Source organism: Coptis chinensis, chromosome 8 (assembly GCF_015680905.1).
Source record: "Coptis chinensis isolate HL-2020 chromosome 8, ASM1568090v1, whole genome shotgun sequence".
Taxonomy (NCBI): domain Eukaryota; kingdom Viridiplantae; phylum Streptophyta; class Magnoliopsida; order Ranunculales; family Ranunculaceae; genus Coptis; species Coptis chinensis.
The window spans coordinates 95,917,318-95,989,406 of NC_141463.1; the positions used below are offsets into that span (position 1 = coordinate 95,917,318).

Genomic DNA, 72,089 nt, shown 5'->3' on the forward strand with positions numbered 1-72,089 from the left:
GTGTTTTTTGGACAATAGTCAACTATTATCTCTATTATCTATTATCTTTGAGAGTGTTTGTGAATGGAAGACGGCTTTTTGGATTCATAATTTTGTCCCCCTATGTACTAATAAGATTCCCCGAGAACTCTTTTTCAAACACCATCCGTTGCAAATCACAAAGACCCTTTTTCATCACCCCTAATGGCCCTAAACCTTAAGTCATCTATTTTATCCTCAAAAGATTTGTGAACACAACATACCAAAAAGCATCAGCCACACAATAAAATGATTTAAAATTGAAAAAACAAAAACTGAAAAAATGTCGGAAAGTTAGAACGTTAAGAAACACGCCACCGTCTTTGTTTCTGCAAATCAAAGCATAAGTACACCTTAATCCACAAAAAATTCAAAATATAAGAAATAATGATAATAATAAGAGTTATATAAAATTGAAAATAAGTCAACCCACGACGACACTTCTCTGCTTCTTTCCATGTTTTTTCGTCTACATAATGTGGACAACAATAAAATGGTCACATCCAACTGTCCATTTTGGATCTTCATAGTTCATACAACGGAAAGCAAAGTACTTTGTACCGTACAACTCTTTGTCAATTAGTGTGTACGTGTAATTATTAAAAGATGAACACGTTGTTGCATGCCTGGAATTGATAGCATAAAATCCACCAAATCATAGGTAGTACTTGTGGCTGGATGAATTGGATTGGTAATTATTACAATAACTAACAAATCCCTTAATGGTCGCCTCTAGTTTCAGAAACACTGTATTTGTAGCAAGTTCACCCTTGATTGTGATATGATGGCTTTATGTGAGACACATAGCCATTTAGAGTAGCTTGATTTGTACGAAGAATCTCGAGTCAAGTTGAATTGTGCAACACCTTATTCCGACTTCACCACCATATTTTGTTTGTGAAATATACAATGCTCCAATTGACTATAAATGGACGCGTTCTTGTAAAAAAGAAAAGAATATATAACTGATCTTTAAGCCATTAAATGGGCATCCAGTTAGAGCTACTAAACTCTATGAACAGCATTCAGGCTGATCGTCCCAAGCCTTTCATAGCACTTCATACAAATGTTGTTCATGTTACATGAACACTGGAATCTCTCCAACTGAGTTTCGCGTTCTTAAAACACAAATTGGTGTATGCTTTTGCTCATGGGGCAATTTTCCTTTTAGCGAGTATATTTACATCGACTGGAGTGGGGACGTAGAGTCCTAGTGAAATGTCCTAAGAATAAAGTTTCAAACTCATGTCAGTGGCTGGATAGTTTCTGTGTGCCATGAAGGGTTATTTACACATACACATTAAACAAGTAACCAACCGCCAATTGCAGCTGGCTTGGAAAGCATTGAGCAAGTGACAAGGGGAGTAAATTAATAGAACAAGAACAGCTGTAGTGGAATAGTATTTAGTGGAATAGTATTTCTTCGACAAAATCTCACCAAAATCTATTAACTCACTTAGATCAAGATCAGAAATTCAGAGCAGATCTTCAAACAGACCAGACCACACGCCTGCTTTTAAGTCCAACGCGTCTTCACTCTTTTCTCTACTCAGCCCCACCGACACTGTCTCTAATCCAAGTCCACGAGACCACGAGTGGTACTAGAGAATGTACTGCGCGTTCGTACTCAAAAAAGTACACGGCCAAAAACTTAGTAATTACAGTGCACTTTACTAAAACCGACCCAGTCGTCATAGGATATTGCTGACTTTTTATTTTTCTTTTTGGTCATTACCAAAAGTTAATTCAACTGTGTTTTGAATGAAACAATAACTTTAGAAAATTGACCAGTTTGGTTTAATTAGTCCTTTACTCCTTTTAATATTTTCGTGATAAGATACACGTACACAAAAGATCTTCTAGGTTTATGTTGCTTTGAGCATCCCCAATGAATAATGATTTACTCAAAATGAAAAAGACATGTAGGACGTTAAATGTACTAAGTCCTTTTTGAGTCCACAACTCAAAAATAAAGGAACAAATGTAACAGTGTGTAGGATTTAATTATGAGTGGAATTTGACAATGTTGCTAAAGTGCTAAAACACAACAAATATGTGAATTATTATGGATCTTATGGGTATGGCAGCGACGCAAAACATTAGCGGTGCTAACAGATTCAAATACTTGATTAGCGAAGAAAAACATTATAATAAAGTTTCAAATTTGAGAGGACTTTGAGTTCTGAAATTAGCATTTTTAAGTGGAAGACTGGGAGTACGTTTTGGTCCGAATAACCATTTAAGTCAACCATAAGAATGTTTATGTGTCTGTTTGTATATCACCTGAACCCTTCCTTATTTTAGTTTTATTACCTAGGTTCTTTAGAAGAAAGCTCTCAATCCCGGTTAGCTTCAAGGCATCTACAATGGAATGAATACGACACCTCTCTCTCTCTCCAACATTACACTAGCTTGTTATAAGAAAAAACATTATTATAGGTTTGAGACGGATCGTACATAAATTTTAGGACTTGTATTGTTTGCAATTTCAAATGAATCTCGTATGCATTGCACAAATTAGAGGCCATGGGCTTCGATCAAATTGACCAAAACTCATTTAAACTCTAAACATCCATACAATTTGTAGCAGAATTCAGTTAAGTTCTTAAAGCACAATACCACTGCAGGAGCAAATGCAAGAACTTTAAAACATTACGTCTGCAAAAAAAAAAAAAAAAATATATATATATATTTTTTTTTTGCTAAGGGTAATTGGTTGTATTAATAGCAAAAATGAAATAATGTTATAATGTGTGTTGGTGAAAGCCTTGAGTAGGTTCTCCAACATTACAAGAATTCAAAAAAGAAATCGGAAATATGTTGAATGAGGGTTTTCCACCCTACACACAAAATTAGGCATGTTCGACCACCATTGATTCACTGCTTTAGGCAGCGTTGCTCCTCTCTTAGCACACTGGCCGGCATCAAAGTTTACTTCCCTCCAAGTGCTTGTGAGAATGATGTTAGCTTTATGCTTCACTCGGTTCCATTGTGATCAAACTTTCCAATGGACGTTATCTCTTTGGAAGGCTTTAACTGCAGCGGTGGAATCTGACTCAACCCATATGCAACTTGCACCCATGTTTATGGCCTTTTCAATTCCATGCACTATAGTTTTTGGCTCGGCAACATAGCTTGTAGTGATGCCAAGCCCTCCAATGTATGTTCCAATAACTTCACATATGTGTGTCCTTAGGACTACCCCCCAGCCAACAGGGCCTGGGTTTCCTCTTGCACATCCATCGTTGTCATGTTGAGTTTGAGCACATTAAGAGGTGGAGTAGTCCAGTAACATTCCAAGCACCTTGGTGCTCTCCTGAGCTTGTTAGATAGACACAGAGCATGCAGAGTTGCTAGGTCTTGAGTTGTGTTATCCATAGAGTGAGAAGTTAGCTCATAAGCTCTCTTAATTGATTTCTTTACCTTAATCTATATATGGGCTTCATTGATTCTGCAATCTTCATACAAAATCTTGTTTCTTGTTTTCCAAATGGAGACCAAGCATGCAATAGATGCAGCAGACCAGATGTCCTTAGTGAGAGGGCTTCTAGCCTTGCATGCAATCAACATATCATTCATAGTTCTGATGGGCTCCTGAATCTGAAACCAATCCTGTAGTTTCTGCCATTGTTTTTGTGTGACCGTGCAACCAAAGAGTAGGTGCTCTTGAGTTTCTTCATGATTTTGGCACATGCAACACCTTGACACAATTTTCAAACCTTTTTCTTTGAGTTTGTCATCTGTATGCATCACCCCCTGTAAAATCTTCCAGCCAATGCCTTTGATGCTAGGGTGTACCTTACATTTCCATAGAAAAGTTTGCCAAGTCTTAATAGTTTCCTTGTTTCTAATAGCTTCGAAGGCAGATTTCACATTGAATTTACCACTTGTTGCAGGCAACCAGACTCGGGAATTGGCTTGATTAGAGTTGGGTGCTGGCAAATGACTTGTATTCACTCCAACACTGATAAGGATCTCACTCAGCTCAGGAGAGAATTGCCATTGATTGTCCTCAATACATGCACTCAACTTGGACCTGCATTGCCTCCAAAAGGATGCATTCATCATGTCTATGACATCAGAAAAAGCATTGTTTCCTGTCCAGTTGTCCTTCCACAAATTTATTCTGGCTCCATTCCCTATGATCCAACCGGTGTGTTGTCTTCTTCTAGCGCCCACCTCATTCCTAACCATATAATGGACTGCTTATAAGTAGTCCACTCACCTAATCTGTTAGTGTACTTCCCTCTCATATAGCATGCCCAATCATTTTCATCATTCAATAGGCTCCAAGCCATTTTAAGAAGCATCTGGAGATTGATTTCCTTAAGCTTTCTCAAACCCAGTCCACCCTCCTCTTCAGGCTTGCATGCTTTATCCCATCTCAAAGTCATGAGCTTCCTTTCCGAGGGATCCCCGACCAAATGAAGTTTCTTATGATCTTTTCACATTCTTTTAAGGTTGTCACAGGCCATTTGTATACAGCCATGTTGTGTACTGGGATGCTATTTAGTATGTGCTTGACTAGTATCACCCTTCCTTGAAAAGATAGCATTTGCCCAGCCCAGCTTGATGCTTTCAATCTGATTTTATCAACCAATGGAGCAAGTGCCGCCTTTGTGATTCTGCCTATGAGAATAGGAACTCCAAGATACATCTCAGATAAGCATCCTTCTTGAATGCCTAGTAGTTCCGTAGTTGCTTCCCTCCTTATAGTTGTCATTGGGCTGAGAAAGATCTTACATTTTTCTTTATTGATGTATTGCCCTGTGGAATGTTGATACCTGTCTAGAAGATCTAGCGAATTCTTAAGGTACCTCTTGTTAGCATTACAAAAAAGAAATATGTCATCGGCAAACATTAGGTGAGATGGGCTTACATAGCTTTCATGAGTTACCATTCTCTTTACTTTGTTATTTCTGATGAGCCAATTTATCTCCTTGCTAAGACAATCTTCCGCAAATGTAAAGAGAAGTGGTGAGAGGGGGTCACCTTGCCTGAGACCCCTAGTTGCTTTGAAATAACCCTGTGGCCCTCCATTGATCATGATTAAGATGCAATTGTTAGTGATTGCCCCTTGAATCCATGATATCCATGTCTGTGAGAAGCCAAATCTAGCAAGCCCCGACCATAAGAAGCTCCAATCCGGTGTATCAAAGGCTTGAGAGATATCAAGCTTCATAGCTATACTACCTCCATGCCTTTTAATCTTGAGTTCATTGATCATTTCTTATGCTAATCCGATGGCTTGATGGGAACTCCTATTAGTGATAAAGCCATATTGTTCCTTGAAGATAACCTTTGCAGCAATAGGTGCCAGTCTTACTGCCAAGATTTTTGTAATAACCTTATAAGAGAAATTTACAAGACAAATAGGTCTGAAACTGCAGAGTTGAGAGGCATTCCTTTCTTTAGGTATAAGCACTATGAAGTTTGAGTTAAAGCTTGTAGGTAGTCTGCATTTGATGAAGAAATATTTAACAGCCCTTACGACATCTTCACCTACGATATTCCAACAACTTTAAAGAAATGTCCATTGAACCCATCAGGTCCTGGAGAACTTTCTGGGCAAAGACTGAACACTGCATGTTTTATCTCACCACTAGTTGGCATTTTAGAAATAGATTCATTCTCCGCAACAGTTACTTCTGGTGTGGTAAGATGCATCAATACCTCGTCCATTTGCAATTGCTCTGCTTTGAATTTTTCAGTGTAGTGATCCACTACATGTCTTCTTATATCTTCTTGATCCTTCAACAAGTTTCCTTGGTCATCTTTTGTTAGGACCTGGGCACACCCGCCAGACCTGGGCCTCTGCGCCCATGGGATAACTAGTATCGATATTGTCCCCTGCTTAACCACCCATTGGGCTTGGGCCACATCTTGGCCATGGATGTAGGGTTTTATCTTAAAAGGCATCGGTACTAGTTAGTGATCTTCCCACTTTATCAACCCATGATGAACTCCTTTCTTGTTCAATGTGGGACTATTCCTCTTTTTCGGTCCACACACTCTAACATATTTAAGCTCTTTGATCAATGTTTTGGACCGTCTGATGCTGACCAGATTGTGAAAGTATTTGGTGCTTCGGTCCACCTCTTTGTCCCATTTATTACGTGCTTTCTGCTTCTAGTGCAATGCTTCCATATCTAGTAAAGTCTCGACTTTACTTTCTTGTTCGGCAATCTCAAGAGCCAGGAATTCAATATCATCATGTTCGAACTTAGTCTGGAGTGATTCCAGAATAGATGTCTCTTCCTCGATTCTACTGGAAAGGTGCCCAAAGACTTACTTATTTGTTGAATTCTATGTTAGTGGTGATGCTAGGAGAGTTGAGACATAGATATATTAGAGAAACCAAGAATAATAACAGAAAAGACTAGAGATTGATTAGGGTTGGAGTTTAGAGTCTGAGAGAGACATTGTTCTCTACCCAGAATTACATACTTTTACTAAACTAAAACATGGTAATAGAAACAACTAGATATGGATGTCCACACTTATAGAAATATGGGACTTTCCATATTGGACATATTCTAATACTGGCATATTCTAATACTCCCCCTCAAGCTGTAATTATGCAAACTATGCAAATTACAATTTGGATTACAAAAAACAAAAGATAAGAATATTGATCCCCCTTTCACATAGAATTGTCTTTAGTTGAAGAACTCGAACAACTATTGAGACATTCTAGAGGTGAAACTATCGGTGTACGCAATGGCCTAACATGAATATTGAAGGTGTACCACAGTCACAAACTGAAATAATAACACCAATTTAGTGGCGCACTGCTTGGATACTACTCACTCCATTCACTGTTATGACTATCATAATATAAATTGAAAACGATAACATTGACTTGATGTGCGCTTCTTGGTTGCTACTATCAATATCACTGTTAATGTTAACAAAATACTATTATGGGTACTCCTAAATACTTAATACTTAATACTGGTGCAATTTAGACTTGACTGCTACCTTAATCCTGATGAGTGCAGTTTAGGCTTGACTTCTACCTGAAACATACTTCCAGTTTTGGCATGACTGCTACCTAAAACATATTGGCAGTTTTGGCATGATTGCTACCTGAAACATACTGAATCCTGATGAGTGCAGTTTAGGCTTGACTGCTACCTGAAACATACTTGTAGTTTTGGCATGACTGCTACCTGAAACATACTGGCAATTTAGGCTTGATTGCTACCTGAAACATACGTGCAGTTTTGGCGTGACTGCAACCTGAATACTGAAGACTGAATAGTAGATATGCCTTGTCATGAAGAGTTCGTCAAGGCTAGCTGGAATATGGAGACATGAGTACTCTTTCTCATACGTCTCCATATTCTCCTTCCCTCATATACTACTGAATGTCTTCATATCTCCCTATTCCCCCTCTCAAGTTGGAATATACAAGACTGTTGAAATATACAAAGGCTTGTCTATTCCGACTTGAACTTGAAACTGATAAAACTAAATACCAACTTATACAACCAACCAATGCCCACTTCAAAAAAAAAAACAATACTTCATACTCCAACTATACTTCATACTTCAAAAATAATACTTCATACGTCAAAATTCTAATAGAACATGTATCAAATAATACTCACGATAGAGGGTGGAAGGTGGGTCGCGCCTTTTTATGACTGCAAACTTCTAGAACAGTGAATAATGGAAAGAATAATTCCTCGTAAGATAGAGGTCATGTACCCTTATAATACTTCAAACAAACAACTTGATCATGTTCTAGAAATTGAGACAGAAGACGGCATCAATACCAACTGCGCGGAAGCTAGAAACCCAAAACACTAGCGGAAGTTAGAAACCCAAACATCCATAACGGCATACAAACAATACTACCCCTCCAATCCTGGATGAGAGTGCAAACTACCTTCTAAAGGCTTGATACTTCAAAAATCTCAAAAACTGATGGGTGGAAGCTAAAGTGCGTGCACGCCTTCGTCAAGGCATATTAGAGCATGCCCCGCGCCCAACTGCTTGGAAGTCGAGTCAAGCAAGAGTGCACCCCACGCCCATCTCAGGCAATTCTGAAGCGTGCCCCATGCCCTCTTCTCTAAATACAAAATGAACAACACTGAAAACAACTACGCGGAAGATGTAGATTGTGGCAGCGAAACAATACTAAGAAACCAATACTGAGAAACTTCGGATCTCTCTCCTAGCATTCTTCAAACAAACTTTAAACACTAGTGGAATCTTGAAAAACTTACTTTAACATGACGATGAACAGTAATCGTGAACAGTGTCGGTGAATAGTGCCAGTGAATACCCCATGAACAGTAAACTCGCCAGAGAAAAAATTGAAACTTGAATTCAGATATAAGAATTTCTTCTTGTGAGAAATTCTTCTTCTTCTTGAAACTTGACTTATACTATACTGAAAAACTTAAAGAAACTTGATTTTTTTTTTCTTGGTGGGGGATTCCTCTCCTAACATACCACTAAACCTCGCTCTGATACCATGTTGAATTTTATGTTAGTGGTGATGCTAGGAGAGTTGAGACATAGATATATTAGATAAACCAAGAATAATAACAGAAAAGACTAGAGGTTGATTAGGGTTGGAGTTTAGAGTCTGAGAGAGACATTGTTCTCTACCCAGAATTACATACTTATACTAAACTAAAACATGATAATAGAAACTACTAGATATGGATGTCCATACTTATAAAAATATGGGACTTTCCATATTGGACATATTCTAATACTAGCATATTCTAATATTATTCCACTTCTAAGGACTTGTTTGAGTCGCTTAAGCTTCTGTGCGAGGACAAAAAGAGAATGACCCTCTAGTGGTAGATTTCAGTTCTCTGTTACCAAATCCATGAAGCTAGGGTGCTTTGTCCACATATTATGAAATCTAAATGGCACATAGAAGGTTTCGGAATGAGTTCCTGCCAACCAACCAGTGGTGAGTGGTCCGAGCATAGCCTGCTCAGAACTTTGTAGCTCCATCCTGTGTACTTTGTATCCCAACTACTATTGAAGAAGACCCTGTCAATCTTACCTCTAATCCTTCTTGTGCCTTTCTGCTTATTGGTCCAAGTATAAAGAAAGCCAGAGCTGGGTGCTTCGATGAGGTGGTTTTTGTTAACTGCTTCCCTAAAATCGCCCATTGCCGCTGCTGTAGACCAAATACCACCTTTCTTCTCTGTAGTACTGAGGTAGGAATTGAAGTCTCCCATTATCAACCAAGGGCTGCTACTAGCATTTATGAGAGATAAATCATGCCAAAGCAATCGTCTGCGAATGCATAAAGAACTGGCATGAACCATGGTTATGATCAAGCCATTGAATTCCACAGATAGTTGCTGACTTGAGCTGGAAATAAGAGTAGGACATGGGAGAGCAACTTTCCAGAGCAACCAAATATTCGGTAGACTAGCATTGTTAGTCATAATATTGATATTGAAACCGAGAGAGTGAATAAAATTGCTAGAAAGAGCAGAAGGGAGGACTTTAGGTTCAGCCAAGCCAATTACATCAGGATCCCAATCACTAACTAGCTTGAGTAACCTTTTTTGAGTTTTGGCATTTGCAATGCCTCTTAAATTCCAAAAAATGCGCCTCATTATTAAAAAATGATATGCTTATTTATATGTAAAATGGTGAGAAGTCACCTTGAGTGCCTTTTCTTACCAATCTTTGTCATGGTAAGAGGAAGACTCTGGCGTTGCATATGTGAGTTGATACTGCTTGAGGCTTGAGAATCACTCACTGTCTGAATGTCGTTCTTATCGTCCACCATGTCAGACCATCTGTTTGTAGTCTTTAAGGGTATATCAGGCGGGTCTTTATCAATCTCTTGCTGATTAAGTGCTTGAAGAACCCCATTCACCTCTTCTTGCATGGTTATTTGTTCCAAGGATTCATCTGCTCTTGAAGAAGAGCTTGCACATGAAGAAAGAGAAATGTCGTTATCTTGAACCTGAGAAGCAAGTTGAATCTGTGCAGGACCTGCAAGAGGTGACAGAGCAATAGTCACCATGCCATTGTAGGCGATAGGAGGCAGTGAATCTGTGGGTTCGTTGAGCGCGTCTGAGAAAAGATCCTCTTGTTCCACTCCTGCGTCGCCATCTATGTCTCGAGTCATAACATGATCAACATTAGACATTATTGGAAGAGAGTCTGATTCCTTATGAGTTTCGTTTTCTGCTACATTAAACTCGACCTGAATGTCTTTATCTGCACCATTTTCTACATCATTGAGCCCAGCTAGTAGACTGAAGTGATTGCTAGTAGTGGCCTGATTTACTATCTCAGTAGGTTGAGTTCTTGGAACCCATGTTTCTTTGGCTTTGTTGTTTCCATTCCTTCTTTTCCTTCTATTCTGCCTCACCTGGTTCTCTTCGTGCTCATTTATTGGTGGAGACCGTCCACCACCACTTCCTTAGCTTTATCTTGGTGGTGCATCACACCTCTCAATCTCTTGCATTCAGTAACAAGATGTCCAACACATTTGCAGTGATTGGATAACTTTGGAAGTTTGCTAACGTCGACGGTTTGCCAGAACTTGACAGCAGGAGTTTTCACATAGATTTGGTCTGGTATACTTTTTGATAGGTCTACATCCACAAGAACGTTGGCAAAGTAGCCATATTCTCTCTTAAGAGTTTTCTCATCAATTTGCATTGGTAAACCCACACCTCTAGCTATAGACATTAAAGCTTCTGGATCCCAGTACTCTTGGCTTAAACCAGGGAATCTAACCCAGAGAAGTGCATGAGATTGTCTGTGTTCTTCTGGATTAAAATTTGGGTTCCATGGACTGAGTCGCAAAGGTGCTCCTCCAAAAATCCAAGACCCCTTTGACCAGACTCTGTTCATATCTTCAGCATTTGCAAATCTTATAAAAAGAAAGCCCTTCCCAATAGGAGTAATGAGCCAGTCTCCACTTGGGTTCCATTTCTCCTTTGCAATCTGTCTGACTTTCTCAATAGTAACCTTCAGAAGATCTATACGACCAATCAAACAATGTTTGCAGTATTGGAGCCCTCTCTCGTAGGCTTGCTGTGGGATTTGAATGGATGGATACTCTCCCATCTTCTCAGGTTGAGGCAAGTTTTGAAACTCAAACTGAGGAGTTGTCTCGCAGCATCAGCATAAGAGAGGGTCTTACGAGAATCAATGTGTAACTTCAGCATTTATCAAAACTTCGACGGCCGCTGCTTCTCCTAGAACTGGGTTTGCGCTTATGCCAGTTGGAGTAGTGTCTAGATAGTTGTTCGCTCGGATTGGGTTTTCCAGTTCATAGAGATTCATCTTGTTGAAGAAGACGAAAGTATCCAGGAACCACATAATACAACCCCAAAATGGGTATATTTGCGGAATCATCAACAGTGAGATAGAGAGAGGAAATATTATATTGACTGGGAGAGATAGAGAAGACATAATAAATTGCATAATGAAATAAGTATCTATACAAAATAAATCAGTAAACCCCGTTTCAGAAGGCAAGAAGATTTACTATCAAACAGAAAAAGAAAGGCAAAAAGATTAACATGCTCAGTGCTCTGCTTTGGCTTCAAGTTACATGAATAGATCTACAATATAAGAAGAAAAAATCATTTTATTGCACAAAATTTATCTCCGGTTTCTTTGGCACACCTTTCAGAAACCATGGAGAGTAATTCTACAATTGGGACACGGAAAACATCTAAACGGTACACTACAAAAATTTGATATCTATGAATTTACAATTGTAGCTAAATAATGGAGCCACATCCTCCTGCGGTTGCCCTCAAGGAATCGTCGAGGAAATTGTGAAGCTCCACCACCAACTCTACTGTTGTATGCCAAGATTACTCTATCACTAAAATTGTGTGAAATGAACTGCTCCACCTCTGTAAAACAGGGTGTGAAGAAAACACTAAAGACAACAAAACTCTCAAAATCCTGCAGGTGGTGGCTGCTCTTCAACAGAGGCAAAGTATGTAACATGATTCATCAAGAGTTCTACCACAACCATACCACTGTGATCCTTGTTACTTACTACAGTTAAGCAAGTGAGTTTTCAACACACTCAATTGCCTTTCTCTTGACATATTCAACCCTGTCTTCATCCCCGTGACCTTTCTCATACTCGAGATATTTTTTGAACAAAGACTGCATAAACAGGGGAAAATGTCACATAAAAGCCTACAAAAGAACAGCGGAGCTAAGAGACCAAAATCAATAATCAACAGCAAATCCACTTAAGTACCTTCATGTTTTTGGAGGAAAGACTTAGACTTGTTGCCCTCTCAAATAATGCACGGATAACTTCCTCATCACCGAGTCGAATCTCCTGTAAAATTTTCAAGAAATTTTTAGTCTTAAAACCAAACAAGTGCTTCAAGTTCCTACAGAGTATAGGAATTAGATTTTACTTGATCAAGGTAAATGTTCCATAAGTCTGTTCTGTTTGGGTTTTCTCTCAGCAATAATTCGAACATGGATCTGCCAGTATCAGGCACACCACATTTGAATGCAAGGATTGCAGTCTGAGATTTGAACTTTATATGCTCATGCTTGTCCAGCTTATGAAGTGCATCCTTCACAATAGCATCAATTCCATCTTTGCCTTGCTTCAAATGGCTTTTGATTCGCCTCAACCAAACCTGCAAATTTTATCAATTCCAGGCTTTCGGAGTTCAATTCATTGTGAGAAACATATGCAATGATAATCACCACATACCTCACATGACTTTTTGTATTTTTTGACCATCTGGTCAAGAAGTTCATCCGCAAGCTTATACTGATCAGTCCTCTCGTACACCCCCAGCAGTGCTAGATGCACCTTTTCGCGGTCACAATATTGCAATGCCTCTTTGAATACTTTTGCAACAGCCTCCTGCAATGTGATGGAGAAAACTTTAGCAAAGCCAACCTTTACTGACAATAATACAGTAGAAAGAATGTTCTTCACCTCGGGTGGATTTCCATATTCATTCTCCAAATTAAAATAAGCTACCCAAACATTCAACTTTTCAGCTTCTTCACGAAAGCTTATAGTTGCCAAAGCCCTTCATAACACAAAAGATGGAGTCACGTCAGCAAAAAACAAGGACACTTGGAAAAACAAGGAAAATTTCAAGAGCAAAAACAAGTAAAAAAATATTTCCTTTGTGAAATATGACCATAGATGAACATCTATAACATTCACAGGCTTCTTAATATTCCCTTTGAATTTACTATTTAAAACGGACATGCTATTCAGTGTATCTCTTTCAGGGATCAAATATCTTTCTTATTTTTGTTTGAAAGCCTGAAGTAAACCAAGATTCTAGAAATGGTAGATTGTGAGAGAACTTTATTCTCGTCGATTTCTTTGATCAGTAAGATTACTAAGATGCTTTCTTGATTAAAAAAGAAGTAAAAAATAAATTGTAACCAATCAATTGTGACATATATGACCTTTCCCCACTTAAGTGCTACTAGAGATGTACCTTTTAGCAATCGCGCGTGCATTCTCGATTTCACCCAGAGAGAGCATAAAAGCCATGTACTTAATCCAAAGAAAACTACTATTAGGGGAGCTTCTCACTAGTTTATCAAACTCATCAGCAGTCCTTGGTATGTCCTTTTCTAGTAGTCTTTGCTCAGCAGCTATAATTTCTCTCTCCCTCTCCTCCTTTGCCTTTTTCTTTTCCCTCCTCTTCTTCTTTTCAGTTGTGGTGCTTGCCTCATTTAGATGTTCCTGGTTTTCACCTCCAAAATCACCTGGATCTGATCCCTCCATGTCATCAAGAGTGACCTCTAGAGGAGGAATCGAGGCTCTAGATGCAACATAAGCAAGATCTGGGTATATCCCATTTGCACTTCCATTCTCTACATCGTCTGCACCAGATGTGTCAATGGCACTAGTATCATCAGTGGAATCAACAGTATATTGGTCCAAAAGTTCGTGATCATCCGAATCATTTGTCAGGTAAGACTTTTCATTCCAAGCGATATTCGATGTCGTTCTGTATCGACCTTCAGAATTTTTGCCACAACTCTCTCACCCACTCTATATTTACTATCAATGTCCTCAGTCTGTTCGTCACTGACCTCTGAAACATGGCACAAACCAACCATGTTAGTGTGCTCAAGTGTAATAAACAAACCAAAGGATTCAATTCGCTTAATACTTCCAGAGATAACATCTCCAACTTGTAAACTACTAAAATCTCCTCTCCTAGTATCCGAAGATTCCACACCACTCTCCGTCTTTAATGTTACTTCAACTCTTTTAGACAAAGGCTCCACAGACAACACCTTTCCCTGTACAAGTTTTCCAACAGGAAATTCTTTCTCGGGATTTTCAACAAAACCATTGGACAGATTTGAGATAAGAACTTTTGCATCAACCTTCCGCGAAAGCATAATGAAGCATCCTTTTGACATAACATTCTTAACAAAACCCTGTACAATCATATTTTTCTGAAGTTTCTCAATCTTTTCATATCGGGTAGTAGGAAATTCCTGATCATTCTGGACTCCAGATGAATTCAGAATCTGGGTGCCGTCTCTGAAACCGCGTAGTGACAGATCAAAATGCACATTGCCCGTGACAGAACGGCTGATCTCTAATACCTTACATTTGACAAACTGTCCTTCCTCATAATCAGACAATGGGTTGGCCACCCATTTATCTGTCAGCTCGGTAAAATGAACCTTCCCATACAGATGAGGTCCAATTTGCACAAGTAACCCACCAACACCAGACAGAATTTTTGAAATCCGACCACCAAGAAAATCTCCTTCAACAATATGAGCACCAACCTTCCCAACTGAAACAATACAACCTGAATTGTCAGCTATTCCATTAGGAACAACAGATAAAGGACGTAAAAGTAATCTTATTATCCTTTTCTCTTTGTTAAAACTTAAAATGTGCCCAGTAATGGATTTTCCAATAGTAAATCGCTTCTGAAACTCCTGAAGATCACAAGGTTCACATGAACTGTCAAGTAGAAATAGCTGAGCCTTCACACATCTAGATATTGTCAACCAGGCCCACTCATTATCCACGGCTACCACATAACCACTGACTCTCTTTCCAGGACAAAAATTGCACTCTCCAGACAGCCCATCCTCTATATCTCCAGATTCTGGATGGTGACAAAATAAACAAAACTGAATCAGTCAGGGTTGCTTGAAATAAAATTATTAATGACATGCAAAAGAATTGCACTTCAGAGTTCAGACTACAGACAAGAAATGGGAAAAATAATAAAGAAAAAACAAAAGAAAGAAGTGTCAATAAATGTGTAGAGAATACTTTATAAATTAAACTTCAGAGGACCATTTCATGATTTGTATATAAATATTCAGTACACGGGAAAGAATTACTCTTTTGTCAAAAATAAATAATAATTGTAAACAACCACTTTATTTGAGCTCTCCAAAAATCTGTACAGTCAGGGATAAATTTTTTTTAAGACAAACTAACAACCACAGGAGACAAGAAAGTAGTGAAGCATTCTCCAACAACTGAAATTGGTGTCATAGTGTCATCACTCATCAGAAGGGTTAAGATTCAACGCACCCAACAGCATATTTCGTAAAGCAAATAAAGAGTAGGTTAATACTTAGGGCGAGGAGGGCGCTGTAAAAGTATGATCATATATCTTTATAATAAAAGTATCTCAATGGAACGGGTGAAAAAACATACCGTTGAGGCAAGTTTAAATGTTGTAATACCTGAAAGTACTGCAGATTTGATAGACAGATCCCACTGGTAATTTTTTCTATTTGTTTCTGACTGATTAACCTTCTCAACAACCCTCGCTGTTAGAGTCTGCCCAACTTTAAATTTTGTTAGTGGATCCTCAACTGTTTGATCATCATTTGCCTACATATAAGAGAGTTCAACCAAGCCAAAACCAAATTCAGTTGCATAAAATTCATACAAGAAAATTGTGGATTACAATGATACAAGAAAATTTCACCTCTGTTATATGCACCCTCCCACGAAATCCAAAACCAAACTTCAAACGCATTTCAAGTGGCTTTATTTCAGTAATCTGAACAACACATCAAAACCATAAGCAGATGCAGATGCAAAGCTAATCAGAGATGAAAATCCTCAAGAGGAAACTATTATACCTCTGCCTCAACAAATGATCCGACATTATAACTCGATTTTTTCTTTGCTCTTTTGGAGCTAGAAGTCTCCTTAGCCTCGCTTAGAGAATTAAGAAGCAGCAGAAGTCTCCCAGTAGTGGACGGGGCTGGAAGATCTCCAACAGTAGCAACGACACTGCACCATATGGAGACCTCAAATATGATTGACATGAAGAGTATGTTAAAGCGAACAAGAAAACGGAAGACGATACAGGCACACAGAAATATTAATCTATGTTATATAGAAAAAAGAGCAAAGTATGACAACACTATCAGACCACATAATGAAGGCAGTATCAAATAACCAAACTACAACTCCAAAAAAAAATTAAGGAAGAGAACACCGTATTTTAATCAAAATCGAAATGTAAATTATCAAAACCAAGAGTACCTTTGGCCATTCACAAAATGTCTATGAGGAAGTTTCTGTGTGTTATAGTCAGCAATTGACGCATACCCTATAGCATGACTGAACCCTGGTAAAGAAAGAACCTGCACAGTTTGCTAATGTGAATCAATACTTGACCAAAGAATGATCATATTCCACCAATCAACAATTGGAGAAAAAAGACATTGAGTTCATTTACTGAAAACTTGCCAAGTAGTTTTCTTTTACAATCTCAACAATCGCATTTACAGTCTGATGCACCTCCAGGTTCAAAGACAAGTCCTTTTTGCGTTTCTGAGACTGAAAATAGGAATAAAATTCGAGAGCAGATAAGAATAGGAAAGCATAGCATAACACAAAATACCAGAGATAAATATGTAATACAAATGTGAGGTCCTAAAAACCTTTTTTTGGGTTGGGTATTTAAGCTGATCTTTGAACCTAGAAACTAGATCTGGCTTGAGAGATAAATCCACAAGACGTTCACCCTTAGCAATATCAAGAACCACGGCTTGAACAATAGAGCCTGTTTCCAAAGTGGTTCCACCCACTGCGAAGAATATCACATAAATTATTAAAAAGGAGAGGAAAAATTAAGAAGTCCATGAACTATAAATTAAATTGACATAACCAGGCCAAGGGCACCAAAACAAACAAAGATGACATACACTGATAATGGGATATAAAACCAAAGACATCATTATGCTCCTTGAAGGTAAGAACAACGCCAAACTCTTTTGCCTCGTGAACCTTCCCTTCAACAACATTTCCAACACTAAGACTTTCCAACCATTTGTAATCAGATTTTTCTGAGTCCGACAATTGCAGCTTGGCAATCTGAAATGTAGAACAAAATAATTAATTGGAACTAACTATCTATTGAACTATAATTAAGAGTATAAAACTGACCTTCTCCTCCCAAAGAAAATAAGCTTGAATGAAAGAGGCATCAGTCGAAAAGCAAGATGACTGCTTCAACGAGAGTGTTATTCTACCAGTTTCGCTGTCAACCTGGAAATAAAAGGAGCCTATTAACTTAAAAAGAGAAACCGCATTATTGAAATTTCAAAGTATCCATTCAATTCCAGTTTGGATAAGTTCACTGACATTGAGGACCTCGCCACGAACAGATTGTCCAATGTAAAAGGCTTCAGAAGTATCAGCTATTTGGTCATCCGTGGCCTTCAACCAAAAATAATTTATTTATCATTAAAAAATCCCTTGCATATAACAAGCAAACCCACCCACGACCCACCCGGACAGACACCCAAACAGACACATAAAGCAAAGTTATAATTTAATATTTACTTTGTGCTTAGGAGAGAAAGCCGTAACACGTCCAAGAAAACGGACAAAGCACCCAGAATCTATGACGTTGCAGATGTATCCCTGGTTTACAAATGATAAAACACAAAGAAATAAGCCCTAATTGAATAAACTCAATAAAGATTCATCTTTCTTAGAAAACACTAAAGATTCTTACATGGGTCAGTAAATGAGGATGAAACTGCGCAACATCAACAGGTAGCTGCTTAGCTGAATTAATGAGGGAATGCTTTGCAGAGAGTACCACGCTGTTCCCTTCAAAATCTAGATAAATGAAATAGAAAAGCAAATCAGATACACATTCTGAAAGACTCATCCCACTTGGAAAAAAAAAGGGAGTTCCTCTAGACAAATGAAAATGCATGCCATACATAGCTTCTTTGTTTTCCGTTTGATTTTTGTTTTTTTGGCAGATTAGAAGTATTTATCAGTATAACCAGTGTTTAAAATAAAAATGCATTTAGGCTCATGCCTTGAGCCTTTAAGGATATGAGCACTGAGACTTGAGCCTCAATGCAGAGTAAACCATGAATCAAAAACACTTTGCTCTTCTCTATTTTTTTTTTTTCTCCTCACAAGCACCCTCATCTTTGTTCAATGGACAAAACAATCATATTCCTGAGAGAAATTGGTCCATTCAAAGAAGGGTAAAAATAAAATAAAAATATTTCCACTCAAGCCCCAAGCGCCCTCTGGGGCCTGGGCTCGCCTCAAGCCTCACAGAGACAATTAGCTTGAAACTAACGCCTTAAGCCCCATACAGTCATACACCCCAAATTGTCCCCTAAACTAGATTAAAAATATACAACCGCACTACATCCCTTCAAGTACTGCTAGCCGAAGGATCCTCAATAGTAGCTTCCCTCCTCCCCCTCTACATCCTTGTTCTCACCAGTATACACATGGTCCTGCAATCCTGTTCCCCATGACGTCACTGAATGTCCTCTTTTCACTCCCCTATGCTTGTGCTGCACCACATCCCCCTCCTATCTCCTCTATAAACAAAGAAGTAGTGTACTTTATTTTACGATAACCTAGATCTCCCTTCTTCTTATTCCCAGCAAAAAGTGGTTTTTACATTAATTATTGAAATTCGAAGTTATAATTTCTTATCCTTGACGTCGATTTTTGAGAAATCTTATTTTGGGAACGCTCTCAGACGGCCCTTCTTTCTCTTTTTTCCTTCTTTTTTTACTTGTAACTCTCAGATAGCCCTTTCTAACAAAACCAGTCTTGAACAGTAAGTGATTTAAATGAAAATATATATTTAGTGCTTCAATTGTGCGTAGGCATGGCATTTGTTGAAGCATCTAGGCATTAGTATCAAAAAGCACATGTTTTCCTTTTGCTACATAAGCCTAAGGTACTAGCATGTGTTTCAGGAAATTTGGGGGCATGAAAAACCTGGAATGCATTAAACATGCACAAATATACAGGGACGCAATCATTTCCCTTCGCAGGATAGACCAAAACAATCACAAAGTACACAAAATTTATCACGCTTCTAATTCATAAGATTTGAAAATTGAAGGAGAACAAGAACATACCAAAATCATACTATTAAAGATAGGCATCCAACTTAAAACTAATTGGTGATAAGTGGAGAGGCTCCAAGACTTGCATATTTTTATGCACAGTGCACGGCTTAACATATCCCATGTGGTACTAAACATCTCAACACGCCCCCTCACGTGGACAAACAAACTTGGGATATGTGGTGTAAACAACAGGCCCTTTGGGCCAAACACAATAGCCCACACTAATACCACAATAACTCGGCTCTGATACTATATTAAAGATAAGCATCCAACTTAAAACCAATTGGTGATAAGTGGAGAGGTCCCAAGACTTATATATTTTTATGTGCGGCTAACACAGCCCATGCAGGACAAAACATCTCAACACATACCTAAAACCAAAAGTTGATCAAACTCATATCCAGGCTTCAAAAGTGACCTCATTAAAGTAGCTTGCCCTACACAGTAAGAACAAAATTAGAAGAGCTTATGCCAAAGCACCACAAGAAAGATGAGAAAAACTATATACCTTGCTGGTCAGCCAAATGTTCATTGAGAATAGTCCCCTTAATGTAACTGTTGGCATTCACTTTTACAATAACAGCTTTAGGAGTCATTCTCTCAACAATAGCAGAGACCACAGCACCTAGCTTGATTATATCTTCTACAGCGCCTCTGTCAACCAAAATAACAGTTTGCTACACATTACTAACAACATAAATGAAAGTAAATATGTTTCTAACTTAAAATATTTTATTTTTCTTTTGATTCTTAAAGTGTGTATATATAATCATAATCTCAACAACATACATGGACAATGGAGGAAAGATTCACTAACTAATATCCTAATATGTTTATCTACGGTCAAAGACTTAGTACGAGTCGCACACTGACTAAAAAACGAGACATTGCAAGGTACTTTTGAAGACCAGATATAAGTTGTGATAAGAAGATCAGGAATATTGCTAACTCGGAGATTGATTAAGACACGAGAACACCGGGAAAACTAGAAGGATTTGGCTGAAAATCTCTCATTCTTGCCAATAGGCCAGAGCCTCTAACTTCAAACTTCTAAATAATTAAAATAGCCAAAAGCCATAATCGAAGGGAATGTGTGTAGTAACCAGCAGCACCGTGTTTTCTTTTCAACTATTTTCCTTTCTTGTCACACATAAGCCTCAAGCACGAACAGTTGCAGCACCCCTCCCTTTACCTGGAAGGTTGCAGGTTCGAAACTCACTAGCATCCCCTAGGAAGTTTTCATTCGTTTAACTATTAAGCCTGGTGGGCTGGTGTCCAAACAATTAAAATAGCCAAAAGCCATAATTGAAGGGAATGTGTGTAGTAACCAGCAGCGCCGTGTTTTCTTTTCAACCATTTTCCTTTCTTGTCACACATAACCCTCAAGTACGAACAGTTGCAGCACCCCTCCCTTTACGTGGAAGGTCGCAGGTTTGAAACTCACTAGCATCCCCTAAGGAGTTTTCATTCGTTTAACTATTAAGCCCTGTGGTCTGGTGACAAAAGCCTGTCTCCTTGGTTTATCTAGAACCAGTTATGGCTCCATGGTCAGTTACCCTTCAGGGCAGGTGATGAAGGTGACGTCGCTGCTTAGGTGGACCAAAGCAACTGGAAACCTTCATAGAGGTCTAATTTGGAGCCAGCGAGACTACTTACGTGGAAATGATACGTGTCATTTTTCTTTCTTTAACACGTGGTTGCCTGTGTTGTAAGCAACAACCTCTATTGTATAAAGAGGTTTAACCAACAAACGAAAAAAAAAAAAAAATACCGGGTTTTCTGTCCCAAGTGTGCATTGTTACAATTCTAAGCCAAGACATTAGATAGGTGGGACAATTTAGGTTTTCCATATTTCAAACAGACTTTTTTCCTATATAAGAAGTGTGAGAGAAGGCCAAAACCAACTACACTGTACTCTCTTTTCTCCCAAAACTTTTCTCTTCGTTAGGTATAATAAAATTTTACTTTCATGCTGCATCTCCTTCCTCTTTTGGTTAACCCAACAGGGAGGTGGACAGGAAGTGGATCCCCATAAATTGGAGGGAGAGGGGGAATGTCATCTCAAGGCGAAAAGATGTAAATGTTGCTCATATTTCTATAAGACCAAATGTCTTCTTTGTTTTGTTCAGTAACAAGCATAAACAAAAGCGCACGACAAACAACATAGAAAAATTAAAAATTCAACTATACTGCTCAAAGTAAACCAGGTATAGGGAATTAATGGACCAAACCTTGCTGGCGATATTATGAAACTAAGATTGATCCTCCGCGAATCAGGAATTGCACTTACAACTCTACATTTTACAACTTGTCCAACATGATACATCAAACTTGGTTCAACACCTGGCTCTAATCCAAGTTCCGTTCTGATCATAACACATTAAAAATTACAATCAGATCATATAATTAGAAAGCAAAACATTAAAAAGAATTAAAAGATAAAACACTAAACTTGAGATTCCTCTCTCTCGATGTCAGTACATTCAATACACTATAAGATACTTGGAAAAACTAAAATACACCTAAGTCAGATTGGATACATGTGTCGGTGTTTGACACGGATACGAAGTGTCCGGCACAGTAACTATATGAAGATGAATATGGGGACGCAACTAATAAGAAAAACTATTACTATTACTATTACTATTACTATTACTATTACACAACTAATTCTTGGGCTCAAGACCTTACAAAGCGTCTCCTTACATATAAAAAACTATGAAAGTGGCATATCATGGAGTTGTAACTATTTAAAAAGATTATTTTCTTAGTCTTTTAGGATATAGAAGAAATCCTAGTTTGAAATCCTATACACCACGTGCCAGTTGTGTCCGACATGGATTTTTTTAAGAATATGAAGTGTCCATGTTACTTAGAAGTACATCCAACAAAAGTTACATCCAACATATTTTGAAAAAAGTTATCTTTAAGATTTTTAGGCATCGTGTCGTCAATGAGGACATGACATGACAGGGAAAGGAGTTTTGGACAAAACACCTGAAATAATTACTAAAATAGTAAGATTCCATGAATAAACAAGTTACTGATAACAGCCTAATAGAGTAATAGGCCTTAAACAGAGTATGATACTAAGATACTGGAGACGTTTCCATTAGTACATAAAGTGCTCATCCTCCCACATCAAAGCACATAACATCCATTAATCCCAATAAGATAACATAATCTACAATTTCCACAACATAATACGTCCACAACATTTTGGAGCCTGAATTAATTTTGAACATTTTTATAGAGCATTTCTTTATGAAATGCCATATCTTATTATATCAGAAAAGAAATGCAACATTGGATGAGGCATCTAGGCAGCAGGAAAACAAATGAAAAAATACAAAAAATAGTCAAACCACATAAGATGCCCTGCCATGAAAGGTCATAATCTGGAAAGAATGTTTCCACCGCTTACACAGATACACCATAGGATTAGGATTCCATAGATGAAAAGGATCAAATGAGGAATATCATGCGCCTAAAACTTAGTTCCAACTAGATACCCCATAGAGAAAAGGTATGATACATGGAGAATAAAAAAAATATATATGAAGCTAGGTTACATTGACAGGGGCACGCGTGTCGGTGTTGGATACGGCGAGCAGTTGAAGATCGACACGAGAACACGGATAGTAATAATTAATTAATTTTTTAATAATTATAAATTTATTAAATTAGATGGTCCATTTACACTTTTATGGTAGAGTAGAGTTTACCTGCCCATAAGTAGAGTTTGGAGTTTTGGACCACGTGTTCTTAAAAGAATAGTATCTGGGTTGTTTTTAAAAGAAGCTTGTTTGCAATGTTTAGTTATAGATATAAAACACAGCCCGTGTAAGAGAAGCCCAATAGGTTTCTTTGTATACAGGCCCAAGTTTTAGTCAAGAGTCACGACCCCCTTCAAATGCAAACCCTAGATCTGGTTTGCAGTTTCAACTCAACCGCCACCACCTCAAGAGGAAGAAATGAGAACGAAGCTAAAACAGGAAAGTCACACACCAATCTTCTTCTTCTTCTTCTTTCTTTACTTCTTGGTCACACCTATCTCATACCAATCTTCTTCTTCTCTCTTTGCCATATTTTGCGACACACATTTTTTTGAGAAAGTGCCGTGTCCATGTAACCTAGAGATGAAGTAATCCCACAGAAATGCCTACCCTAAATCAACCTTCAATCCCCAGCCGCTAGTCGAGGAGAAACTTGGCTAGCTTGGGGGAGACCATCTCAAAAGGACAGCTATTCATCCATCCTTCTAAAGGTCAAGAATGCTGATTAAACCCACTTATTAAAGATTGTTTATCTTAACCTTTAAAAACAATTTAATTATCAAAAAAACAAAAACCTTTAAAAATAATAACTGGTATGGTAGATGGATTTGTGATATCATTTAGAATAGTGAGACAAACAATGGTTTATCCTTCTTCAAATGCAAAGTAGGTGCTTCAATCATATAAACATCTTTTTTTGGGTTGGTAACATTCAATGCACTCTATAATCAAAATATACAAACTAGGTGCATCAATTGCATATAACATTTTGTTGGTTGGCAACATACAATGTAATAACTTCTTTTTTGGGTTGGGAACATTCAACACATTCACTAATCCAAGTCCTCGATTGAGTTACAGAATAGAATTGTAGCAAGGAGCTACCAGGCCTCTTTACACGCAAGCTATAGAGAACATTCAATAACCCAATTCCGTCATGTGACAAGATGTCCCAAGTTCTCTCTTGAAACTAGAGCAAGCACAAGCCCAATCAAAAATGTATATGTAATCCTTTGTTAAAATCAGCTTAAAATTCCACTAGCCGTTTAAAAAAGTAAAACAAACAAATGGCAATAATTACAAAATTGATCAAAGCGATTCACAAAATTAAGAAACCATTTTCTATGATCTCCTACAAGTGTATTGATAACAGACCATACCGAACAGAAAACAAGACCTTTTGGCTATGTTTTTGTAGTCTACAATTTCACATTCAGTACAGCTGATATATATTTTCAGCAACCTATCTAAGTAAGCATGTGTTTAACAAATAAACTAGCAAAATCTAAGGTACGCTATATGAAAGATTCAGATAGCTAACCTTGAAGCAAATCCTTGGACTCCATTGTAAAATCTCACAAAGCACCCATGCTTTTCAATTTTTGTAATCCATCCATGTGTCACCAATCCCTCCGCAGCATCAGCATATGAACTAAGAATTTTCAGCTTAGATTTCAACTGTAAAGGTCACAATATACAACCAAGAATAAGTATTAGTCGTGTTGATCAAGCCAAGCTCCAATACCCATTCAAAGTAATGTATGAAAATCGCCGGCAGTGTTAAAAAGAATTTTTTTTTCCTTTTTTGTGGAGGTAGAGCTGTGACGCACAGGTACATGTAAATGAATTGGAGGATTAGCACAGGCCAAAGGTGCAAGATATTTGATTAATATCCAGAAGAAATTAGGACAGGGAAAATCCAAACATAATAACTTCTTTATAAACTTTAAAATTATTGGGTAAAAAGGATCAGCGGTGCTCTGGTTTGGCCATTGTTACCATGGAGAAACTGATATAAAAAGAAGTCCATCCACTAAAAAATTGCGTCAAATAGGTAATAAGTAGGACCAGAAAGAATGCTACTTGTCACATTTATCAGGAGTATTTGACGCAATTTCCATGCTACCCTAGAATCAAAACTCATCTTGGCCTCTTCAATTTTACTTTCTCAATTTCCAAAACACAAAACGACATTGCTGCTTTACACAACAGGATGAGAAAAGACCGCCTCTCTCTCTCTCTCCCTTCCCCTTTCTTCTGTCTCCCTTTGCTTTCTTCTCTCTCCCTCCTTCCTATATTTCTCTTCTCTCTTCACCCTCTCTTTCCTTTTCTCCCTCTGGATTAAAATGAAGAAAAAGGAGTCAGAACCCTATCCTAGTTTGACACCGTATTGACATGGATCAACTCGCATGTTGGTCTAATGTACACTTACCCATGCAACACAAGAGTGGAGGAAGAATAAAAGAATAGCAAAAAGACAAGATATTAGAACCACAAATTTCCAGAAACTATTTGCACTCTGCTAGCATATGCCAGTGTGCATTATAAATTTGATAAATAAAAACCAAGGAAGATCGCATACAAGTGTTTTCTTGTGAGTAACAGTTATTCTCTTGGACTTGCAACCCAGCACACGAAATACCAGCTCTGCTCCAACCTTATCAAAGATACAGACAGAAGCTAATTTAGATCCCGCATCTCACTAAAAAAATGGTATATAATAATGAATAATTTATACAGATCTGACTGAGTAAACAGATGAATAAACGACAGAAAACCTTATCTAGCATATGTACTGACCTTGAACTTCTTTCTGGGTTTCACAATATCTAATTCAGACATGTGTGGAAGAGGACAGAGTGCCTTCACTCCACTATACAACTGCACAAAAGCACCAAAGTTCTCCACCGAAATGACCTTGCCCTTAACCACCATACCGGGCTTGACATCTGAATGGGTGAAAACTGATCCTTCAAAGGCACTAGCCTGTATAATAAAAGCAATTATTGATGAAAAGTTGCCAGAAAATTTTTAAAAAAAAATGAAAGCAGCTGCTAGACAGTAGATCCATTTCAGTTGCCAACCATATGAAAAAAAATCCTGTTAATTGCCCAAGCAAATTAAGAACTCGAAACCTGACAAACTCTATTTTTAGATATAAATGATGCAAAGGAGTAACAAAGACACATCTTGGTGTTTCCTTTGACTAAGTTACAATGGAAAAGTGAAAACATATCATTCACAAAATTATAAACCATTAGTCCATCACATCAGAAATTCACATATAACACAGGGTATGGTGTCCGATGATCTATGATTATTCTCAAATTGTTGTCATTACTACTTCCGCACTAACAATCTCCCCCCGACAAGATATCAGTCTAAGGTTCCTTATAATGGAAAAGGAGAGGCGAAAAATCTAAGAAATGCAGACTCACTTCACTCCTATAACCATACATTTACCTGTATCTCTAAAGTTACGATATAAACATTCGGACAATGTCAAATCTAGTCTCTGGCTCTCCAGTCTCCACTAAAATGTTGAAAGACAAAATGTAGGTAATAACCTATACTGTTCCATTCTTGGAAGCATACAGAAAAGCACATCCAGCAGCATCAAAAGGATAGAGGAAGATTTATGACATTTTGGGTCAATACCATCTCATGGGATACAAAATTTGTAAGAAAAAATAACAAGCAAAGTGTTAGAATTTTGGTCTCCAGATCAATGTTTCCATTTGTTGTAATCAGGACTTTCTCTTTATCCTTATTTTTTCCCCCTTCTGTTACTAGTGCAATATTCTTCAACTGTGACAACACTGCTTTTATAGAAGTTGCACACAACCTAGTTCCAAATGACAGGAGCAAACACAGAGTTTGATGTCCTTTCCTAGTTGAGCATATAATTTGTGCACCATGTTTTACGGCAGAAACAGGTTCAAAGCACCTTCAGCGAAAATGTGAAACGCAATAAGTATAACTCATTACACGTATGTCAAGGCATTATGTTAACTAATTTTGTCTCAACCAGTGATACTATTACCGCCTACTATAGTTCTAATATAAATAGGATATATTGAAAATCGTGAAGAGATGTAAGACCAGATCCCTCATTTTACTACTTTCTTTTCCTTTTCCTTTTACTTCCATTCAAACCTTAAAAACAATCTAGATATTCAAACAAGTTTAAAACCACTTGCAGAGTCACATGTGATCCACCAGTAGGGCAGGGAATCGGGTCGGGTTTAAAACCGGATTGATTTTTGTATCCGTTTATTTATTCGGGTTCGGGTTGGGTTCGGTCTGTCGGATTCAAGATTCGGATATATTTTTGGGCTTTTTGAATTTTTAGTGTTATCCGATCGGGTTAGTCGGATATAATCGGGTTCGGGTCGGGTTCGGATATTAAATTTCGAATATAATCGGGTTCGGATTCGGTTTCGGATATTATAAAACTATTCGGATTCGGATTCGGATATAGCCATATCCGACCCGAACCCGACCCGATCCCTGCCCTATCCACCAGTGTGTGTGCGTGTTGTCAAGTATATATAGGTAAACAAGATAACAGCTATTTACAAACTTGAAAAAACAATAAAGTAGATAGATTGGAACAGTAACGAAGAACAGAGTGCCATTGACAACCTTCATAATCCCCATTGCCTGTCCTTCTAAGTGCCTAAATCCGACAATTCTCACACGAACATGATTCCCTTCTTTAAATTTCTTCTCCAGTTTCTTTATTTCCTCGTCTGATACATCAAATATCTGAGCCCAACAAAAAGAATAGCAATCACCACATACGCACAGGTGATTCCATAAGTACAATTACAAAAAGATACAAAGAAAAAGTGAAGGAAAACAATATTTTGTAACCAACAGAATGGTGTTAACATGATAATTAGTACGTAATTTTTTAAACCACATACGCTGACGTAACCTGGTGTTGACACAGGAGCAGATGGAATGTCAAGAAGAAGGCCCATTCCTCTGTCAACTCTGACTATTCGCGAGCGATCATAAATTTCTCCAATTTGAACATGCTGAAAAATAAATGAATAAGAAAAAGATCAGTATAAGTATATTTATGCAGAACTGTAAATATGCAAATATATAACGAAAAAATATTAGAAAGCACGAGTTCCCTTTCGAAGCATCCTATAAAACCAATCTATGACAATTAAAACATGTATACAATCCCTTGAAAAAATTAATAACGCATGAAGGTGAGCAATATATACATTGAACAACAAGAGGCCAGATCTCTAGTTGGTGTATGGTACTTTGTTATATACGCATGCGTGAACTGAAAATTTTCATCAGAAACTTACTGAAGGAGGAGCTTTGTTATGCACAAGGTGAGGATTCATGGTCAAACCAACAGCTCTAGTTGAGGGATCAATAAATAATATCCGTGCATTCACCTGAAGATTTTAAAAGTAGACAATATATATCAGGTTTTTAATAAACCAGTAGTTTGTTAGCATACTAGGAAAATGGCAAAATGGCACTGCAATACCTTTTTATGTTGATTGTACTCCTCCTTCCAAGCAGTGGAGGGACAAGTATTTTCTAGATGAAAAATATCAACCTGTAGAGAACATTGGAATAATGCTGTAACAAATGCATTACAGGTGTAAAAAATGTATAAGAAGAGAAAGTGAAGTGAGGAAAGAACAATGGACTTACAGTTCCTGTAAAATAAGTTAAGAAAGATAACATAATCCCATTTTCAAGTGTTGATTGTACACGGGCATTAACCATCATGCCTGGAACAAGAAGGTCGATTGAGATACCCTTAACATCTTTGGTCTGCAGAAAATGCAGAAAAAACTTGTCACCAAAAGAAACGAGGAAATTCACCGAGCAAAAGACAAAAGATTAAAATAATACATCTACGCCTCCATGGCAACAGTAACTATCAAATTGAAAAAGCATGAGACATACCACACATTTAGAGACTATATCAGGGTCAGAACTCATATGAACAACCCGACGAGCATTGTCGATGTTTCTAACAACTCCTTGCAATAGTTGTCCAGCATTCACCTTCATCTCACAACCATCTGAATGAAGTATGTCATAAACACGTAAACGACATAACACACTGATAACTCCTCCAGACTGTAATTAATATTTTGTGGCATAATTGTAGAGTATATAACTACTGAAAGTATCAAACAAGAATCATCCAGGTTTGGGTGATGCGGAGACTACATCTCTAGCGATAAGCCCAAGTCAACCAGATGAGATGATAATTAAAAGGGTGGACCCCACCACAAGATATTGTGTTTACTTTGTTAAAAACCAAACTATAAACAAACATATGAACAGTTGCCTAAAAATAATATAGAAGGAAGCAGATGAATTCACGTGGCCCGGACGACATTAATGATTATAGGAGGGGAAAAAATTTGCAGGATAGTAAAGTTTTATCACCTTTATTTCTCCTTGGCAAAAACCCAGAGAAGGAAGACAATCCAAACTGCATAATATAACCATGATCTTCGATGCTCTTTACATATGCTGTCAAAACCTGTTAAGCACATGCAAAAAGAGTCACCAAACCGGATCAAGGACCATAGACCAGTAGTATAATTTTGCATTTAACTTTGTTACGATCAAGAGATTGCAACTCCCCTATAACTTGCCTTTGCTTATTATGATTCTCCATGACATATTTGTTTCAAGTAAATGGTGGGGAACCATTCGCACACTTTGTTATCAAACACAGCTTATACACTGAATCACTTGGGCAGCTCTTTATATATTAGCTCCTTAAAATTCATCTAAGCTTACCTAGTCCCACTACAAAACCAGCACCTAAACCCACCAAGTAGATCCCACCAGCATGGAAAGGATATAGTCATATAGATAATTATTTACTAAGAATCAAAACTATGTTTGTCTGCTGTTCTAATTCATTACCACCCAAATCACATTCAACATATACTTTGAATAGAACAGATAACACTTTTTTATTCGTTTAATTTACAACAAATTTGGACAATCATAAAATAAAGGAAAGACTGGAACCAAAAATCCAGAACAGTTACTGCAAATAAGATGAGTGAAAACATACCATTCCCTCCTGAACAGCATCCAAGGTCAAGCTCTTATTCAACAATCCAAGACGGAGAGAAAGCCAAATTTTCATTTTCCCTTTCGTATCAGATTTATCATCATCAACTTGTACAACAACACAAGAAACAAGCTGACCAACATGAAAATTGCTGGAGAGGAAATTATGTTCTGTATCCTGTTATACAAAACCAAAAGGTTATAATATAATAGCACAAAAGTTTAATACAAGCAAAAAAACATCTTCGAAATGAAAGAAACCACGTAATACCTTAATCTCATTCTCCGCAATAAGGTCAGATGCTTCACTAGCACGTATTAATCCACGTAAACCCCCCGGAAGATTAACCACAAGGTCTTTTTCATTTACTTCCGATATAACTCCCCAAAGTTTCATTCCAGCTGATACATTCTGCACAATATTTCAAACTTAGTTTCTTTTATAACAATGCATACAATGTAGGAAAACAAACTTTTTGACATTTGAGCTAGGTAATAAACTACCTTTAAAGTAATCTTATTAGCATACTTAGGTAACTTTCCAGTAACCCCTTCGCCGAAAAGTGAACCGAAATCATCTTCTTCTAAATAACTCTTCTTCTTTTTATTCCCTTTCTTATTTTTATTACTCAAACCCAATTGTTCTTTCTCAAACTCAGTATCAACTTCAGCTCGAACCTCTTCTTCTTCTTTTCTACTTAACAAACTTCCACCACCTATAAATATACAAAAAAATATATATATATATTAACTTTGGAGTTAAAAATGACGTAATATAATTTAATTCATTTTTTGTTTACCACGTGGAAAGTCAGGAACATCGTCTTCGATTTGCATAGGTTTGAGTGATGATGAGTCATTTGATTGTTTGCGTTTAGTTTTGGTTGTTTTCTGAGGTTTTAAGGAAGGATTTTTGTTTGGTTTTGTTTTCATTGGTTGTTTGTTTTGTTGAGGTTTTGCCATTGTGTGTTATAAGTGAAGCGGCGGAAAGAGGATTAAGCAGGGTTTAAGGTTCGTCGCGGTTTTTATTTTTCTCTGTTATTATATTAAGATTTTTGTTATATTGCGGACATGTTTTTTTAGGTTGTGATGTTGAGACGGAGTTGGACTGGGTGGGAATGTCAAAAGGCCCCCAATTTAATAAAGCCCTCAAAACGTTGACGAGTTGGGCCGGACTCATCAAAGTCTTTTTTAATGGGCTGAGTAAAGGTTGTTCAAAGTTTTGGAAATCTTACGAAACCTAGATATAGATGTAGAAATTTGAGCTTTGATAATATCATTAATATGTCAATTCTTACACGTAAATATCTGAGATATGTTTGCATGTAATATTTTCAAGCTACTAGGCCTTTTAGAATAGGAATTTTTATGAAGTTTGGATTGGTTTTTGGGGTGCAACTTGGTGCGTTCCATATCCTCGAACTATAAAAAAGGGAAATATAGGGAGTTAGTCTCTCATGTGATAGTTGAGACTTTGGTGAAGGGTCCCTATATATTTGGGTGTGTTCTAATTAATAATATTCTTTGTGCTCTCATGGTGTGCCATTTGCACCAAGTGATTACTGGGGTTATCCAAAGGGGGTACATTTTTTTTATGTAAGCGTGGTAGAGTACTAGAGTGAGCTGACTTTCAATTTGCTAATGGTAATAACAGGGAGAAATTCTCTGGGACAGATAGGGGAAAAAGTCATTTTTAAGGACATTTTTTTTTAAATCACTCACAAAGACATGGTAAATGGAAAGTTAAGTATATCCCTTGACGCGAAATTAAAAAAGGTTATGGTAAATGAAATGTCAAATATACCCTTAATGCGAAATAATAAACGGCTCGGCCCAACTGAAACGACGACCCAATGTATATAGTATGAACAATCATTGTTCGTATGAATATTCATTGTTCATACCTCAAGATAATATATGATTAATAAAAACACATATTAAAGTATGATTGATTGTTCATATATATTTAACATGAGCTATGAACACTCATTGTTCATACCTATTTCGGAATTGTTTATATCTCAATATAATGTATGATCAGTAAGAACACCTATTAGAGTATGAACAATCATTATTCATATATATTTTGGGTATTGTTCATATCTATTTGGGGTATAAACAATTATTGTTCTTACTAATCATACATTATGTAATGTACGAACAATATGAATAATCATTGTTCATATCTATTTGGGGTATGAACAATCACTATTCATACCTCAACATGAGCTATGAACACTCATTGTTTATATGAACAATACCTATTTGGAGTGTGAACAATCAATGCTCATACCTCAAATACCTATTACAGTAAGAAAACCTATTGGAGTATGAACAATCATTGTTCATACCTCAACATGAGCTATGATTCTATGAACATTCATTGTTCATACTGTTCATACATCAACATAATGTATGATTAGTAAAAACACTTACTGGAGTATAAACAGTCATTGTTCATATCTATTTGGGGTATGTGATAAGAGCCCAAAACTGTAGTTTTAACCCTTTAACAGTCATACTTTTGGACCAATTATGTGAGTAATAATTAAGAGATAACACTGATTACGTGTTTTTATGCATTTCACGCTTCAAAGTCCATTATGTACAGAAATGTGCCACTTTAGTGAGATAAAGGAGAAAAGGTCGGTTACTAAGGAGTTCCGTGATTAAAGGCCAAGATTCAAGAAGATAAAGCCTTCCTAAAGCCCGGTCAAAAGCTGAAAAGTCGACATGGGTTAAAACAGCACACAAGTCAGCAGAACTTCCGAAAGCCATATCTTTGGACTCAGACCTCGGAATTGGGCCTACCTTATGTCAAAACGACCGGCTCGGAAAGAGCTTTCCAACTTGCGAATTTTGCGGATTGTAAATAACAATTTTGTGGATTTCTACAGGTTTGTTTCGAATTTCGATTTTTTTTTAGTTTTTCAGTGTTCTAACTTGTTATTTACACTGAACACGCGTAAACAAGACGCTATTCATAAGCGAAGCAAGGACGCTATCAGGTATTCCTTTCTTCCATACCTCGTGATCTCCGTTAGAGGTTCATACTAATATATCAAGATTGTTTGGATTGTTTTCGTGTTTAGACTTAGACTTGCATGAGATTAAAAGGTCCGGTGGGAGAAAAACACCGAACGTAATTAACCGTCAACAAACAAACATATCGAGTATACCAATCACAACACCTCTAACTACTATCCCACCAACCATACCGACATAATGGGTGAAGAAAGAGAGACTCCTCTCTCCGACTTCTACAAAGCTTTGGCGATAGCCCTAAATCTTGCATCGTTCTAGCGGAATCCGGTGGGGATTTTCGAATCCCCCAAACATATTTAATTTGTTACCCGTTTTCCATGGTTTAGGCCATAAAAACCTTACCAACACATGCATAGGATTGAACAAGTCCTTACAACATTCCATCATCCTACGGTTGGTGCGGAACAAATTAAACCGAGGGTATTTCCCTTCACCTTAGCCGATAAAGGCGGCGTTGGTTAAGCGCCTTGGCGCTTTAACTCTGTGGACTCGTGGGCTAAACTTGTTGACTATTTATGGAACATTTTTACCCACTTTAAAACGGATGAAATGCTTTCCAAGATTCATTTCTTTTCGTGAGAACCCTCATGAATCATTTTCTCGAGGCTTGGAATCATTTCACCGATCCGCTAATAGAGTGTCAACACCATAACCTAGCAAAGACACGTTAGTTCGTGCCTTTTCAAAGGACTTCAACATCACTATAAAGAAGTCTTTGACATAATGAATGGGGGTAGTTTCCTAAGTAAAGGAGCCTCGAGGCTTACAAATTTTAGAAGAACAAACTAAACGCAATAACAATTGGGGAGAGTGATGATATCCCCCGCTTTGCTAGTTAAGCCTTCAACGGTTAAGGCCCGGTATGTTTGAGATGAAACCCGATCGGAACTTAAAAATTTAATCGAATCTCTAACTAAAAGGTAGAGGCTATTTCTATTCAACAAAACCTATTCGAAAGTCATGAATGTCAACTCCAACCCATGTAATTTTGTTTGAGTCATGAGCACCCGACTCCTATTGTCATCTCGCCTATGAACAACAACAATTAGAGCAAGATAATGTTTGCTCCATTAATAACTATCCTATTCCTAATGCCCCATGGAGACAACATCCCAACTTTAGTTGGCAAAACAATCAACAAGTTACAACTCCAGGCTTTAATAACCAAAATGTTAGGCAAACAAACAACTATAATCAAGCTCCACCTAGGCAAGGACAGGGGACAAGGTCGGGAAATTATAATAATTATAACAACCAAGCCAAGAACCACGACAAGGTGTAAGACAAGGTCGAGTAATTATAATAGTTATAATACCAATAGAGGTATCGTTCCGGTTAACAATAGTAACTATCAAAACCCACCCATAAATAATCAACGTGAGATAGTTCCAGTCGCACCACCTGTGACTACTACACCTACACAACCGGACCGTGATCGGCGCTTTTATCTGAGTTACCCAACAACTTTTCCAATCAATGACTTCAATCAAACCAACAGATATTACAATCTATAAATCAGGGCATACAACAGTTAGCCCAAGAGAAAGCCCAACCAAAAGGCGTGTTTCCAGGACAAGCGATACCAAACCCTAAAACAACAAACACAGCCTTTGAGGTAAACGGTAATACTAGTACGGAAACGACAATAGTAGGTGACCTAAATGCCATCACCACTCTCCGCTCTGGAAAAGTGGTTGATAACAAAGTAACTATGCCTATAGTTACCACATCGCGATACTCTACACCGGATATCGAACTAGATTTGAAATAGAAACCGAAGAACCTACCACCGTAGAGGTACCCGGTTAAACCACAACCTAAGAAGCGAAAAGCCAAGGTTACACATCAAGTCGAGCCATACTATTAAATATGAGCCGAAACCACCATTCCCTCAAAAATTAGTCATGCTAACGGGGATACCAACTTCGAGGAGATTAGGAACGTTTTCAAAAATCTAACGATAAACCTTCTTTTCTCGAAGCTATTAAAAGCTACCTAATCACGCTAAGTTTCTTAAAGAGTTGTGCACTACTAGGCGTAAGACCAACATACCTAAAGGCGCCTTTTTAACCGAACAATTCCCAACTTTATCCGAAAATAATGGAATTGTTAAGTACAAGGACCCCTCGGTCGATCTACTATAAAATGCACCTTAGGAGATTCCCAGCGACGACGGCGTTATTAGACACGGGGCGAAGTGTTAACTTACTCCAGATTACTTGTATAAACAAATAGGTCTACAGAAATGCAGCCTACAAAAATAACGTTGCAATTAGCGGACGGTCTATTAAGTATCCTAAGGGTGTAGTGGAAAACGTGCTTGTTAAGGTTCAGGATTTCTACTATCCTGCGGATTTTGTTATCCTCGATATACCGATCATCTTAGGGCGCCCCTTTTTAGCAACTGCCAACGCACTTATTAATTGCCGCGATGGTAAGATGTCCTTATCTTTTGGCCATCTCACGGTTGAAGTAAATGTTTTAAAATGATGAAACAGATTACCAGATTCGTCTATAGATGGGGAGGTTAGCATGATCGAGCTTAGCTCAAGATTATTTTAACAACACGTTTCTGAAAAAAATATGTACAAATTCCTTTCTTTTGGAAAGTCAGATTTTGTAAATGACTCTACTTAGAGGAAGTCAACACCATCCTTGAGTCCACACCAATTGTAGACACGCCCGGTTGCTACACATATTGAGTATGAAGACTTGCTACCTAAGCAAGTATTCATTATGCAAAATGAGGGACCCGGACGAAACATCTATTGATTTTCCTTCCACCCCGGTCTTAAAACCCCCCCCGAGTTAAAATATATTCAACTTCGATCCGGATGGTAGTCATCCGGTAATTATATCTTCTCTGTTATCTAAGGATGAAGAGACACGCGTTTAATCCGGGTGATTAGGGAACATCGGTCTATGATTGGTTGGTCCCTAGTCGACATTAAGGAATTGACCCTAATGTTTGCACTCATCGTATCCATTTGGAGGATAACGCGAAGATTTCGCCGAACCTCGCGTCGCTTGAACCCCGCCATGAAAGAGGTGGTTAGGAAAGAAGTCTTACGATTACTCGATCGCGGTATCATATACCCAATCTCGATAGCGAATGGGTTGACCCCATTCATGTAGTTCCTAAGAAATCGGGAGTTACCATGGTTAAGAAGCGGAAAGGGTGACTATGTTGTCACACAAGGTCCTATGAAATGGAGGATCGTATTGATTCATGACGCGTTTAAATGCTATGACACGAAAGGATCACTTTCCTTTACCTTTTATAGATCAAATGCTTTCGAGCGCCTAGTCGGGTCATGTTTTTATTGTTTTACGGATGGCTACTTTCGGGCTATTTTCAGATTATTATTGATATTGATGACCAAAAAAGACTACCTTCACATGTCCCTTTGGAATGTATGCCTACAAAGCGAATGCCTTTTGGCCTTTGTAATGATCCCGGAACCTTCCAGTGGGTGTATGCTTCATATATTTAGTGACATGGTAGAGCTTTTATGGAAGTTTTCATGGATGATTTTTTCTATCTATGGAGACTCCTTCACGCATTGTTTGTCTAACCTGCCTAAGGTTTTGACAAGGTGTGAAGAAAAGAGTCTCGTTTTTAAACTGGGAAAAGTGTCATTTCATGGTGAAAAAGGGCATAGTACTAGGTCACATTGTATCTAGTGATGGCATCAAGTAGATAAGGCCAAACTAGATAAGATTGTGACTCTACCTAAACCATTTAACTGTAAGGTGATATTAGAGCCTTTCTAGGCCATGCAGGTTTTATAGGTGATTTATTAAAGACTTCTCGAAAATAGCTAGGCCTTTAACTAATCTGCTTTTGAAAGATGCAATCTTTGATTTTAATTTTAAGCGTGTAAGCGGGCTTTTGAAACTTTAAAAGCAGCCTAACCTCTGCACCAATTATCTGACCTCGATTGGTCTAAACCTTTCGAACTCATGTGTGATGCTAGTGACTATGCGTTTGGTGCGATCTTTGGGACAAAACTAGATAATAAGTCCTTGTCATTTATTATGCTAGTAAAACATTAAACGATGCTCAACGAAATTATTCAACTACTGAGAAAAAAAGAATTCTTAGCCGTCATTTATGCTTTAGATAAGTTTAGATCCTTATTTGGTTGGTTCTAAAACTTTAGTTTACGACGGACCAGCCTTTAAGTACCTTCTTGCAAAGAAGGATGCTAATGTAGATTAATCCGATGGATCCTTCTCCGCAAAGAGTTCACATTAGAAATAAAGGACAAAATAGGGTCGAAAACGTAGTTGCCGACCACCACTTATCTAGACTCACAAACGATGATCACACTAATTCGAGTCCATCTGGGACTCTTTTTCCCGATGAGCATCTCAGATGCCATTTTTCAACACCATGGTATGCCGACATTGTAAATTATCTAGCGGCTGATATTATGCCTTATAATTGGTCAAGAAATGAGCGTAAGAAGTTTTTGGCGAGTTAAGTTATACTCTTGGGATGAGCCCTACCTTTTTAAGTATTGTGCGGATCAGTTATTCGTCGTTGTATTCCCGATTGGGAATATAATGAAGTTCTATCGTTCGCCATGACAAAGAGTGTGGTGGCCATTTTAGTGGGATGAAAACAGCCGCTAAAGTTCTTCAATGTGGATTTTATTGGCCTACCCCTTTTAAGGATGCCCAAGTGCATTGCAAGACGTGTATTCGTTGCCAACAACTTGGGCCGAATCACGAAGCGTAATATGATGCCATTAAATCCAATCTTGATAGTTGAAATTTTCGACGTTTGGGGCATTGATTTCATGGGTCCTTTCCGGTTTCCCACGGTTTAATTTATATTCTAGTTCTTTGTGGACTACGTGTCAAAATGGATAGAGGCCCTAGCTTGCCGTAGCAATGACCATAAGACCGTTGTATTTTTATTAAAGAATATATTTTTTCGGTCGGGTTTGGCATTCCTAAAGCCATCATTAGTGATGGTGGAACACATTTTGCAACTTGAGTTGTTGCATCCCTAGTGAAAAAGTATGGAGTTACACACAAAGTAGCAACTCCTTATCATCCACAAACTAGCGGACAAGTAGAAGTTTCTAATAGGGAAATCAAAAAGATTTTAGAAACAACTGTAAACCCTGATAGGAAAGACTGGTCAAAGCGTCTATCGGATGCCTTATGGGTGTATAGAACTGCTTTCAAAACTCCTATAGGTATGTCTCCCTTTAGACTTGTATTTGGGAAACCATGTCATTTGCCCGTTGAATTAGAGCACCGTTCTCTGTGGGCTATAAAAAGCCTTAACTTCAATATTGATGAGGCAGATGTTAAACGATGAAGTTGCAATTGAATGAGCTTGAAGAAATCCGTAGCGATTCGATGCGATCTATGAAGGATTATAAAGCTAACATAAACGCGTGTTCATGATAAGCATATCTTCGTAAAAAAGAGTTTGTGGTTGGTCAAAAGGTTTTGCTTTACAACTCCCGTCTACATGTTTTCCCAGGCAAACTAAAAACCCGTTGGTCTGGCCCTTTTCTAGTTACTAAAGTCACCCCTTACGGGGCAATCACCTTGGTAAATCCAAATGACAACAGTACCTTTCAAGTTAATGGTCAACGGTTAAAACATTTTCACGAACTTCTGTCCCCTGATGTAGAGGAAGTCCTTTACAGACTCGTCTATGAGGACTGACCCTTGTCATTTGGTGTACTTACTTTCATTTCCATATACTGATAAGTACACCATTCAGGTAACCGGGCCCTCCCTATGGAGTGTGTGGCTGTAAGTACCGGATCCTAAGTCCACAGTTCACATAATTCACGTTTTCCACTTTTGCATGTTTTCTCGGTTTTTGAGTCATGTTCCTCTATGGAGTGAATTATGTATTTATTGTTTTTCGTGTTTCTTATAATAAACAAATAAAATTAAAATTAAAATTCTTAAAATCATAGAAATAGTAATCCAACAAGTCTTGGGAATCTGACTTTAAACGACCCACGTTATATACAAATTTTGTGTTTAAAAATTTGTTTGGGGGTGGGCAGTCGATCTTTCCATCGGGATTGTTCGAACTTTCCATTGGTTTTGTTTAGGCCCATTAGTTCAATTGGGTTGACGTAATCTAAACTTAGATTTCCTTCGTTCGCATAACTTACGTCACACACGCACTTCGAGGCGTTCTTCTACCCTATTTTACGTCACCCATGGTTGGAATTGAGTGTTTTATGGATCATTGGATTGGAAATTCTCTACTGATCATTTCCATAACTCATTTGCCAAAATCGGGCCAGTAACGAAGCGGCAAATTGAGTTTGAATTTCGCAAAAAAATCGGAAAATTTCGGAATTCAAACTGAGCTTGGGCCCAACCCGCACGCACGTTGCGCGTCTCCTTCCTTCCCAACCCGCACGCACAGTGTTTCCATTTCAATCCCAAACCGCTGGTTACAAGTTAAATAAAATTTTAGAAACCAAAATAAAAAAAAAATATATATATATAGAGAGAAGGAAGAAAACCTAACTACACCTACAACAAGGAAATCAAATCCACCTTAAATCTTCTCTAAACAATCATCACCACCAACCCAACTTCGAAAAACAGCCACCAATTATAGTTTCCACCACCACCACCAATGCCGTTTGTAGTAGTTTTCTTCAAACTCGCCTCCCCCACAGTCTACAAACCATTAGTAGTCTAAGAAATTTCAATGGCGCTACGACGTAGAATTTTGCGGAAAACGCCAGCGTTTGCTTCCGGCCGATTTAAGCGCCATTTTATGACGCGGAGATGTTCAAGAGACATTGGAACGGATTGTGGTACTCAACCGAGGAGTTCTATCACTATGATTTGGTATAACGGTTTTATAAAAAGCGAGAATTGGAAGGGGATAGGATTTTCATAAAGTTAGGAGGAACGCGAGAGAAGCTAACGAGACGGTTGTTAGTCGAATGTTAGGAATTACGCTTTGAAAGCAACCTAGTAGCGACAATTCAGGAATCCGGTATACCGGAGTTCTGCTTTGATGAAGGATACTTGTCGTGGAGGGTGAATACAATCCGACATCCCATTCGTCCGCCGGACCACCACGAGAACCAATCAACCGGCCGTAGCTCGGTGGATTGGTAGGAACGCCTCGGGAAAGACAAAGTCGATTGATATCGCCCTGCAATGTCCGCGTTCTCTGGATTTTGCAAACAAAGAAGTATAATTTCTACATCTTTGATTTAATGTTTAATGTGATTCGAGGAGTGGGGAAGAGTTTAGCCTCTTCCCGTGATTGATCACTAAGATCATGCTCTCCTTTAGAGCTGCCGCAAGATCTGCTCCTATTAAGATCAAATTGCATTCTAATGCAAGTATCTATCTGGATTGCATCCAAGAGACCACGGCCGTTATTCGAAGAAAAAATGGATGAGTCGGAGGATGAAAGGGAAGATATGACATGTCCGGATGAAGATGCATTAGAGAAGTGTAATTTAATGTAGAACGCATGCAAGTGTTGCAAACCGTCTTGTAGGTGCGTTTATGATATTTGTGGAGATATCCGAAATAGGATGATAGTAGTTCAAAAAGAAGTAAAGGGAACCTTCGGAGGAGATTTGAAATGCTCGAAGGGGTTCGGGACGATTATCTTGTCTAACATGGAGACTATCCACCGGAACAACAAACCGGTATGTAGTACTTTCGATCTGAGATGGAAGCCCAACGCTTGTTCGAATAGAGATGCTACGACGATGCCACCCGTGGAGGACTCTGTTTCGGCCGAAGTCCCGGACAGCATGAGCGCCGTCGCCGGCGACGACAGATGGTTCAAGTCATTCTCCATCCCAGAGCCAATCTCCATCTCGTATCATCACAAAACTAGGTGTTCACCCGGTTGGAGTTTTTGTTATTTCATAATTTCGTTTTATTAGAAGGATTTTAATTCAGTAGTTAAATTTAAATAGTAATGTGTTTATTTAATGTTGTTTGGATTTATATTTTATTTTATTTTTAATATAATTGGTTATTTTCAAGTACTGCTTGTTTTATCATTTATCCCACCTTCCCAACTTGTTTGGGGGTGGAAATATTTAGACCGAGCATAAGTCGTTATATGATCATATATATGTTAAGTTGTCTTGGAGGAAAGGTTGATAATTTGGCCGATATCGGCATATCTATGACTTGTGTGGTGGTAGCATGAAATCTAGGAGAGTTTAGAAGTTACTATTCTAAATCCAAAGATGAAAGATACCGGGATTTTAGGAAATCATGAAAATGGCTTGTTTCCGTTTTCGGTTTTGGAAATTTTCCTATTTGCGGAAATTGCCTTCAAACAAATAGGGAACTTCCCGATTCGTTTTGGAAGCTCCTAACCTATTTAAACTCCATCATTTCTACACTAACAAACCACAATACATCCCACCATCATCCTGCACCATCCACTCCAAGTTTTACCTTCTTTTTGCTCTAAACTCGGTTTACGCCAGCGAAATCCTCTGCGCCTTGTCGAAAGCGGCGCTTTGCCTTTTACTTTTTTTTGAAGAATTTTGTCGAGCGACCGCCCCCTCATACCGAGCGACCGACCCTCCCTCCACCATGGACCTAGAGCGACCGCCCTCATACCAAAGCGACCAGCGCCATAACACTGAATCGCGATTTACACAAGAGTGCGACCCTACGCCTATACTGCGCCAAGACATACCGCCTTCAATGGAACGCGGAAATTTCCAATTTTCACGGGGTCATTCCAAGATTTTTGTGGAACCGTTCAAAGAGTAGTTAAGATGACATCTCCCGTAGTCATACCCGAACAGATCTTTCGAAGATGTGTTGGGCACGAGACCTATGGACACCGGTTCCGGCCACGGGGATCCCCTGCTGATTAGGATGGTGTCATCTACCGGTAAGTGATGACGAAGTTATATTCACCACAACTTACCGCTTATTTCTATGACCACGTTAAATTCTATTGTAATCGGGATGGAGATAAAGAATTCTCCGTCAGAGTAGTCGATGACCACGACACATGAATTCAATAAAAATTTGGTCGCCTTTAGTTTTAGGAATACCAATACCGATCCTCGTTCACACATGGGCATATATGTGATAATGCATATCTTTATGATTATACATATTTCCATGATTATTATGGGGAGGGGTATTTCGAGTAATGGACAGTGGGCTTATATAGCATTGCCCTTGGTAGCCTTTCCTTAAACGTAGGCACCACCATGTTATTCATCCCGATGAATATTTTGGGGAATGGCGGTTCATTTCGCAAACAAGATCATTGCTGGTGATATTTTTTCGTTTTAGCCGAGGGACGCCGCCGCTATGACATTCCCCGAAGTTTTGGTCACTAGTCTTAAGAGAGCCCAAACCATGAGGCGTAAGTATCTTCTTATGCCTGTTGGTAAGCCGCATCATCGCGTAGTTGTTTACCGTATTCTCGCGCACAATTCACAGATTGGAAAGGGTTGAAGTCATGAGACCCACCAATAAGGTGGTTCGCCTCATTGCGAATAATGACTTATTTTGGGATGGCAGTGCGACCTCATTTGGTCGCCCCGTACATCCCATCGGACATAATAACACTTACAAAGGTTAGCATTAGTAGATGATAAATGGCGGCAAGCTTGGCAAGTTATAAAATGGACGGGGAGGATGAAGGAACCTCATATCTTTAATGAGGAGGAGGATGCTTTGCCGGGAGATAAGGTAAGTTTTAGTTTTAGTGTCCGCTTATGTCCCAAGCAATTTCATTTTGTTAACCCTATAATGGGTGGAACTCATTATAGAGTTCGTCGGTTTATTTCCTATAGTAGTACGTTCTAACTTTGTTTTGCAGATGTTCCTGAATTTCACACGTTTCAATGGTATTTTTCCTACCCTCTTTATTTACAATACTTTGAGGACAAAGCATGATTCTTGTTTGGGGGCATAGAAACACGTGTAATTGAGGCATCTGTTAGGATATAGATATGTATAATATGCATTTGTTTTCTAGTTAAAATTTTTAAAAAAAATTCAAAAATATAAATAAATAAGTTATGATATACACTTAGGAATATTGGTATTGTTTTCTTTCTCCATGCTCTTAACAATCTAGAAGTCTCACGTAGCTTTTGCATCAGAATAATTGTTAGAAACTTAGGTTAATATATAGGTAATAATCTTTGCATCTATCTATAAATATATTACATGAGTATCTATGATTATTAGCAGTAAGTTTCTGAAATCTAGGCTAGAGTACTTATTTACAAATCCTGTGAGAATATAGCCTAAAGCCTTATATGAGCGAAACATTTGAGAAATGACACAAGGGAGAAGTAAAATCCGGATAGAGATATCACACGTCCACTTGCTTGATCACTATGCCATATCCTAAGCGAGAATTTAGGCCCTTTTTGGATCGATATAGCCGTAAATTCAAACCTATAAATTATTTTCCGCTAGTAAGCCCCTCCGAGCCTTTCTTTAGCCTTCCATAAACCCACAATTCCTTTACCAAAAAAAAAAAAAAAAAATCAAAAAAAAAAAATTTAGAATAAGTCTGAGAATAGAATGAGTGAAGAAAGAAGAAGAGAAAAACCTGTGTAAACAAAAATTAGTTAGTTGCTTCAGAAAAAGAAAATAAGTTTCCATCCAAGGAAAAGAAAAAAATATAGAAAAAAATAAAAACTCCAAAAATAGAATAAAAGGGAGTCAAAAGCCAAAGAAAAGAAAAAGAAAAATATGGCTAAGGATGGAAACAAAGTATAGAAGCAAAAGAAAATAACAAGGTTTTCTCTAAGTTACATAATATGAAGACTCTATTATCTCATACTTGTCCTTTTGAATATCCATTTCCTTCTTTCTTAAACCATCTCATAATCCCCGCGACACCTAATAAAGACCTCTAGCTCATTTAGGAATAGGTTAGTGTGATAATAAGTGGCAGGTGTGTTTGATCGACTCCGGCTTTCTTGTTGTCATTGAGATTGTAAGGTAAAGTGTGCCCAACGCATTAATGGAGTAATTAAACTCGAGTGGAAAAATCAGAGTGGTTTTTGTCTTGACATTTATGTGAGGACCTACTTAAGGACGCTATTCCGAGTTTTCATAAACGAACCTGCTAGGCATTTCATAGTATTACTCATAGTATATATATTTGTATCATAGATGATTGATTATTATGCATATATTAGCTTTAGGTTTTGACTTGGTTATTCTTATTCATTTGCTAGTGAGATGTATAGATAGTTGGGACATGAATGAGGAAACAATAGTTTTATTTCTTAGTCGTTGTAGTATAGTTGAAGTTTGTGAGTACCTTCCTTTGGAAAACTCTCACGAGGCTATAACTCGTCCACTAGGAATTCCTAGTGGTTTAAGGCCTTGTTGCGATATGATCAATGCAATCGCTCAAAAGCGAGTAGATAGAACTCCATTTTGGTCACTTATTCTAATTTATCATCTTTGCTTGAGGACAAGCAAAATGCTGTTTGGGGTGGTTTGATAAGAGCCAAAAACTGTATTTTTAACCCTTTAACAGATCATACTTTTGGACCAATTATGTGAGTAATAATTAAGAGTTAAACGATTCACGTGTTTTTATGCATTTTCGGGCTTCAAAGTCCATTATGTGCGAGAAATGTGTCACTTTTAGTGAGATAAAGGAGAAAAGGTCAGTTACTAAGGAGTTCCATGATTAAAGGCCAAGATTCAAGAAGATAAAGCCTTCCTAAAGCCCGGTCAAAAGCTGAAAAGTCGACCAGAACAAAAAGATTACCAAGTCGACATAACTTCCGAAAGCCGTATCTTTGGACTCAGACCTCGGAATTGGGCCTACCTTATGTCAAAACGACCGGCTCGGAAAGAGCTTTCCAATGGTCTAAGCCTTGACCCAATCAGAGGAGCAGAAGTGGACGAAAAGTCTGTGGAAGCCAACTGCAGCTGAAGAGGCCTTTTTGGACCGAAAGAATTGGGTTTTGGGCCTGATTCTCTGGCCCAAAACATGGCTCTAGGCCCATGCACGATTTTTGGATCTGAAAGTATAAAAACCAAAGCTTAGCTCTTTGTTAATGGTAGCTAGTTAGACCTAAAATAATATAGATAATTCTAGATCTGTTTTCATTAATTAAATTAAGCTTTAGTTCCATTTTCAATTCTTGTTTTAGATTAAGTCTTTGAATCATTGTTCTTGATTGATTAGATAAATAAAATAGTTGTTTTATCAATTTCGAATTGTATTATTTCAATCTATTAGATCTAGTTTCAATTATTGTTGGTTACCATCTCTTAGTTGTTAATTAGAATTTTAATCATTGTTTAGTTTAGATTAGTAATTTTCGAATCTTGATAATATGTTTAGTTTAGATTCATATGGAAATGATTGTGGAATGATTCAAGGCTAAAACCTCCATTAGAGGGGTTGATGAAGCCTTGATGAAAACTTGGTGGTATAGTGTAGAAACATTGTAGAATCTATTCCAATCTAGAAGGTCGTGATTCGCCATGAGAATGGGTGGACGACCTCACATGCTAGTTAGTACTCGGTAGAAATGCCATGAACACTAGGGATTAGAACTCGAATTTCTTGCCGTAAGAACGTAAGAATCGAGATACAAGAATCTATGTTAGGCTATTAAGTTGGATTCGAGGTGGATTCAATTCCCCTCTAATCTTTTATCTAGATTCAAAACAATCATATTTCCATAGCATTAGTAGTTTAAAAGTCAAGTAATCAAATTCAAGTAAGTATCGAAGCATATCACCTTAAATTAAAGCTCTCATTGACTTAAGACCGACTAATTAGATTAGAAAACATTCCATGCTAGAGCACTAGGAGTGGAACGAACTTCCTACTCCACTATATCTCATAGGATTGAGAGTAGTGAAACTTTGATAAATATAAGCATCATAAGATAGTTTTAGTTTACTTACGTTTTGACTTTCATCGTTCATTTCGTAGGTAGACTATTCAATTTTATCTTCTATCAGTATGAACAATCACTGTTCATACCTCAACATGAGCTATGAACACTCATTATTCATACCTATTTGGGGTATGAGAACAATCATTATTCACACCTCAACGTAATGTATGATCAGTAAAAACACCTATCAGAGTATGAACAATCATTGTTCATATTTATTTGGAGTCATGTTGAGATATAAATAATGATTGTTCATACTCCAATATGTGTTCTTACTGATCATACATTATATATGTTGAGGTGTGAACAATCATTGTTGAAGTATGAACAGTGATTGTTCATACTTCAACATATTGTATGAGGTATATTAATCTATTTGGGTATAAATAATCAATGTCCATACATCAACGTGAGGTATGGACACTCATTATTCATAGCAAAACGACTGAAATGATAATATCAGAAAATATTTATTTCAAATTCGGGCTATTTGTCCTTACGAGTTATTTTCACTCGAAAATTGGTTTTTCGAGTTATTTACACCCGAAAATTGTCCTTAAGAGTGATTAAAAAAAAACATTGGTTCTGTCAGTGATTTTCACTCGCAAATGGCCCTTGGGACCAATTTCTTGATGGTAATAATGGGTGTTTTGAGCAACTACTAAATGATTTTTAAGTGTCGCCACAACTAGCAAGGGTTAAAATAGCGGTAATAAAAGTGAATGAGATTTGATTAAGAATGAATAATAAGATAAGACACAAATTAGAGGTTGCATTTTTATTTGGGTCAATCACCCAACTTATTTTTTTTTTTTTTTAAGAACATAGTTTTGGGTTAAGGCAGAACCTAAACTGCATTCAAATCTCACGTAAAATTTCCCCACTTTATCCTCCCTGGCGTACATAGTGAGTTTCTCATCCATTGGAGTTAGTCTCACAATGAGCGTGGTAGAGTGAGCTTACTTTCAATTTGCTAATGGTAATAATGAGTGTTTTGAGCAACTAATGAATGTTTTTTAAGTGTCACCACAGTTGTAAGCAAGGGTTAAAATAGCGGTAATAAAAGTGAACGAGATTTGATTAATAGTGAATAAGACGCACAGGTTGCAATTTTATTTGTCAATCGAATAGAGTTGAAAGTTTACACTCCAAGTGTAAAAAAATTCTATCCAATGGGGGTACTAAACCGTAGATAATAGACTATTAATTGATAGAGGGGGTAGGGAATTCCCCATCTCGCTATCAGACTATCAATTGATAAATAGCCCGGGTGACACTTGAACACATGTCCGAACAAAATAAACATTCAAACGTCACTCCAAATGACGTCTCTATCTATTTCTAAAGTTACAATTTGAAAATTTTAAACTCGGACAACACTTGAAGTGACGTCCCTATTTAATTTTCAAATTTAAAGAGGGACGTCACTTCAAATGTCATTCGAGTTTAAAATCAATTATTTTTACACTTATTCATTGGAAACAATAAAGAGTGGATATTTATAGACTATAAAATAATTTGCAATTGGAGTTGTAAAATTCTAATGACACCTGGGTGGAGCCCATATAAAGGTGTAATTTTACACCCCAATAAATGCCCTAAACTTGATAAAAAACAACGAGTACTTATAAGTGGAAGTTGTGAAAACCAATATCTTCCTACAGAGCTTATCTTCCTACAAGACCAACTTCTCGATGCCCCAATATATAAAGGCGGTCAAGCAATGCAACCCCACCCCATGGCGCAATGAAAGTCGCAGTCTTGACAATAGATCTTACAAACACAAAACTAGAAAATCAGTTATAGTTTCTTACTTTCTATATTACAACCATAAAATAAATCCCTTCACCGGAACATTTCGTTACATACCCAGCTGAGTCACCAACTAAGGCAACTCGGCCTCTAACACGTCTCGGGCGAGGCGTGGGTGTTCAGGAATCGGTGCGCCTCAACTTTAATAACTTTCCCACCATCAATCTTCTTCCTCACTCTATCTCTAAAGTCTAATACTCTAACCCCTCTTTGATACAACTTATTATCTTGCTTCGACGACACGGTACCAGTACCCACTGCCACATGATCACATTTCGGAAACACCCACCCATAAAAATCAGGTGAAATATCATTCCCAACATACATTTCCGCTAGATTTCGATAATAGTCCATTTTCTCCTCAAGTAATTTGATTCTTTCTTGAAAAGCAATGGCACATTTGTAATCTCCAGCATCAATAGATTTTGCGACCCGACTATTAGCCCCGTCAGCACCAATCACAACATCAGCTTCAATCGAATGTTTAGATCCATTGATATTATAGTGCGTTGGTGGCGCATGAGCCAGCTTAGTGCTCGTTGAGTAATTTTAGAGCATTGTAGAGAGTTGCACTGATGCATAACTGCGTGTACAGGTACTGGACCCAGCATTTCAACTCTCCCGGGCTAAACAACGATAACCAGTCTTAAACAAAAAAATAATAGACACATTCCAAAGAAACAAATGAAACACCAGAATTCACAACTAGCCAAATATATATACTAATTCATCAAAATATCTAATCAAGTTCGACTACAAATCTATTTAAAAAGCAAAACTACTCAAATGGTATTTTGCGAGTCTTGCGGGAGTCAAAATCATCTATTACCAAATCCAGATCAATATCATTAGCAAAATCTCTTTCAATGTAGATGATCATTGAATCTGCTAAAAACTCATCTTCCATCTTGTTTCAAAGCTGTGTTTTGATAAGTTTCATGGCTGAGAACGCCCTTTCTGTAGTTGCTGTAGATATGGGAAGAGTGAGTACAAGACGAACCAATCTATCAATCAAGTGGTAGGACTTCGACTTTCCAGTTTCAACTAATCTTCTACACAGCTCAGACATCGTGGACATATTATGAAAAACCAAATTACGACAAACATCAATCTCATAGTCTTTTGTGAGTCCTCAATATAAGTAACTCTTGATCATGAAATCTCGAAGTAAAATATCGGCAAAGACTGCAAATATCATCAATCTTAAATGATCTGAAAGCATCTTTAGGGGTCAAAGCAAAACTAAGAGTAAAAAGCTCTATTGTTTCCTCGGTGAATCTACTTTTTAACTCCATTAACTGAAAATCTATGGCACTGTTATATATATCAACACGATACCGATTCTCAAACGTTATGCAATCATGTTGTTGATAAGAACGACCTGTGCCCATCATATAACGTGCATCCATATCAGGCATATCAATGTTATTCTTCTTGCAAAACAAGTCAACTTCACAAAAAAAAGTGCTCTAACCATCGTCTCTCAGTTTTTGAAGGAGTACTTTTATGGTAGAGACTAAATGCATAGCGTTAATAATGTCTTGAGATTGATCTTGCAGAGCTTTGCAAAGTATGTAAGTGATTCCCATAGTCTTATATAGCAAATGTAACATGAAAACAAACTCAAACGATCTAAGTGCAATAAGATTACCCTTAGCTTTCTCCCGGTTAAAATTAGTTGATCCGTTTTTTGTGTTGTTCTCAAGAACACAAGAAAGTGCACTAAATGAAACTATCAAACTCTTTACAGATCGAAAATGGGAGCTCCAACGAGTAAATCCAGCTCTCTGCAATGTCGTAATCTGATTCTCTCCCCTTCCTGTCTCCAGTTCACCATAATCAATCAATTTTTGAATTTCTTCGACTTGAACAACTAGTAACTCAGCTTGGCGCTTAGGAGAAGCCTTAAAATAATTGACAATTGTGCCCAACTTCGAAAAAAACAACCAAATATCTGATACATCTTTAGTAGCTGCAACCAATGCTAATTGTAAACGATGAGCGAAACAATGCACGTAATACGCACTAGAGCACTCCCTAAGAAATAAAACTTGCAATCCATTCCAAGCACCCCGCATGTTGCTAGCACCATCATACCCTTGACCCCTCATATCATCAACAAAGAGATTGTTTCGAACAAGCTAATAATATCACATATTTCATTATTGAGGGTTTGTGAACAAGTGTCATCAACACAGACAACATCTAAAAATCGTTCACGTACAAAACCATCATAGTCAACAAATCTTAATACAATAGCCATTTGTTCTCTATTTGAAACATCTTGTGATTCATCAACAAGAATACAAAACTTAGCATCTCCAACTTCCTCGCGAATCTTACCCCTCACATGATCACTAATAATATTCAAAAGCTCTTTTTGAATATTCGGAGAAGTATATGTAGTTTTTTTAGAAGCATTATCTAAAACAAGATCAATATCAGGATCCAATTCAGCTAAGAACTTAATAAATTCAAGAAAGTTTTCACGATTACTTGACTTGATTGATTCATCATGTCCTCTGAGTGCACAACCTTGTAATACAAGCCATCAGAGAGTCCGTAAAATAGTTTTCAACATAAGCCTATTCTTCACTACCTCCTGTTTGTATTGGGAATTTAAAAAATTACCAATGTGCCGAGATGAATTCATTAGATCCTCACAAGCAGCTACGTCAGACATATGAGCGGAACAAGGGCCTCCAACATGTTGCAAAAATGCACATTTAACTCCACAATGAACTCTTTTCCAACTTCGAAATCCATTAACAACAAAATTAGAACGTCTAGAACTAAAGACAAAGCAAGGAAAAAACAGAAAACACCATCTTTTTCTTCAGAATATTCTAGCCAAGGAAAATCGTCAAACCAATGACTATTAAAATACCGGTTTTGTTTTCCATCAATGGTAGGCGGATATTCGTCGAGTCTAGAATGAAGTGGCCCTAATGTGACATAAGCTCGTCTGATCCGTCACACTGATTAATAGGATATTCACTTATTTGACGGCGTAACCCTGGGTCACGTACCAAAGAACTAGTAACACCGGTTTGACTAGATTCAATCCCTTGAGAGTTGGGGCGAACTTGTTCAATGAGTTCAACTCTTTGGAACTTTGAACGGCCTTGATCATCCTTTTCAATAGTACTAGCAACATTGGATGTGTCGGCCGTTTCTTTTGGTTTAAAAAAAGAATATATCTTTCGCACTCCCTTCGACATTGAATGTCTAAAAAAAATAATAATAATAAAAATCACACATTTATTTATAACTGTTTGATGAGAAACCTAAATGAGAACTACATGGTTTCAATACACTTGCACAAAAAGATCCTACCCAGTACCCATGGGAGAGGCATAAATGGTTTTGCAATTTATGAAATATTTTATTCACCCAATTCTAATTCAAACAACCATAACAAGATTATACTATAATCAGACCAACTCATGCAACTGGAATCTATAAAAAACAACAACTAAACCAATGTAACAAATGAACAACAAATCTAATTACCCGCCAATGAGCCAATCTCGTGATAATATCACCACTTAATAGTTCCGGAGCGGACTTCGGAAAGGTTAGTTGCTTTCGTTGCTCCAATAATCTTTTCGACCCAAGAAGATAATTAGATAAGCGTAAGAGTAACAACAACATTCAAAATTCCAACCATATATATTGTAATAATAATAATAATAATAATAATAAGCGGAACATACCTTCGAAGTTTGAACGAGTCAATGTAAAAAAGCTTGAGGCCTTATAATCAATATCCGGAAATCATATATCCTGAATAACATAATAGAATAATCCTCAAGATTCAAGAGACCAAGAAAGAGAGAGCAGGGGTTCAGATTACTTTGTAGTCGACTAGTCGTAGTCTCGTAGAGTCGGTAGAGAGAAATAAGGTAGAGAGAAAGAATGGGGGTTCGTCCTTCGTAAAGTCGTAAAGTCGTTCGTACTTTGGTTTTTTTTTGTTCTGTAGGTTGGCTAATGGGCTTTCAGAGTTTCAGCGATGCCTACTATTTTTTTTTTAAGGAAACAACCCCGGGCTGAAGCCTGGTGCAACCCTCTTCTGGTCCCGCCCCTGTGCGTGTAGAATGTCAATTTGGAGGGAAGCGAACTTCTCAGCAGATCAAGCGGCAAAAAAAACAACAACTATGTCTTTTGAGTCCCGTTTTCTGTATCATGGCAAGCCTCTATGGTTATATAAATGGGAGGCTTGTACAAGTACTTACTTTAGATTCGACTGAATGGGTGAGGTGTTTGAAGAAGTGTTGTATTGGAGGCCTACCTAGTAGGGTTGCAATTCACTCCTTCAAGTACTATTACCTATGACAATATCACTTTGTGATTCTGGTTTTCTTTTTTTTTTTTTCTTTTATACTTTCACTTTCTGTAATTTCCCTCTCCTTTTTCCTATACTTAATATAATTCTCAGCTCACTTAGCAAAAAAAAAAAAAAAAAAAGATTTTTGTTTATATGTTGTAAATTATGTTCTTACACAGTAAAAAGAGCATATCATTTTATTATTTTGTAACTTCTGTTCATATTCATTTCAAATACATGTCTTCAATTGAAGAATAAAGCAGTGATTTGTGAGTTATGAGGTATGGGGTTGTCTCTGTGTTGAAGACATCCATAGAAGTATAGAACTACTGTAGAAGCTAGGTATATATTGGAGATCGAGTATATTTACCCCAGTGAAATAAATTTCATATGCTCTTCTGGGTATACGTAGCTAAGAACCAGGTCATCTAGTTTGGACTGTGTAGCGTTGCATTACCTGAGCGGCTGAGCCCCCTTTTGTTTTTCCACCTGCTATGGCAAGCTAAAAGATTTTGTTGCTTATAAATTTTTGGGTTAACTAGTATTACCCCTTGGATGGTGAAATTAGGGTCTTTCCCTCCAAATACATTTGGGGCGGGGTTGGGGTAACTAACCCTAGGCGGGGTGGGGGGGGGGGTAACTTAAAGGTTGGGTCTGCCCCGCAGGATTTGTATATCCTTCTCCGTAGTTTGTATTTCAAATTTTCAACTACCAGTCCACCACTTGATATGTGTTTTTTTCTGTTTTTTTTTCAAGGCTAGCCTATTTCAAATCCTGAAAAAGTTTATTCGTTCACAATTTATGTAGGTGTCAAATGACAGAGGGAAGGGAATGAAGGGGCAAGACGGGTTTGTATGTATCACATTTTTTTGGTAATCTTAACTTGTTGTGTAGAATTGTAAACTTGTAGTACATTGTTCCAGAGCCATATATGCACGAGTTCTTCAGCAGAAGTGTCCGAAAATTTGTTCCAGAAGGCAAGACCCTTCCATGTTCTTTGGTTCCGAATGCAACACATATGTGTCGTGCTTACTAGGATTAGAAGGCAGCCAGTAGCTTTTAAGACCCAATACATTTCTGTACAAACCTAGTACATGCTACACGAGCAGCGCAACCCTGTTCACAAAACTTTAGGACCACTAAATCGAAATGTCTCGCTCGCGATAAGTACCATGATTTTTCGCACACAATTTGAATCTCTAAAACAAGGCATACAATTTGTGACCACATACTCCTAGCATATTTATGGACGGAATTGACCTAGCACAAAACACGTGGGACGTTGTTTGAGAGAAGCTGAGAAGGAGGAAAATGCGATAAGAAGTTCCTACATGTTTCCAAGGATTCGAATGTTAAATCTTAAAAAGGAAACAAAATAGAAAAACCTTCAGCCTGTACAATTTGGATTGAATTAAGGGCACAATGGTTTTAACGAATTACATTCGTAAAACGATGCACATTCAAACTACAGTAGTTTTACTATTTCTTTTGTCAAGAGTTCTTGAGATCTAGTGAAATTAATAATCTCCACACTGAAATATATATTCCATGATGATGTATAGCTATAAATAAGAGAAACAAAACAAGACGAAAGGAAAAGATTGCATGTTCTTCGAAAGCGACCTTATTCAAATTATACAAATTTAGAGGGGTCACAGTGCATGCCTTTATTGTGGACACTAGTTCTAGTCCTGTTAAAATACTACTGAGTAACTATTTTGATACATTTGATATGTCACGGTTGTCACCTATGTAAAGGTGATCTCCAATCAAGATCCTCCTGGTACTCATTCCGAACTTCTTCAGGCGGGATGAAGCAATCCATTGACAGTCCAGGCACATTAAACACAATATCATCGATAGTCCATGTCTCCTCCATACGAGTAACTTGCGGACCTGCCTTCACGTTATTGCCAAATCTTGTTAGTGTTACGGTAGATAGACCTGAATGTGCTATCATCACGCCATCCACCGCTCGATAATCTTCAATTCTTGATCCCATAATTGTTTCCCAATATATTGGATGTGCCCCTGGGGATTGGATCCTGGTCAAGTGAGAGTCCTCTAGGTGGACTAACAAACCACTTCTTTGACTAAAATAGCCAATTATAACATGTTTGATTATATCTGCTGTTGAGTCACTCCGTTCCGTTAAGGTTGTGTCACCTAATGAGAGTTTTAACGCAAAACAATCTTCATCCCACATCCTTTTCTCTCCCATGAAATCTGCTGTTGAGAACACAGCTGCTACTGTTACAGGATCAAGTCCCTATTGAAGGAACATATTCATCTTCAGTAAACACATGAAATTCAATAATTATAAAAAGTCTGCTTATACCCGTCGTTCAAAGGGGAAAGTATGTTAATGGTCACCAGTTGATATATTAAGGAGTCAACCAAGCTCTATGATATGAAGATTACTAAGTACCACCTACGTATTATGCTTTATGATCAGACAACGTAAAGAAAATATGAAATCAAGTAGGACCTCTCTCTGTATTTATGACTTAAGGTATCTACAAAGATGAAAGACGGTTATTACATCATACATAAGCGTATCTTTCCTAGGTCCCCCCACACTAAAGATATTGTGGATGCTAACTTTATTATTGCCAAATAAAACCATTTCAGCTGACTGGATTTTCTACTAACTCACTGACCAAAGGTGAAAATTCTTCTGATTGTATGAATGTGATCATCAGCATAAATCTAGGAAATCTCATGAAGGGGACCCAACAATTATCAAACATGCTACATGCACCGTATGAAGCTATGATGGTGTTAACTATTACATAGTAAGTTGGGATTAAAGGATATATACATCATACATGCTGAAAAAAGAGGGGAAACACTCAAAGAGGCCAACTCATTTCATGTATAGTTAATCCTATCCTGAAACTAGAATATTCTGGTTTAGTATTCAATAGGAATACGATCATCTCTTTCCAGGAAATCAAAGGGGTCATATGTGACTTGGGTAATTTAGATATATGGAAATTCTTAGTATTACTCCTCCACGCTATTTTTTTTACAGAGTGAATACTTAGTTACTTCAGAATGATTCATGCATTAACTCAGTAGTACGTGACATTTAGTGCTATAGATTCAGAAGATTATATGTTAAATGTGCATACAATTTACCTGAAGTGCACGTCGAAGAGGCCTAACCCCACCCTTTGCAGTATGGGCACCAAGCCAAGGAGTATGACGCCAAGCCACATTGCCATCGCTACCTGCAATAACCTTATGTTCAGTCACAACGAGCTCTATAAGCCATTTATCAGGCACCATTTGCCATAGTACAAAGCAACCATCATGCGGTGCACTAGCTGTTGTGGCCGTGGAGGTGCTTGAGGCAAGTTCTTCTACCATCACCATCTTCACTTTTCCAATTGCATATATACTTTTCACTCTCCCTTCTAATTTCCTACACGCGGTTGCAGCCGTATAGTGTTGAATTATATATTGGGCTGATGATGCTACCTAATAAATCCACCTTAAAACAATGATAAAAAAGTATAGAACATGTACTAAAACATTACATGTATGCAAAGACACCAAATATATGACTTACTTGGACAATAGGCTGTTTTGGATGCAAAGAGATGGGAAAAAGAGGACAGCCCAATACACTTAAAAGAATTTTAAGATCAGATTTCTTGTTGAACAGAGGATAAAACTGATTCTTGAGCCAATTTCTCCAGGACTGGCCTTTCTTTGACTTTTTGTTGTTTTCTTCATTGGTTGGTTCTTCTGATAGAGGTTCAAGGCGACTCATCTAGTCTTCAGCTTGGTGTTGTTTTGGCTAGGTGAATTACTTGCTCTCTTCACTGAAACAGAGAAGACAAGAGAAAGAAGGCTTAAAAGGGTTTCAGAAGAGAATAAACAGAGGGGCCCTTATGGGTGGTATATGAGTAGTGCTTTTAAGGCAGGCTAGGCAGGCCAGGGGTCCATATCTACCTTTGTTATAATGCCTTTCTGGTAGTTTGGTAAAATATAGAAGTCTTGCGAGGTTTGAGTGCTTGAAGAAGTAATAACTTAGGTTTATAAGGGAAGATCTCCGAATAAAATTAGATTTAAAAGCATAGTTGCAGCTGTACTGTGCACATTTGGTACTTGGTAACAAATTATATTTGGCATCTCCTAAACACGAGACAAAGTTGGGAACTCCAGGAGGTATGGCTGCTGGCACTAGATTAATTGATGGACTATGAGCTTAGAACTTTCAAGTTTGATTTGAATGGGATTCAGCAATTGTTATAAACTGAATCATTACAGCTGCGTCATTTATTGGAAGATTTCACCCTCTAGGCGACTAGCGTAGTTCATTCATGTTAGTAACATGGTATTGGTAACACCATTGTTATCACTACCTATATATAGAGCCTTGATGAGAGCGCGCCAAATTTTGTCACCTTCATACTTCATACTTATGTACTTTCCCTTCCTTAGTGCATCATCAACGCGGCAGCTAAAAAAAATTGTGACACATCAACTTTTTGTGTTAGTAAAAATTGCTAAAATCATGTTACGTACGAACACATTTTTTTTCCAAATTTTTAGTTTCTATTTTGGACGGGAATACTTGTTCAGACCCAATTATTATTTTTTTACACGGGTAAACTTGTCCCGTCCATTATTCCCTCCATTTCCTTGGCGCCATACAAAATCCAGTCGTTTCAATTTTCTATTAAAAAAAATAGAAAAAATTTTAGACTGGAAAACTTGAAATGGGACGGGAAACTTATCCCGTTTGATCCGCTGCTAAAATTGTGAGTATTTTGGTCGTGAATTTAATAATTGCTAAGATAGAAATGAGGGTTTAGCAGCGCGTTGGTGACCCAAATTGCCAATTTTTTGCTACCTATCACATTAGAGATGGTTTTTAGCGTTGATGATGCTCTTATGACTTTATGCTTTGATTTTCCTTCTTTATGATTTTCACTTGCATTCGTCTTGTGTGTGTTACTGTTAACAAGTAGTATGCTGAATTGGTGTGTATATAAAAATTAACAGGGTGATTTTTCAAACTGAACGCAATAATGCGACCATTGTTCCCAATACAGACCATGTCAACAACATCACTCGGTTTTTCAGTAGGTATATCCGTCTATGTTAGGTACTTTTTGGTCTAAGTTGCTGATATTTTCTGGAGTGAACAAAATGGCATTATTCACTCTTGTTCGAGGTCCTCTTTCAAATTTAATAAAATCCTTGGACTCTACCCAGTGTTTCAAAGTTCTTGTCATAAACAATTAGTCTACAACTATGCCTGTACCTGTACGCCTATTACTTGTGTAAACGATTCTTCGTGTATGTATGGGGAGTGATTGATAGTCAGAGGAGAAAGGTAGAAATGAAGAAATGGTTGCCAGTCTTGGGTTGGTTTTAGACTTTTGGAGACACAGGCTGACATAGGATAGGGCTGCCATGGGCTAAAGCTTGGGGTAGTTATTGAAACAAAGCCCATTGCATAGGTCCAAACATTAGAGGACTCTTGCAGTCTATCGCGGTTAGGAGTAGAGCAAAACCGCATATCCCCACCCGCTGATCCATTTTAGCCTATTGGCTATTTGGCTGTTGTCGAGACTTTTCTGAAGAAAAAAATTTACCATTTCTCTGGTCACCTACCCTCTCGACAGTTTAGTATTTGGCCACTCGGACACTCGGCATAAAATAGTCTCAACAGACAACAGTCCTGTATCAAAAGAAGTTCTTGCTTACGAGTTACGACCCAATGCTTTCTACTATACTGTTCCAAAGGCTCTTCTTTAAGTTAGTTGTTTAAAAATGTTTTTCTTTTCTTTTTATTTTTGGTTTTGATAAAAAGTTGTTTGCAAATTGAGACCCTATATGATCAGGTCCTGTAACGGAAATTGTACTGTTTCAGCCCATATGTTTACTTCATGGGCTTGGGAATTAGGGTAGTTGGGCTTTCTATTTTTGGCGATTAGGTTACATTTCTAAGGGAACCCAAGTATGAAAAATGAACGAAGGAGGACAAGCCTAGGAGAATAGAAATGCTGATCATTGCAACATTTACGACTCCTTGGAATCCATAAGTTTTTTTTACCGGTACTACATGAAATTTCTGATAATTTGTCGTAACAATCACCACCTCATAACTCTAATTGTGATTTTTTGATAAGCAAAAGTTATATCTCAATATATATATATATTTTTTTATAAATTGCTCTGATTGTATTAATTTGTACGTAAATTCTTACAATCATAACAATTAACATCAACCTGAAAACAAGAAAAGAAAACTGAAATTAAAACAGTTGAAACCAACAGAAACTGTAAATATATGGTGGATGGGGAGAGGGGGGCAGTGGTAATGCTTTGGCTCACCCTCAACTTTCGAAAATTTTTTTTTTTTTTTACTATTCACATCTTCAAAAAACCAAAACCATATCCGAAAAAACTCCAACAAGAAAAACAATATAACCGTAGGTTCAGATAAAGGAAAGTACTAAGAACAAGATAACCACGTGTCTATATAAAGTAAAGTACTAAAGTTATGAAGTACTAAAGTAATTGGGTAAACAAGTGTTGGCTTCAAGTCTAACTAAAACCCATACCCCATAACCGACAAAAGACATAATAAAAAGCGGATACACAATAAACCAAAACCAAACAAAAATGAAACCAAAGCAAAACAAAAGGTTTGACTCTTTATCAAAAATTTGAGCAAAACCCATAGGTAATTTTTTCCATAGTTTTACCTTTCTTTTTTTTTATTCTAATTAGCTATTTATAATTTCTAAAGTTTTATAGGTAAGTCTAATATTATTAAATTTTCTATCTTATTTTTTGTCTTTTCATATTAAATTGATTCCTAAATCATGTTTTTTAATTTTTTTTGTATTTTTTTTGTGAATTTATTAAACCACATATTTTTATTTAATTTTATTTTTTGAATATCACAATAACATTGGTAGTTTATTTTAATTAGTGCAATTTCAATTCAGTTGATTAATGGTTTATTTTAATTATTTAAACAGATATGTTAAAATATTTGATCAAAGGAAAGTCGTTGCATACTCAACCTACTCAACCACCTAATAAAACAAATACTGTTGCCGGTGTTGAAAGGATCCTCCTCAAAGCGAAGTCACCAAGAAATTGAGGATATATGTTGAACAACCCACAAAAAGCGGGTTCATCGTGAAAATCGGAAGAACTTGACTTGTCTAGTCTGGAGAGACCGCGACCGAGAAAAAGATTTCAGATTATCATCCTAATGATCAAGACTTCGATGAGAAGATCGAGCATATTTGCTTAGGGTCCTTGCCAGCCCTTAATCATGCTTTTCCTCCAAGAACAAGAGGCAAGAGAATCCAACGCTTTCGGGAAGAGTGGTATGAGGAGTTTAGTTGGTTGGAATATAGTATTCACGAGGAATTTTGTCTATATTGTTATCTCTTTAAACCTAATAAAACAAGGAGGTGGGGATGTTTTTCTCGGGGTTTACTAATTGGGAAAGAAAAACCAAATTAAAGGAGCACGTTGGAGGACCAAATAGTGCTCATAATATTGCTTATAGAGGCAGACAAGCTTTGTTAAATCAAGAGCAAAGATATCGAGACATTTTTCTTCACGCATTAATCGACCAAGTTGAAGGGATTATCGAATACACCTTAGCTTTGCAATAACCGATTGCATTAGGTTTCTTTTGAGACAAGGTTTAGCTTTTCCGTGGTCATGATGAATCGGATGAGTCGATCAATAAAGGTAATTTTCTTGAACTTATAACGGTTTTCGAAAAGATCATAACGAAGTCATTAAGAAAGTTCTTGATAATTTCTAAAAATCGGAAATTGACATCTTGATATCCAAAAAAGATATTGTAAATTTTGGAAACTACAAATGCTATTCTAAAAGATTATGGAAATTCATTGTTTGCTATTTTAGTTGATGAAGCACGTGATATATCAATTAAGGAGCAAATGGCGGTTGTTTTCGTTATATCGATAAGAAAGGTTGCGTGATTGAGAGATTTTTGGAGTTTGCATGTTAAGGAAACTAGTGCATTAACACTTAAAAAGGCAATCGATGAGTTGTTCTCCAAGCATGGGTTGAGCATATCTAGGCTGCGTGGACAAGGGTATGATGGGGCCAAACAATATGCAATGATTTGAATGGCCTAAAAGCACTTGTAATAAAGGAGAATCTCCGATTTTCGTTCATTGTTTTGCCCATCGCCTTCCAGTTAGCCCTTGTAGCAGTTGCAAAGAACCATGAGTCAATCGCTAACATTTTTAGTATTCTCTCTAATGTGGTAAATACTGTTGGAGCATCATGTAAGCGACGGGATATGTTGCGCGATGCAATGAAGGCTAAAGTTGTTGCGGCGTTACAAAGTGGAGAAATTTCAAGTGGCAAAGGGTTGAATCAAGAGACTAGTCTTAAACGATCTGGTGACACTCGATGGGGCTCACACTATTATACACTTCTTGGCATGATAACCACTTATGGTTCAGTAGTTGATGTGCTCGATAATGTAGCGGAAAATGGTTCAAGCTCGGAACAAAGAGGTGAGGCTTACGGATTATTAGATTCAGTGCAGTCCTTTTGAATTTATCTTCAATTTGCATTTGAGATATAGGAATTAGCAATGATTTGTCAAAGGCTTTTGAAGACCAAGACATTGTCAATGCTATGGCTCTTGTTAAAATAACAAAGGTACATCGATGAAGATGATGGGTGGGATAGTCTCTTTGAAGTTTTTCACTATGTGTCAAACATGATGTAGTTGTTCCAAATATGGAAGAGAGGTATATGGCTCGAGGGAGGTCTCGACGAAGAGCGAAGGAAACACCAATTTACATTACTATCGTGTTGGATTATTCTATCAACTGTATTGATTTGCAAATTCAAGAGTTAAACGACGGTTTAATGAAGCAAACACAGAATTACTTCTTTGTATGGCGTGTCTTGATCCTAGTGAATCGTTTGTTGCTTTAGATAAGCAAAAGTTGATCCGTTTTGCTCGGCTTTATCAGATGGAGATAGATCAGCGGACTTGAGAATTATATCATTGATCGATACTAAGTTTGGTGAAGTAAATGGAATTAGTGGCCTAGCCAAAAATGGTTGAGACGAAGAAAGACATTGTGTACCCACTTGTTTATTTGTTGATTAAGTTTGTTCTATCTTGCCATCGTAGAGAGGGCATTTTCTGCTATGAATATCATAAAGAATGTCAATCGGATGGCTGATGAGTGGTTGAATGATTGTTTAATAACATACATTGGAAAAGAAGTTTTTGATAGCATTGGAATTGGGAAGATGAAAAAGGATGACGAAAAAAGAAGGCCCGAGGACAACTATGAACAAGTATTTGTTTAGATTTGATTTTTTTTTTTCTAATACATTAGTATATATAATATATGTTTTTTTATTTTTATTTTTTTTGTATGCTTGGTTTTTGTTTGGCTGGCTCACCCTCACTTACTTTCCTAGCTCCGCCACTGTATATGGTAGTCTCGACATAGACTCCACCAGCTCCAGATGTGCTGCTGCTAGTTGTTTGGAAAAGTTATATCTCAATCAGTCTTCATATCTACTCGATTTTAGCTCTAAGAGGGGACCTTAAGCCAAACATGTTTTTTTTCATTATCGAGGAAAAAAAACACAAAAAAACCGTCCTCACAAAAAATCACTTCATTTGAAGATGTACAACCTTTGTAAAAAAATTGTTTAGAATGTTATAAAATTATCCAACAGCCCATATTTTTTTAATTTCATAACAACTTTTGACAATATTAAATATATTCAATTGAGGTAATTTTTTGTGGAGGTGTTCTCCATCATGTGATACATCTCTACAAAAAATATAGCCCACAATTCATCTTATAACTCCACGTTTAGGAGTAGAGTAACTTTGGAGTCACTATAAGGTGGAGTTTATATCATTTGAAAGTTTGTGGCTTTGAGCCTACCTAGAGATAGTTTTATTAGGTTTCTTAGCGGATCAAACATAAGTTGACAGCTTCATATGGGCCAGCTAACCCAGTCTTAGTACACTGCATCCGATATGTCGTTTGGATCAACTTAATAAGATATCGGGGCAAATCACAGTGTTCTCATTCCAAACTATGTCAGCGTAGATGTTGTTAATATTGTCTGGATTGGGAATAAAAAGACATTCTTTCCTATATATATATGGGCTGGCTACCTTGACAGCTTATTTTGACAACTTATCTTGACATCCACAACTTACACAATGAACTAAGAGTTGATTTTTTGAGAATATGTTCTCCATACAATAGATATCATCTCCACAAATTATCAAGACATTTGAACATGTCTAATCTTGTCAAAAGTTGTGTTTAAGTTCAATATTTATCTAACGGTCCATAATTTTAGCACTCTTTTTTACTAAAGCTAGACAGATCCAATTGAGACGAGTTTTGGTGGAGATTCTATCCAAGATAGAAAGATCTTCTCTACCAAAAATTAGCCCTTAGGTTAATGTACAAATTCACTTTTAGGTTTTGGATGTCAAGATAAAGCTGTCAAGGTAGGTAACCATATATATATATCGAGTAGGTTCTGTTGACCACACTTTATATACCATAGTTGGTAAACGGAACGGGCTGCTCGTAAAAGGAACAAAAGACATTATTTTGTCTTTTTTCAGAAATTATCCATTTTAAAACTTGTAAAGAATTCACTATTACCCTTTTGTGCAATAAAAACGGAGAGCGGCTACATGGCCAGTGGCCAAGTTCAATGTACTAACATCATGCACGTGCTCGCGCATGTTGTATTAAACAGACAGATTCTAACAAACAAAATAAGATTCAAATAATGGGAATTAGATCATTACTGCATTCTCCAGGTAATTTGTGTCAGTGTATCAAAGGAAGGGATATGTTTAGCTCATCACTATTATTTCACTGTTTTACAGTCATTATAACGTACATAAATTAAGCCGGTATTATCAAAGTGTGGATTATGTATTACCAAAATATAAACAATTAAACTATGAGACATACTTTGGATTATAGTGCCTCAGGTGAATAAAAGTAAGTACTAATTACCACATTGAGAATTGGAAACTGATAGCGGCACACGGATGATAAACATATAGCTGAATCGCAGTCATAACCTACACACACACACACACACACACACACATATAGATACAGAAAATTAGTTTAAAGGAGTCGGTTAAGAATTGTTTGGACCGTACTCCAAAGCTATAGATATAATATTTTTAGTTTCTACACCAAAACCATAATTTGACACATGTTATCCCATTTTCTACAGCAATTGACAAAAATACCCAATTTTAATTATTTGCACCTATTGAACAACTATATTTCCTCTCTCATAATCTCTAAAATTTTATAAATTTTAAAATGCATTTGAAAGTAAACATTTAGTATTGCACTTTAACTCAACATTTTAAAATTCATTAAAGTTTTTTTATCTCAATGTTTTACAATGCATTTTGAATTATTATAATTCACTTATAACCAACCACCTACTTTGCATTTTAAAATGCATATGGTGTATCACAGATTAAACTTGTCGACACTATACCCTAAGCTCAAACCCTAAACCTCTACACACTAAGCCCTAAATCCCTGTAAACTAGATCCTAAGAATAAACTTTAAACCTCAACAGACTAGACCCTAAGCCTGAACCCTACAAACCTCTAGACACTAAACCCTAAGTGCATAAACCTTAAACCTGAAGATATCGAATCCTAAACCCCTATAAACTAGACCCTAAGCTTAAACTCTAAATCTCTAGACACTAAACCCTAAGCCAACTCATTGCATTTCATAGTAGTTGGTCAAAACTACTAAATAATAAAATGCATTTTGTGTATGCACTTTAAAATGCATATCATTATGCATATATATTTTAAAATGTATTAGTATTTTAAAATAAGTTTACTATATACATTGGTGATTTATATTTATGCATATGCATTTAAAAATGCAAAACATGTGGTTATAATTGAATTATATTGTTTTTAGTGAAAATATTTAATTTGGTAGTTATATGATGGTAAAAAAGATAATAAAATGGTTACAAATCTCAATAACTAAATTGTCCACTTCCTAAAAACGTGGGTAGTTATAGATAACACATTTGAATCTTGTTTTTTCTCTTGTACAAGTAGTTTTCGTTATATAAAAAAGGTAAGTAGTAGTAAATCTATAAAATAATATTCCTCAATCTTTTAAGTGTAAACTTTTCTAAAAGAGGCTCCCTAATAACCCAATTTCTTGTATATGGATAACAACATTGCTTAAATCATTCTATAGGGAGTGCCACCATGAAAATCAAAATCATTCTAAGCGCACTAGCACTTACTACTACTACATAGGTTGTCCATACTCAAAATGCCAACATCATTTGAAGCTTTTCAAATATGGTACAATAAGTTGCTTGATAACCTATTATAATTCCAGAGAAAAAGATCGGCATAAACTCGAATACCAACTGTACCCACAATAGAAATAAATCAAACAAACTTCGTAATGTTGATATATTTGTAGAAAGATCAAAATTAACAAAAAAGTATCACAAATTCTTAACTTTCTAAGCTTGGTTGGTATAAATAAATCTCACGTTCTGGTAAGATTTCAACATCCTTTAAATTTTCTCATGGAAACACAAACTATAAGTACAAAACTCCATGCTCATTGAATTTGACAATCAATATCTAAACAGATTCGCCTAAGACACCAGGTACGTAAGCATGCATATTTCACTATTGTAATTACATAAAATTGTATTTTGTAAATGATCGAAAATAGAACTTCTACTCAATGGACAACTAAAGCCTTGCATTTATTGGTGCAAATATAGCTCTCTCAACAAACATAGGAAAGAGAAGTGATATGGTATTTTCAAACATATCAAATAATATAACCTATTAGTACATGGTAACTAATGTATAGGCTCCAAATATACCAGGCTCTACATGCCTCTGAAAAAGAATGCAAAAAACTGACAGTGTAGTCATAATATGTCAAAGAAAAATCAAATAACTAATCGGCATAATCAAAATGTTATTAAACCAATCCAAATCCTTCCCACAACTAAGAGAATTTGCTCTACATACTACTGTATATAATAGAGCAAAGCCGACAAATGAAGTGTGAAACACTCTCGTCAAATGTACTACAATTTTTAGTAGTCAAAATACGATCAATCAAGCCTCAAAGTCTCAAACATTCTCATCAAATTTAGTTAACGCTGTTTTAATAGTTCAAAAACAATCAATTAAGTGTGATTGTGTGAAAAACTAGTTACAAACTATTGTAAGATTTTTTCCACGAAAGTGTTTGTCCTTGATATGCACTTAATTGGAAACATTCATCTAGTGTATGTCCTGACTAGTCTTATTGATTATTAATATAAAGCAAAGATGTGAGAACCGACCATAGACCGTACTAATTGCAATGAATCACAAAATGAAACAAATATTGCTAATGCATTATTATTTTGTATGAATGAAATGAAATTTAAAAATTTGTGGGGTATGTATAACCAAAAAACAACATACTAAACACAAAAAAAAATCTGCCTTTTGAATTTCACATCATCACATTGAGCATATTTAAGCATAATTAATTAATAAATAAATAAAATAATAATAATAGAGATAATTAGTATACAACAAATACTAGACTTGGTATTCTCTTAATTAAATCAACAAATGGGTGTCCTAAAAATTGTACAAACTAATCAAATATTCGATAAATAAATGAAATTTAACAAATGAACAACATAACATAACACGAGAGAGAGAGAGCTATTCTCATAAATCCATGCACGTACTACTTCAAATATAATGTTTGAAGAAACTGAAACTCTTTATGTGCACAAATAGTTTAGAATGCAAACTAAATCAGATAAAGCATTAACATCTATACTACTATGAGAGTCACATAACATAAAAACAAATATGTAATATCGGACTTCTTAATCTAATTTGAAGTGCAAGCGAGTTGATGTAGAAAAGTACTAATTAACTTGCAAAAGGAGATAGAGATACCATATAAATTACAAAAATTCTCAAACTCAGTAGTAATAGACTTTGCACAATCTTAGCAGCAACCTACTTAAGATCATATAATAAATGACATAACACACTCCACACTCCGCGATAATTGTAATGTAAATAGAAAGGTGGTGATTAACGCAATGCACACACATACTGAGTAGTGCCAAACGCAAACTAATTTAACTTGACATATTACTCTCCAAAAGTTAATGATATGCCAAAGGAATATTGAAGGAGCTTATTTGATTGTCAAAAGTGTTGTTAAATCTTTTGCACCCATTCTAGATGAACTATTGACTCTTATGAGAAAACTATAAATTAGGCATTTTATTTCCAGAAGTGTAGAGTGAAAGATGCAGAGTACTTACCAAGTTTTAACTCCTGCCACATGTAGCAGTTCTACGAACAAGATTTGGTAGGATGTTGTGTAGATTTAATTTATTTAGGACCTATTTTTTCCATTCTTTTGAGTTAAACTCACTAAGTCCATCCTTTGAATTTCCTCTCGGATATACATAAAAATCTTGCGAACCATGTTGCAATTTTTTTAAAGGTTCTAGAGAGAGAGAGGGAGTACTAATCTTCGTAAATACAGAAAAAGAGATACAAAAGAAAAACAATTGACATGGACTTCAAATTTACCTTGTGGATCTGAAGCTTTATTTGTTAAAACTTCCAACTTATACTAAGAAGCAGTGAACTTCTCCCTCATTAGATTTCAGTGAAGACGAACCGAATATAACTTTTTTGAGAGAGAGAGATCGAGAGTGTGACTAAAAATCGACATAATTTTTTTGTTAGATGCAAAATAACGATTTTACCCCTGTGATGTTACTGTTCATCAACCACCAAATTTTTCTAATATAGTAAGACATGCTTATGTTCTAGCAAAACAAATTGCTTAAAGTTAAAGAAACACCGGTACCACCTTAGAGATCCCAAGGTCAAGAGTCCAGGCCAGAATTGCCAACTGGTCGCACATAGATTTTTATCGAGTCAATTAAACTGTGTCAGACAAAATTAATTTTCCATTTATAAAACGTAACGACAAATGGTTTGTAGAAAATTGGCCCTCCACTTGCATCGTCACACAACGGCCTTGTACTGCTGCTGACTTCTTTGCAACCCACTGTTTTCGTGAATCATCATATGCGTCATGTAATTTCTGACAATATCAGAATTGCACCAGAGCAGATCCGCCATTTGGTTTTTTTTTACCATGAAGACGACAATCAGGTTTATTAGCCCTTGGCACCTAGCTAAACAATGAGACTTAAATCACTTTTTAACTTCCAACCTCTCATATTGTAAAAACTCCGCTTCGAATTTCCACTGGCCACAGACATTACACAAGTATATACATTCGAGAATTGAGACAGCGTACATTTTAGCCATGTATTGTAAAATTGCATGTAAAATTTATGCTGTCGGGATTTGTAAATTTGCAAAATTACAGGCACCATAAGAAAAGCACTCGACGTGACTTTGCAACCGACATCTTATGGGCTACACTGCCTACACACTTTATAGTTTATAGTTTATACCATATGCAGCAATTTCGTCTTTAATTTTTCAATTATCTCTACATGTTTGATTGTTGTACATGAACAATATCCAAATTTTGAAAAATTATTTGACATTATTGAACATTATTGAAGTTTATCCACCAGCTATCTGAATCTCATCTGAATATGAGAAATAAAAATAATACATAACTCATAGTGGCCCATTAGCCATCACCTTCACAGTTTATTGTATAATTATTTTACACGTCAGTCAACCCTTATCCTTTTTTTTAACAGACAAATACCACGTGTAAGCCATTTGTTTGCAGTAACTCGAACCTGATCTTAAGTTCTTAACGACATTTCTTTGTATAAATACCCAACTTCTCACAATCCCCTAACCTCACTTTTCTAGAACAAGTTATCTAGAAGCAAGGTACGGAAAAAGAGGGTATGGAAATAATCCCGTGTTTACCAGAAGATATCGGTTTTGAGTGCTTGACTCGGCTATCCTACACAACTCACCGAGTTGCATCCCGAGTTTGTCATCAATGGAGAGTGCTTCTTCAGAGCAAAGAGTTTTATTACCAAAGAAAGAAAGAAGGCAAGACTCACAAGGTGGCTTGTTTAGTTTACTCACTTCCGAGTCAAACTGGCTCGGATGGAAGGAAGCAAACGGGTTCTCCCAGTCCAAGTTATGGAATCGTTGTGTTTGACCCGGTTAATGATAACTGGGTGAAACTAAACCCGATTCCTAAATACCCAAATGGGTTACCTTTGTTCTGCCAGGTATCAAGTGTGGAAGGAAAGCTTGTTGTAATGGGTGGATGGGATCCAGTGAGTTGGGACCCCGTGAGTCATGTATTTGTATATGATTTCATGACTCAGAGATGGACACAAGGTAATGATATGCCGTCGAAGCGTTCTTTCTTTGCTGCTTCTGCTTTTGATGGAAGAGTTTACATTGCTGGTGGACATGATGAGTCGAAAAATGCATTGAAATCAGCTTGGGTGTATAGTGTAAGGGAAGATGAGTGGAATGAGTTGACTGAGTTGAGTGAAGAACGTGATGAGTGCCAAGGGCTAATAGTGGGGAATGAGTTCTGGGTAGTGAGTGGTTATGGTACAGAACGTCAAGGGATATTTGAAGAAAGCGTTGAGTCGTTTGAACTCGAAACGCGACAATGGAAACGAGTTGAAGGAAAATGGAGTGGGAATCGGTGTCCAAGGGGTTGTGTGGGTGTGAGTAAAGATGGAAATTTGATGAGTTGGGCCGATTTAGACTCCAGGGTTCGAGTCGGGGCGTGTGCAGTTGACTTGGGTGACTTGACTTTTGTGACTGGCTCGGCTTATCAAGGTGCAACTCAAGGGTTCTTTTTAGTAGACGTGAAGAAAGGCGAAAAGAAATTGGAGCAGGTCAATGTGCCTAATGAGTTTTCGGGTTTTGTTCAATCTGGTTGCTGTGTTGAAATTTGAGTTTTATGTTTTGATGATTAATGACTATAGTATGAAATTGTACAAATGTTGCAAGTTTCATTTGAATGAAAAATTTTGTATTTTCAATTCTGTCTCGTTTATCTTTTTGGTGACTCTGTTATATAGTATTTCATTTAAATTCAGGAACCATAATTCATTTAGCACAGACGCAACATTTCTGTTTGTGTGATAGTCATCAGAGTACTATCCAGGAATACTGCAATTTTATGGTTTTAACGGTTGCAATAAATGTTTACGGGCGACTGTTGTGTATGCAAATATCTCCAATCTATCGAAGTGCCTCAAGTAATATTAAATTTGTTAAGAACTGATACCCGATCCGATCCGAATCAATAAAAATGGGTCTGGTGGTATAAGTAGTTAGCGATTTGGACTGGTTCTGGGTCTTGAAAATCAGAACTGGTCTCTTATTGGATTGGTTATGGATTAAATATGTATTGAATTCTTATGATCCGATCCGGTTGAAATTTTGACCGTATTCTTTTTGTGACATTCAGCGTCATAAAATATAATAAACAATAGTTGATAGAGTTTATAGTTAATTAAGCAATAATTTTTTTTTATTTAATCAGTGAGTTATGCCTTTTGGATTTTTGTATTTTGTTTATATTTAGCAAAAAAATCTATACTTATAAACCAGAAACTAGGATTCAATTACTAAAGACCCGGTCCACCTGATCCAAATTGAAGTTATTGGTTTGGAACGGATCAGATCCGAAATCTAAAAAAGGTTTTTGGTTCGGTTTTGATTCTCTAACTCAAATATCCATTCAGATTTGGTCCGGTTCTGGATTTGCATTGCTAAAAAGTGAAATGATTATGAATTGCCATATATCCGAACCGATCCAACTCATTGCCAGCCCTCTGTATACCAATTACTACAACAGTGCAAACATGTTTATTTATTAAACCAAAACAAAAATATCAATCCAAGCCTAGTGATGATCATTATGTCCTCAAGACAGATTTCTCCTTTTAAAGTGTTTCAAGGTTGGATGAAAAATTGTTTCCCAAGATACAACGGATTTTTCTTCTATGGAAAGCCAGCCCTTCAATTCCACAAAATTAGCAAACTCAACATTATGTTTGTATAAAAACAATTTAGAATAAGAGAGACAGAAAATGGATGTTGTTTCATGCAAAAACGTCCAATGTTTATAGGAGAATTTGTGCCTTTTCGAAATAGCAATGCAATGTTTCGAACAGTTACACCTTTTCGAAAGGTCGTACACTTGTATTTTTCCCGCATAATACAATGTTTCAAACCGTTGTCGCAAAAGGTCGCACCTTTTCGGTGTTTCAAACCGGTGCACCATTTCGAAAATGTATTATCTCTTTATTGTTTCAAAATAAACTATTAAGCTTTGTGGGTTCAAATGGATTGGGGTTTGTTGAGAAATTAGTTGTCCAAAAAGGATGTTTCCCAATAAGCCGAGCCGGTCAGACGACAGTGGCACCTGCGTGTTTATTTGTGGGCTTAGTTCAACCTAGTTAACTTCCCCCATTTGAATACCCAAATGGCACACCGCCACACCTTTTGTCACATGTTTTTGACTGGTAAACATTAGCTAATGTGAGATTTTGTGTTTTTTACACTCATTTATAAATTATTTCATTTCAAATAAAGTAATTTGAGAGACAAATTATTCATTTATTTTTCAATAGATTTGTGCAAATCCAAATTTAATGTGATCACTACACTATAACTATAGATTTTCAATTCCACATCCATTTTCTAACAAAATTATGGTTTGCAACATTCTCATATCGTTTTCTTGACTTTATCGCCAATCGTAATTTGAATTATGGTGATGCATGCTTGGACTCCTTGGAGTCCTGTACTGGTTTTGTTCTGAAAGTTACAACTTCAAGTATCCCAACTCCAAACGTCGCCATAGCCTATAGCCCGATAGCACTACGATTGATGCTTTGGTAGTTTTCTCCGTAAGCTCATCCCTCATGGCCTCATATGTCCCACCTCCAAAGTCCAAAAGCAACTTGGAAATTTCCCAACCGATGAAAATGAAATTCTAACATATCGATACCATACACTTTCTTCTAGAAGACCCAATATATGATATTATAGAGATATTTTCTAACACTTTTCTGAAGCCAGTGAAGTGCTTTATCAGAGACATGAAACATCATCTATCCATGTATGGTCCACCCAATAATATTCTGAATTCTGGCATCTTGAGTTTTGCAACTTGTTCAACTCAATGCTCGTGAAAGGCTGAATTGAACCTATCATTATCCATACTACATTTAACATAGCGCGTCACATACTTCCAATTCCTTTGAACAAGTGTTCCTCAGAACAATTGCAGATTCAAAGTAGTACAAAACTACAAATTGTACATTACAAGCTGATTTTTTTGGTTCTATAAAACTATCCCTCATTTGTTTCATAACTCAATAACTGCATTAGGTTATCGAAAAAAAAAAAAAAAAAATCCTCAATAACTGCATTCAGTGCATTGCAAAACATTCAAAATGTGTTTACCGAAAAAAAAACATTCAAAATGCAGGATTCAAGGTACCAAAATACAAAACGAATATATTTACCAAAAAAATATATAAAATCGTTCACGAACATGCAGGGCCATATTAGATGTTTTTATTAAAATTAGTTTAGAACGTTTAAAATTACTATTGTAAAGTGGGAGATGTTAAATAAAGGTTTCTCCAGTCTGCTTTACAGGGACCCACTAAAATGTCCTATATTACCATATTCCAAAAAAAAATTTTTTTTTTAAAATATGTTTTTTACCATTTTATCATATTTAAAAACAAAAAAATATGGAAAACTGCAAAATGACAAAACCATCATATCGATTAGAATTTTGAAACACTATTCATCATACCCCATCTTTTTCTATAAAAAAAGATATATAAAATCGTTCACGAACATGCAGAGTTTTGGAAAGGTACATGTCGGC

General features: G+C 37.0%; 4 protein-coding genes, 1 long non-coding RNA gene and 2 pseudogenes across 5 annotated transcripts; 1 reads left to right on the forward strand and 6 right to left on the reverse strand.

Moving 5' to 3' along the window:
• Positions 1-8,858: 8,858 nt before the first annotated feature.
• On the reverse strand, positions 8,859-11,088 carry LOC147484742 (uncharacterized). The gene is made up of 3 exons (XM_086579806.1): positions 10,464-11,088; positions 9,666-10,242; positions 8,859-9,591 (listed from the first exon to the last, which is right to left on the reverse strand). Exons 1-3 carry the CDS (start codon positions 11,086-11,088, stop codon positions 8,859-8,861), a joined length of 1,935 nt encoding a protein of 644 aa, XP_086435932.1.
• A 508-nt stretch (positions 11,089-11,596) lies between these two features.
• Positions 11,597-31,082, reverse strand: LOC147484743 (rRNA biogenesis protein RRP5-like). Its single transcript, XM_086576035.1, is given in 35 exon segments — positions 11,597-12,150; positions 12,248-12,331; positions 12,414-12,644; positions 12,722-12,877; positions 12,953-13,049; positions 13,473-13,962; positions 13,965-15,119; positions 15,712-15,862; positions 15,960-16,034; positions 16,117-16,270; positions 16,526-16,626; positions 16,733-16,822; positions 16,927-17,072; positions 17,191-17,359; positions 17,432-17,533; positions 17,630-17,704; positions 17,831-17,911; positions 18,006-18,112; positions 19,758-19,823; positions 19,895-20,040; positions 21,618-21,752; positions 24,484-24,620; positions 25,525-25,599; positions 25,743-25,928; positions 27,588-27,710; positions 27,872-27,985; positions 28,274-28,366; positions 28,462-28,533; positions 28,632-28,754; positions 28,890-29,008; positions 29,382-29,478; positions 30,025-30,201; positions 30,295-30,435; positions 30,528-30,739; positions 30,824-31,082. Coding segments are annotated over 35 exon segments (5,751 nt in total). The 5' UTR covers positions 30,987-31,082; the 3' UTR covers positions 11,597-12,042.
• Positions 31,083-47,787: 16,705 nt separating this feature from the next.
• LOC147484744 (geranylgeranyl diphosphate reductase, chloroplastic-like) lies at positions 47,788-48,689 on the reverse strand (annotated as a pseudogene).
• A 562-nt stretch (positions 48,690-49,251) lies between these two features.
• On the reverse strand, positions 49,252-50,465 carry LOC147484745 (uncharacterized; annotated as a pseudogene).
• Positions 50,466-53,699: 3,234 nt separating this feature from the next.
• Positions 53,700-56,153, reverse strand: LOC147484746 (lipase (DUF620)). The gene is made up of 3 exons (XM_086580805.1): positions 55,684-56,153; positions 55,251-55,592; positions 53,700-54,378 (listed from the first exon to the last, which is right to left on the reverse strand). Exons 1-3 carry the CDS (start codon positions 55,885-55,887, stop codon positions 53,854-53,856), a joined length of 1,071 nt encoding a protein of 356 aa, XP_086436931.1. The 5' UTR covers positions 55,888-56,153; the 3' UTR covers positions 53,700-53,853.
• A 6,823-nt stretch (positions 56,154-62,976) lies between these two features.
• LOC147484747 (uncharacterized) lies at positions 62,977-67,000 on the reverse strand. Its single transcript, XR_015206829.1, has 2 exons — positions 66,791-67,000; positions 62,977-63,228 (listed from the first exon to the last, which is right to left on the reverse strand). It is a non-coding gene; the product is annotated as an uncharacterized LOC147484747 (long non-coding RNA).
• A 1,050-nt stretch (positions 67,001-68,050) lies between these two features.
• LOC147484748 (F-box/kelch-repeat protein At1g80440-like) lies at positions 68,051-69,216 on the forward strand. Its single transcript, XM_086579887.1, has one exon. The coding sequence runs from the start codon at positions 68,107-68,109 to the stop codon at positions 69,127-69,129; it is 1,023 nt and encodes a 340-aa protein (XP_086436013.1). The 5' UTR covers positions 68,051-68,106; the 3' UTR covers positions 69,130-69,216.
• The last annotated feature ends 2,873 nt before the right edge of the window (positions 69,217-72,089 follow it).

Bases quoted from the DNA above. Each gene is read 5' to 3' on its own strand.
- LOC147484742 (XM_086579806.1), bottom strand. From the start codon at position 11,088: ATGGGAGAGTATCCATCCATTCAAATCCCACAGCAAGCCTACGAGAGA. The intron at 10,243-10,463 runs GTGTGATGCACC...TCAATGATGTAG, and splicing joins TGAATGCAAGAGATTGAGAG to AAAATGGTGCAGATAAAGAC. The intron at 9,592-9,665 runs GTGACTTCTCAC...TTGGAATTTAAG, and splicing joins GGTAAGAAAAGGCACTCAAG to AGGCATTGCAAATGCCAAAA.
- LOC147484746 (XM_086580805.1), bottom strand. From the start codon at position 55,887: ATGAGTCGCCTTGAACCTCTATCAGAAGAACCAACCAATGAAGAAAAC. The intron at 55,593-55,683 runs GTAAGTCATATA...TGGATTTATTAG, and splicing joins CAAAACAGCCTATTGTCCAA to GTAGCATCATCAGCCCAATA. The intron at 54,379-55,250 runs GTAAATTGTATG...TTCCTTCAATAG, and splicing joins CTCTTCGACGTGCACTTCAG to GGACTTGATCCTGTAACAGT.
- LOC147484748 (XM_086579887.1), top strand. From the start codon at position 68,107: ATGGAAATAATCCCGTGTTTACCAGAAGATATCGGTTTTGAGTGCTTG.